We start from the raw sequence: 63,682 nt of genomic DNA, 5'->3' as shown, positions 1-63,682 counted from the left end.
GCAAGCTTAGCCACCACTACGCAGGGAATTGAAACAGACCTATTGGATGTCCGAGTTCATCCAGCCCTCATGGAAGCGGAGGATCCATGAGGACCCAAAGGCCTATCTGGACAGGCCATAGTATAACCTTTTGCTTTTTGGCTCCTCTGGGGATTCCTCACTCACAGTGAGCCAGAATGGTAATCTCCCTGCCTGTACTAAAGCAGGGGCATATAGTTAGAGTCAAGAACATCGCTTATTCTGAAAGTGTGGGAGCCTCCCTGTACCCTAGGGCTACGTCTACACTGGCATGATTTTCCGGAAATGCTTTTAACGGAAAAGTTTTCCGTTAAAAGCATTTTTGGAAAAGCGCATCTAGATTGGCAGGATGCTTTTCCAGAAAAGCACTTTTTCCGGAAAAGCGTCTGTGGCCAATCTAGACGCGCTTTTCCACAAAAAAGCCCCGATCATCATTTTCGCGATCAGGGCTTTTTTGCGGAAAACACTACTGTGCTCTCTACACTGGCCCTTTTCCGGAACAGTTTTCCGGAAAAAGACTTTTGCCTGAACGGAAGCAGCATAGTTTTTCCGGAAAAGCACTGATGATTTTACATTAAATCGTCAGTGCTTTTCCGGAAATTCAAGCAGCCAGTGTAGACAGCTGGCAAGTTTTTCCGGAAAAGCGGCTGATTTTCTGGAATAACTTGCCAGTGTAGACACAGCCCAGGGACTGTTGCACCCACTTTGATAAGGAAATTTTTATGTACCTGCCCATATAACATCATGACAAATCTGTCTAGGTTTGATGTGGCCGTCACAGAGAAATAGATGCACACTGAGCTGGTCCAAATGAACGGTACCTACTGGTGTTTGATTACCCAGACAGACCTCCATTGAACTAAATGGAAGATCTTGCCCTCTCCATATTCATCCGTGTGCACAACGGTCCCTTGGAGGGTGATCCTGACCATTGACGGGACGTGGCTCTACCGCACTTCGGCAATGACGGGTAACCTAACACGGGATCCTGAGTGGCATGGCAGAAGTAAGTACCTAAAGGAGGGCCTACTGGCCCGGCAGGCAAACATTAAGGAGTTGGTGGCCGTTGCCCAAAGGCATATTGGGATTGGCTGTCTGAGGTACACACAGATAGGGAGAACCGTAGGCCATGACAAAACACATTACTCTGCGACACTCAACCAGGCAGCAGAGGTCAAATCTATAACCATGGGCAGCGCCTTTACTGGTGATGAAATACCTTGGGGAAGGAATTGGGTAGGGTTTTGTCAAAATTATGTGGGGAGTTTCGAACTGAGGCAGTCCATGGTATCTTGCTGAGAACTGACAACTCAAATCCTAAATTCGAGATAGGCTTGAGAACACATCTCAAACAGTTAAATATTGACCCTGGTTTCCCTGGCAACCACATTCCAACGGGGCCTTGTCAGAGTGGCTGGTCCCACAGCAAACAAATCTTCTTATTCCTAGGAAATAAGCTTGAAGCCAGCCCAACAAAATCCGGCTAATTGTTTTGCTGTTATAAATCTTTGCTTAGCCCTCATGAGATCCTGACAGGGCACCCGATGTGACTACCAACCTTTTATGTACTTTAAGTTTTCAGTTATCATGTCCCCCCTCAGTCTTCTCCAGACTAAACAACCCCAGTTTTTTTAATCTAGCCCTCATAGGTTATGTTTTCTAGACTTTTAATTATTTTTGTTGCTCTTTTCTGGACTTTCTCCAATTTGTCCACATCTTTCCTGAAATGTGGCACCCAGAATGGGACACAATACTCCAGCTGAGACCTAATTAGTGTGAAGTGGGACAAAAAAATTGCTTCTCTTGTCTTGCTTATGAAGTTCCTGCTAATACATCCCAGAATGTTTGCTTTTTTTTGCAACACTGTTACGCTGTTGACTGAATGTCTCAGAGGGGTAGCTGTGTTAGTCTGTAACTAAAAACACTTGAAAAACAATGGTCTTGTAGCACCTTAGCACACCTCTACACTGCAGGACAAAATCCGAATTAAGCTACACAACTTCAGCTATGTCAATTGTGTAGCTGAAATCAAAATAGCTTAATTTGGCTTTTGGCACTGTCTTCACAGCAGGAAGTCAAAGGAAGAAGACTCTTCCTTCGACTTCCCTTACTCCTCATGAAATGAGGGCTACAGAAGTCGGAATAAGAAGTCTGCCATCTCAAAATTATTTCAGAATAACGGCTTGCTGTATAGATGCGTACGTTGTTATTTTGAAATAACTCATTATTTTGAAATAATGCTGCATTGTAGGCATGGCTTTAGCGACTCACAAAATATATATATATTTAGTATCATGAGCTTTTGTGGGCACCACCCACTTCTTCAGAATCTCGTGATACTATCTATATGTTTTTGGTTAGTCTCTAAGGCTACATCTACACAATGAGTTCGATCTTGCAGAAAAAGGAGTTTTTGAGCAAAAAGAAAACGTTCACACTGCTTGTTTTTGCACAAAAACGGATCAGCAGAAAATATGCAAATGAGATAACAACTCATGCAAATGTGTCCCTCATTTGCATATTTTTTGCCAAGAAATCTCATAGTGTAGACATAGCCTAAGGTGCTACAGGACCACTGTTGACAAATATTTAGCTTGTGGTTCATTGTGACTCTAGATCCCTTCTGCAATATTCCTTTAGACAAGGGCTACTCAACACATAGCCTGCCATGTGGTTTGGGTTTACGCGGAGCTCAACACTTGGCCCACGGATGGGATCCTTTGAACACGGCCTCCTCTGGGAACACACTCCACAACAGCGAATAAATATATTAGTCTGGACTGTCATTGCTCATTAAAAGTGCTATCATATGGGTGGAAATCAGGTAAATACTGCATTTTATTAATATCAGCAGAACTGACTTAAATGAGGCCTGTGTGTTGTATAGTCTTGCCTTAAACTTTGTAGTCATACCTGTCAGTGTGAAAGATGCTATTTGCATATATTTGCATATATATTTGTATGTCTATGCAACCACACTTAAGTTGTGGCCCTCGGCATGTGCTTTAGGGTTGCCAGATGGTTTAACAAAAAATACCAAACACCTCCTCCCCCCCTCCAAAAAAAATGGGAAAAAATTATGTTGAGGAAAAAAAAGGGGGGAGACTAAAGTTGCTGAGAAAAAAAATGCGCTGTGCACATGTCTGGTATTTTCTGGGTTTTTTTACCAGATGGGGGACCCAAATAATGGACAGTCTGGGCAAAAACTGGACACCTGGCAACCATATGTGCTGTGAGTATCATTGTCCCCCCTGGGGCTTCCAAAGTTGAGTAGCCATTTTGTATGTGTGATCCAGAGCCGCACTTCAGAGCGGATCCCTGGCTCCACATTGCTTCCCCTTTGAAATGCCGCTTCAGCGCTTCAAAGGGGAAGCGCTGCATGGAGCCTGGTGTCAGCTGGAGACTTCAGCTGATCCCAGGTTCCTAATGTGCTGCCCCTTTGAAGCTCCGGAGTGGCACTTCAAAGGGGCAGTGCAGCATTAATGCCTGTGAATAACATGTTAATTTTTAATGCATTAATCCTGCCCTGTGTCAATCACAGGCCTTAACACAGATAAATTGACACATCTACTATGGATATATACATTTATTATTTCCTTATTATCTGCTTTGTGGAATCCATCTTGTAAAATAGCTGCCATTTCATGTAGGTGAGAAAGTCACGTAGTTTGAAAGTGTGAGAAAGTGAAACATTTTATCATAAAAGAGAATGTAATCATGCTGAAAGTTTGCCCAGTAACAAGCATGTACAAAGTGATAGTTTGTTATGTAGCTCCTACTATAAGAGGAATTGTAGTTGTATTCTAAGGTAGAACGCACTGCGGTGATCTCTCGCAATGCTGCAGCATTTATAAATAAACTATTCTCTGTACCTTTTACTGAGCGTAAGGCTCATTTCGACAGCTTGTTACAATAAGTTATAGTAGGTTTAAACTGGCACTTTGGCTGTAACACAAAAGACTTACAGGTCACATCCTGTATGTTGAGCTAAGGCAAAGTTAGTATTTTGTCTGGTACCTTTCATTCAAAGAGCACAGTTAGTTCAGATATGTTTAGGATCTTTCACCTAGATATAAGATGGAAAAGACAGAGTAACTTTCCATGCTATAGGCTGGGGTTGGCAACCTTTCAGAAGTGGCATGCTTAGATTTAACTTATTCATGGATCTGTGTGCCAGGGGGTGAGGTGGGAGTGGGGGCAGGGGCAGGCTGGGTACAGTGACCATATTTTTGGAACCAGCTGCAGCTAGGGAGAATGGTTTAATTTAAATTATTAAACAGATTAAGTGTTTTAAATTCTCATGTTAGTTTATCAAATTTCATTGTAAATAAAGTAAAATATTATGTTCAACACAAAAGCTTTTAATGTTGTCTTTATTTATGGCGGAAGAGGGACCTTTTTTGGGTTGAGGGGCACTAACCCACTGAAAAATCACACAAGTGAGAAGCAAAAAAACTCCTCCAAAAACCCCAGCCTTCACTGATGTGGCCCCAACTGAGGCTACGTCTACACTGTGGCCTTCTGCTGGAAAAGCTTATGCAAATGAAGTGTGGTGTGGAATATCGCCATGCTTCGTTTGCATAATGAATTAGCAGCCGCTTTTGTGCAAGAGGCTTTTGCACAAAAAAGAGTTGAATAGACAGCAAAAAATGAGGAAGAATGGCTCTTGCGCAAGAGAGGGATTTTGCGGGAAAAGAGCTCCTTTTTGCACAAAAGCCTCTTGCACAAAAGCAGTTACTAATTAATTATGCAAATGAAGCATGGTGATATTCCACACCGTGCTTCATTTACATAAGCTTTTCCAGAAGAAGGCTACAGTGTAGCCATAGCTTGAGACATCTCACTCCTCTGGTGCTCCAGCTTCGCTGGGTGAGGGGAAAGGATAGGGAGGACAGAGGCTATGTTGAGACTGCAGAGTTTTTCCAGGATAATGGAGGTATCCCAGAAAAACTCTGCCATCCAGAGAATGCATCTGCTTTTTCAGAACACTTTCTGGAAAAGCGGGCGCATTCTTTTGGCATCCCTGCATTTCTCTCGGTGAGAGGAATAAGATATGTTCTGAAAGAGGAGGGTTTTCTGAAATGTGGCCCCGGGTAGATGGGCCAAATTTCAGAAAAGCCTCTTCCAAAAAGAAGTGGAAAAAGATACGCGAATTGTGAACCGCAATTTATGTATCTTCTTCCGAAAAACCCCCCTGTAGTCTAGATATAGCCTGAAGTTCAAGGTTTTCCCGTAGGCCAGATTTACTTTTCTGGAGTGCTGGAGTTACTTACTGGATTTTATGGATTCTGGGGTAGGGACAAAAATGAGGGGTTCAGTGTGCAACACAGAGCTGACAGTGAGTGGGATAGGGATGAAGGTGCAGGGTCTGGAAGGGAGGTGGAGTGCAGAGGGGAGAGAAGTTGCGAGGTCTGTCTGGGAGGTGGGGTGCAGAAGCAGGCTGGGAGTAGGGTGTCTGGCCAGGGGGAGGGAGCAGGAGCAAGGGAGGGTGCAGTGTGTGGCTGGGAGGGAGGGTGCAGCAGGAACAATGGTGGATGCAGGAGCAGGATGGGGATAGGGTGTCTGGCCAGGAGGTTGTAGGAACAAGGGAGAGTGTCAGAACAAGCTGAGGGATGCGGGGTCTTGGCAGGGGGGAGGGAAAGCGAGTGCAAGGGATCGGGTGTGGGGGTCTTGCATGGCTTGTGCCTCCTTGCCACAACTGCCGCAGCCACTCAGTCCCAGGCTGGCCCAAAGGCTCTGCTGAGGAGCCTCAGCCCCAGCACTGCCTCCTCCCACTGCAGCCTAACCTGCTGCAAGGAAGAGGGAGGACTCTCCAGCAGCTGCGTTGGGGAGGAGAGGCAGGGCTGAGCTCCTGCCCCACATGCCGCTGAAAACCGGCTCATGTGCCACTTATGACATGCGTGCCATAGGTTGCCAACTCCTGGGATGGGCACTTTCAAGAATCCCTGCAAACTTAGCAGGTTCATCATTACTTAAAAAAACCCACATTTTAACTGGTTGACACCAGTCCGAATAACCAAGTAGGATAGAAATACTAAATGTGACAGAGAACCACAAAAGGCCCCTGGTAACAAATTGACGAATATGCTAATAAGCTGAGATCCATGATATACTGGCCTATGGGAAAAAGACATGTCACCATTAGTAAGGTGAGAAACTACAAATAAGGAGAAAAGGAAACATCCCCTACCGAATATGCATCAAGCATAAAAGCGTCAGTGTAACACATGATAAAAGTGGCATCCCAGCCTAGGGGCGGTAGAAGGAGATGGAGTCCTTGGGAGGTGCTGGCCATTGGTGATGATGGGGAAGGTGCAGGTGATGAGGATGATGATGGCTACACCTCGGGTTGTTCTAGAAGGAGTGGTGTGACTACCTGGTATGGAAATATAGACGTACACTCCCTATTTATCTTATGAAATTGGGAGGGTTTGTGACTGTGCTAATTGTATTAATAAACTATATTTGCAATTACACAAGAGTTCCAATAGTGTGAGTGTTGCATCTGTGCACATCTGGGTTCCCAACCACAGAATAACTGAATCCTGGGCCTGATCCTGGGACAAGGGACCTGTCAACCTTAAAGATGGTAACTGGAAATTCATTAGATCAGGCAATGCTGCAGCCCCCCTTCTTCCCTAAGGCGATGGTCACCTTCTACTAGGCCAGTCTGCCAGAGTGAAGGAGCCACTCCTCCCAGCAAACAAGGCTTGTGAGTGTTGGGAAGGGATTCTGAGGCCAGGTCTACACTATGCAAGAAAGACCACCTCAGATATGCAACTCCAGCTACATGATTAGTGCAGCTGGCCTCGCTTAAGTCAAAATTCTGAACTTAAGTCAGAATTCTAAGGCATTCCCACTGCAGGAGGTTGACAGGAGAAACTCACCCATCACCTTCCCTTACTTCTCATGACCACATGGAGTACCGGGGTTGACGGGGGAGGAGCACTATCAGCAGTTGATTTAGCGTGTCCTTACTAGACCTGCTAAATCGAACCCTGGAAGATTGATCTCTGGAGCATGGATCTCGGGATAAGTATAGACTTGGTCTTAGTAACAAACACACGGGCCATCCCTTCTTCTGATCGAAATTGGTTACTTAAGAAACAAAAATACAGTAATTCCTCATTTAACACTATAGATACGTTTCTGAAAATGTTTGTGCTAAGCAAAAACGTGCTATGTGGGGTCAATTTTCCCATTAAAAATAATGGAAAAGGTGGGGTTTCATTTCAGGTGGTGGTGGCAAAGTCAATTTTTCATTGGTGCTGGGTCATCAATGTCAGCATTAGATATCTAGCAACACAAGATAACTAGCAACAAAAGTCGCTGCGGTTTATTAAAACACAAAGATAAACATGTGAGTGAGCGGAAGAGCGCTGTGACCACGTGTATTCATCTGCTCGTGAGTATTACCACTATTTTCACCAACTTATACCGCCGCACGAAGTAGTCTGCCACTTGATTATTTTCGTGTTATTTCAGGGATTGTCGTGTTATTCGAAAAATGTTCCCTAAAAATAAAATCATGCTATTTTATTGAGAAAACGTGTTAAGCAGGCACGTGTTAAACAAGTAATTACTGTAAACTCACAGTCTGAGTTCTACAGACTAAACAGGATTTGGCTCAAACAGTGTTTCACCCTGGCAGATGGTTAGGGCTGATGGAGAATTTAATCCTTCATTCTTGGTTTTTTTCTTAATTTTCACCAGGAATGTACTGGTGTCTTTATTACTACAAGAATGAAAAGAGGTGAAATCAATGGAAAAAACTATTAATTTTTCTGGGTATGTATCGGGGTTTGTTTTGGTGGACAGAAGGACTGGGGGGAACGTATTCAATAGGTTAGTGGTTTGAGGAATGGAATTCAATGTGGTTTGCTTCAGAACTAAAACAGAACTCAGAACACAATGCCAGCCATGGGCAGTGGGTATCGTAGGCTCCGCCAGGTGTTGCCTTGCCAAACTGCCTGAGGAGGCCCTGTTCATGCTCTACATCTAGGAGGCCAGGAGGGGGGCCAGGATGTGCCCCTGGGGCTGCTCTGTTTGCCCAGTACAGGGATTGATAGCTTAATTGTGCGTGGGCACTCATGGACAGGAGGGCCAGCCAGGTGGCATGGCACAGAGAAGCTGGGGCCATGCCTGGCTCTCCAGCACTCTGGGGAGGCTGCGGCCACACTGCCCACCAACTCTCTGGTGTTTTTATGGGGCAGGCCTCGGCAGCCCTGTTTTTATGGGGTGAGGGGTGAGGTCTGGGCATCAGTCATTACCTAGGAAAACTGTGCTAGGTACTGTACATTTAGTAGGTATATTACGGTAGCATCAGAGCCCAGTCATGGGCCAGGAGTCCATTGTGCTAGACAGTGCAAATGATTTATTAGGTGTTTTATGGTAGTGCCTTGCCACCTGTGATGGCCGAAGAAGCCATAGTGCTGGGTGCTGGACAGACAAAGAGCAAAAAGAGAGTCCTTGTCCCAGAGAGCCGACAGTCTAATGTGGACACGACCAACAGGAGTTTTACCAGGTGCTAGCTGGGTGGAGGTAAACACTGGGTCCCTGGGAGAGTTTTCACGAACACCTGCTCACACTGCAATCACACAGTCAGAGTAGGGCTTCACTGGGTGGTGATAACCCGTGTCCCAAACCCACTTTTCCCTCTCATGCAGACATGGCCAGGGCAGCTCCTTCTCGGGACTCAGTCAGTGTTCCCTGTAAGCCGTGCACTTGTGTGGCTGCCCAGGAGTGGTTCAAATGCTGCCCAGCTAATTAGCAGAGCGCCCACATGCCTCGGTGCACATAAAAAATTATTCTGCACATGGAGGGAAAAATCCTCACGTGGATGGAAAAGATGAGAGGGAACATTAGTCTCCGCTTCTGGTGGCCAAGGGGTGCTTTGAGAAGAAGAGGGAACTCCAAACATGGAGGGGGAGGAGGACTCTAGAGTGCCGCTAGCTCCTACGCCGTAGTGGGTGAGTCTACACTGCACTAGAACACCCCGGCTGGCCCTGACAGCTGCCTTGGGCTGAGGCTGCTGTGTGCATGTTTGGTCTGTAGCCCAGGTTCTGCGACCTTCCCCCTTCACAGGGTCGCAGACATAGGCATGCTCAGGGGGTGTGCTGGGTGTGCCTGGGCACACGCTACTGTCTAAAACAAAAGTGGCCTTGTGTTTTAATTTAATTGCATGATACGCTCTTTCAGTTTTAAAGTATGGATTGTTGTATTATGCAATAAGTGCCGAATTGTGTAATAAAAATGTTGTAGAAATGTATAGAAAGCCCGCGTTCGCTCGCAGCATGCCCTTTATGATTGAGTATTCAATAAATGTTCGCCTTTAAAAAAAATAACGAAAATTCCCGGGGTGCACACCCTAGTGAAACGTGCTGCGCACGCCTATGGTCCCAGAGCCCCGGCTCCAGAGAGCCTACATGCGTCCATGGTGATTTTATAGTCCTGCACGTCTAGCCCAGGTTAGTTGACCCAGGGTCTATGGCAGGTCCCTCCCCTTCCCCTGTCAGTCTGTCTCCTAGTACATATGCAGAGTGGCCCACCCAGAGTGCCCTTGGTGCCCTCAGCCTGCCAGGCACTGCCCAGCAGGCAGGCGAGGGGAAGAGCCCCTAGGCCTGGCCTATGCCCAACCCAGCCTCACCTGCTCCCTGCTCTGGGGTCATTCACCAGCACCAATCAGCTAGGCCCACAACATGCACACGCTGGGCCTAACGCCTGCTTCCCATCGGCAGGCTCCTCCAGCCAGGGATCCCTGTCGGAGCCCTTTACCCCCAAGCCTGCCCAACCGGCTGGGGCGGAGCAGAGGGGGACAGACAGGGCTGCCGAGGCCTGCCCCATAAAAACAAACCAAGCCCCAGACCATCACCCCCCCCCCCGATATCTCAGGCCAGAGCTCCCCCACCCCCCAGCTCCGCTGGCGCCTCTCTTGCCTGACTCCCCCCCATTCCTTGCCAGAGGACTGGCTTTACCATGAGGTGAACTGAGGCAGCCACCTCAGGTGTCAGACTGTGTGTGTGCGGGTGAGGGAGGGACACCATTAGGACCCAGAGTGTAGAAAATGGTGTCTGCTGCTGGTGCAGATGTATTCTCTCTGCTCTAGATGCACAGAGATGGTGGAGTGCCATGAGAGGAGTAGACCAGGAAGAAGGCAGACTTGAGACCTTTCAAAGTTTTGGTCCAAGCAAGGGGGCATGGGGGTGTCATTTGAGCTCCCCGCCTCAGGTGCCAAAATGTTGGGGGCCGGCCCTGCCCCTCACCATCACCCCCCCAGCCCAGTGCACTGCCACCTCGCTCTCACACACTCCCATGACCCTTTGAGGGAGGGTGAATGCGTGAGCTACACATTAGATGGAGACACACTTGGGAGGAGGAGACTGGGAGTGGGAAGGTCCCTTTCTCCCTTCACACCCCAGGAGGATTAGGCCGGCCTGGCAGGTGCCAGTTTCCTGATTACATCAGTTGGGAAGAGCGGGAGGAAGAACAGCCTGTCCTCCCCCAGCCTGCCAGTGCCTCACCCATCTGTGGGCCAAACGGGGAAGGGATCCTGCCCCACACTTACCGTCAGCGAGAGCGTGTGTGAGCAACCCCCCAGCCCCGGGGGAAGGCTCCTCTTCCACTTCCCTTTGCACAGAGATGAGTAGTCATGAGAGGGCAGCAGAGCCCTGGCCCAGAGCTCAGCAAAGGGCCAGATCTGGACTTGGGCTGTGATTGAGGGGCACTGGCACAGCTGGAGGGAGCTGCATAGTGGGGGTGGGGGGAGCGAGGCTGGACTGAGGGGCACACTGGCAGAATGGGGGTGGGGGAGCCTGTGGCGTGGTTAGAAGGGAGCATGGGCAGAGATTGAGGGGGGCCGTGGGGTGTTGCCCCCACAAACTGTGTACCAGAGGTTTCAAACTGTTGGGTGGATCCCCCTAGCACGGGGCTGGGGAACCTTTTTTTGAGTCTGGGGCTGCTGACCCACGGAAAAAAACAGTTGAGAAGCAAAGCGAGACGCCCCCAACTGAGAAGGAGAAAGACCCTCCCCACATTCCCCTCGCACGCTGGAGCCGAGGGGCCCAGACTAGTAGATTTTGTGTGCTCCAGCTCTGTGGGCAGGTGGCAGGGGGACTGGAGCACCAGCATGTGCTCCCCAATTTGGGGGGTGGAGCCCTGAGCCTTCGAGGCCAGATCCAGGCCAACTGGGGGCCACATTCGGCCTCCCGGGCCTGAGGTTCCCCATCCCAGCAGGACAGAGGAGCAGTGACATCATGTGACAGAGGAGCAGCTGGCTAGCCCCTCAGGGATGCGGGGGGCAGGGAAATGTTTGGGGAGGAAGCGCCATTTCAACTCCCCGACTCGCTCATTAAGTACACGAGTTAAATATAGTGTTAAGTATAGTCCCACCAACCAGGGTAAAACCAAAAGTGAGCCCTCTCTTTATTATTAACAGTATTAATCTCTCTCTTCCCCCCCCCCCCCGCACGCCAAATAAAGATGTCAAACTACACTTATGAAGCTGTGGGGCAGGACTGAGGGGCACCTGCAGAGCTGTGAGGGGGAAGCCAGGGCTGGGCCAGCTGGGAACGGTGGGTCTGGATTGAGGGGCACTGGCAGAGCGGCAGAGGGAGCTCGGGGCTGGGCTAGCAGGGAGCTGTGGGTCTGGATTGAGAGGCACTGGCAGAGCTGGGGAGGAGGTGAGGTAGATTCTTGCCGTTCAGTTCCCCTGCTTTCACCTCCTGGAGCATCAGAATTGCATCAGGCTTCTTAACGCAGTTGTTGCTGTGACGCAGGTGACAGGCTCTGGCAGCTACCGGACGGGTGGGGCTGGTGCTGAGCTATTTGGTGAGGTATTAGGGTGCTTGGCAGCTGGTTTGGGGCTTAAACCCAGAAACCTGGGTCAGGAGGAAGGAAGGATGCTCAGTGAGAAGCAAGGAGAACCATGCGCATGGGCTGGCCCCTCCTGGAAACCTCACTTGACTGACTATAAGCACTGTTCACCTGGCCTCAGGCACCTCACTTCTCCCCTGCATGGCTGCAGCCAGCTCTTGGCCCCTCTGCCCAGACTGATGCCCCAAGATCGGCTGGGATCATCTCTGCCCTGCCGAAAGTGCAAATGAAGCCAGGATTTAACTATCCCGCGCTTCATTTGCATAATCACGCAATGGCGCTCTTCCGAAAAAACACTAGTTCGAAATTGAATCCGCAGTCTAGACACGGTTCTTTCGAAAACAGGGCGCTTTTTCGAAAGATCCTGTAAACCTCAGGTTTTGAAACCCCGTTTTCGAAAGAACCGCGTCTAGACTGCGGTTTCAATTTCGAGCTAGTGTTTTTTCGGAAGCGCGCCATTACGTGATTATGCAAATGAAGCGCGGGATAGTTAAATCCTGGCTTCATTTGCACTTTCGAAGTGCTTCATTTACATCCCTCTGCCGACAGAGGGGTGTAGTCTAGACATAGCCCTAGTGTCCTGCCCTGACCCAGGATTGGAGCCGGTGCCCCCTAGCGGGCAAAGGCCCCAGTCCCATTCCTCATGCCCAGCAGCAGGGGCTGGGCGGAAGCTGCTGCCCCTAAGAGGTTCAAAGCTCCTGTCATGGCCTATGAGTTAGCGTCCATGGTGTCTCGCTGTTCGTCCATTTCCCTTCCCTGCCACCGGCCAGCCAGCCACGGAGGACTGGCTGGGAGACCCTGTCTGAGCTGCTTGCACCCCGGAGATGGACTGTGTGTCGGGGCCTTTCCTCACCTTATAACCAGGGGAACCTGGCAGCAGGGCTAATGGGGACTCTCTGGGTACAACTGTTCTTCCTGTCCCCTGCCCTGGGTCTGTGCTGGCCTCTTTGCTTTGCTTTTCTGTCCCCTTGTCAGCTCCTATCTGCTCCCCCCCCCCCGCCACCATGCCTGGGACACCCCAGTCTGCCCCCCCCCATACTCAAGATGGCATCTATACCTCCTAGCCCCTCTCAGCTCCCCCTGGCATCTGAGATGCTCTGTCCGTGCCCAGGAGGTCCCTGTCTACTCCCCCTGGTCCTCAGGATGCTCCCGTTTGCATCCAGGAAGCCTCATCTGCATCTCCCATCTTCAGGATGCCTCTATTTGCATTTCCTGGTCTTTGGGGGATGCCCCCCTCTGCTGCCTCTGGCTCCACAGGTGCCCCTGCCTGCTCCCCCCCCCCCCAGCCTGTAGCTTTGCAGAAGGCTCTTTCTGTGGGGCACTGACCGTACCAGGGCTCCTGCCCAGAAGCCAAGTGTTGGCGAGTGGGTGCAGGTCTGAACTGGTGCCCTCACTCACACCCTTCCACTGTCCCTGGCTCAGCCCAGCCATGCCCCGAGGGCTTCTGCAGCCAGTTCCTCTGACTTTACTTGCCATGCTTCCTTCTCAGTTTTTATTGGAAGCTGGTAGTGAGTCACAAGGCCTGGGAAGGAGAAGGATGGGAGCCAACAGGTGGGATATAAGGGCTCCAGACAAGCTGCAGGTAGACGATCGATTGCAGCATCTCCTAGAATTTCCCTGCAGGACACAGGATGAGGCTGCGTGAGTAGGGGCTGCTGCAGGGGAAGGAGGGTTGTGTTCCACTGCGCCGGTGGCTGCGCTGCTCCCCAGCATCAGTCGCACAGGTTGCTGATGTGAGGAGTCTGTCCATGCTCAGCTGGAGTGGAAGGGCTCAGCCCAGCTTTACACAGAGACTGGGCATGCCAGCAGGCAGCCGGTGAGAGAAGGGGATGTTGCTTGGGGCTTTCACTGGGTGAAGGTGCTCAGCCCCCCTCATGGCTCCTGACTTGGCTTTTCCCACAGGACTCAGGTTTCCCCTCCTGGTCTTTAGTGCGGTTGACTCCTAATTAGACCGGGGCATAGGGCTGCAAAGCTGTGAAGGGGGGATTCCAGGGCTGGGCTAGCAGGGGACTGAGGGCTGGGATGGAGGGGCAGGATGGCATGCAAAGGCTGTGTCCTTTCCTTCCTTCCTGCTGCAACAGGCAGGGATCGTCCTGTGCAGGGAAGCCAGTGGCCAAGCGCTCATCCCAGCTGGGGTGGGCGTAGCAATGTCACCGGGCCTGGGCGGAGGGCTGTGCGTGTGCAGGGTCGCTTTGGGTTGGGATCTGTTCAGCCCAGGGATCCCTCCTGTGGCGAGCCCATGTCCCTCACTGTGTGGGGAGGGTTGTGCGGGGAGGCGGAGGGGCTCAGCCCAGGGCAATAGATGAGTCGTGGAGTAGCCAAGAGATGCCTCCCTGCACTCCGGCCCCAATGTATAGGGGAAGGGCCCAATCCTGGGGGAACAACTCAGAATCAGGCCCATTGGGGACCAGATTCCTTTCTATACCCTTCCCCCCTTACAAGTCTACCAATTTGCCTGGGCCCATGAATGAAGTGCCTTGTTATAGAGCTGGCCCCAAAAGGCTCCCTTCCCATTGGCTCACGCGCTAGCGCTCTGGAAGGGTGAGGAGAGGTATGTGCTGCGGGGGATGGCAGGTGAAACCCCCACACCAGGAGCAAACGGAGTGACAGGCCATTCCCGCCAAATGGGGGTCTGGCCCTTTGACTCCAGGGGCGTTCAGGGGCTTGGGTGACCTGGATTCTGATCCCAGCTTGGACCTTGGGCATATAATTGAACATAAGAACGGCCATACTGGGTCAGACCAAAGGTCCATCCAGCCCAGTATCCTGTCTGCCGACAGTGGCCAATGCCAGGTGCCTCAGAGGGGGTGGACTGAAGACAATGATCAAGCAATTTGTCTCCTGCCATCCTTCTCCAGCCTCTGACAAACTGAGGCCAGGGGCACCATTCCTTACCCCCTGGCTAATAGCCTTTTATGGACCTAATCTCCATGAATTTATCTAGCTCTTTTTTAAACTCTGTTATAGCCCTAGCCTTCACAGCCTCCTCTGGCAGGGAGTTCCACAGGTTGACTGTGCGCTGTGTGAAGAAGAACTTTCTTTTATTAGTTTTAAACCTGCTACCCATTAATGCCATTTGGTGTCCTCTAGTTCTTCTATTATGGGAACAAGTGAATGCCTTTTCTTCATTCACCCTCTTCACACCACTCATGATTTTATAGACCTCTATCATATTCCCCCTCAGTCTCTTTTCTAAACTGAAAAGTCCCAGTCTCTTTAGCCTCTCCTCATATAGGACCTGTTCCAAACCCCTAATCATTTTAGTTGCTCTTTTCTGAACCTTTTCTAATGCCAAAATATCTTTTTTGAGGTGAGGAGACTTCAGGCTAGGTCTAGACTATGGGGCTTTATTGGAAAAGCTACGCAAATTGCACTCCGCAATTTGCGTAGCTTTTTCTGATCGCTTTTCCAGAAGAGCACTTTTCTGCCATTTGGCCCAATCTAGATGGGGCCTTATGGTGGAAAAGCTTCCTCTTTCGGCAGAGTCCTTATTCCTCATGGAATGAGGTTCACAGAGCTCCCCGAAAGAGCGTGTTTGCGCTTCTGCGAAAAAAAAAAGCCGAAGAGCAAATGTGTTCCCTGGAGGTGGAGGGGTTTTCCGGGATACCAGAGGTAACCCGGGAAAACCTTGTCTAGACATAGCCTCACTTTGGCTCCATGCCATGTTTGTCCACCACATACTGTGGCTGCCTTAGTCTCATGGCTCTCAGCGACAGTCATCACCATTATTATTTCAGCAGCACCCCAGGCTGTACGAGATGCCGGGTCGTTACTTAAAGCGTCGCAGCAGCAGGACGGCTAAAAGCGAACGAGAGGGAAGAAATGCAAAAGGCCTTTCTCTCCTTGCTTTCTGTGTACAGTTCAGGGCTTCCCGTGTGGCAGTTTCACGCCTGCCTTGGGAGTCCGTTTCACTTCTTGCCGCACGGGCTGCTTGAGTGCTTGCTTGGCGGTGGACGTTCGCGGTCCTCTTCCGTGACATCCCTTCATGGTCATCCTTCTTGTGGGGGGGAGTGCGCCAGGTGTCATTTAAAATCAACCAGATGAAATATCTCAAGTAGCAATGTTGGCACAGGCTGTAAGGCCAGAAGGGATCGGCAAGCCCGACTTGCTGTGGCCACAGAACCTCACCCAGGGATTGCACAATAGACACCACACTTGCATTTGATTTCCTCTGGCTAAAGGCAAGGAAATTCCTTGGCTTAGAGATGGAAGGAATCCACAACCTGCGCCCTTGGGGGAAACAGAATGTTAATTGGGGATCAGAAGGAAGGAGGTGGAAGAAACCTGCCTCTGCAGACATACACAAGTTATTTCCGGGGCCATCCTTAGCCATAAGCAGAGAAGGCAGTTGCCTAGACCAGTGTTTCTCAACCTTTTTTTGCTCATGGGCCCCTTCTGAGCCTCGTTTACCTCTGTGGCCCCCCTCATAGCCGCTGTTAGTTGGAAAAAAAGGTACATCATTTACCTAATGTTCCGGTTTTTCCATGTGGCCCCCTAGAGGTAGGGCGTGGCCCCTGGGGAGCCATATGGCCCACGGTTGAGAACCACTGGCCTAGGGCACCAGTATTTCTGGGGCACCACTCTGCCGGGACGGACAGGAAGCAGTGGAGCATGTAACAGCAGGGCTGGGTGCTAGACAGAGCCAAATGTGTTGCCTGCAGCGCAGTCTGAGGGAGGGGATTGGCTGCTGGGGTCTCTGGGAAGGGGAGGGCGTAGGGGTGGAAGAGCAAGTCAGGCATAGGGGCGTCAGTTTAATAATCCTGCCTAGGGCAACATAAATCCTAAGGATGGCCCTGGTTATTACCATAGAAATTTACATGGGTGCTTATTTACGTGGGGAGCTGGGGCTAGAATTTGCATCCTTCTGCCCCAAAACACAGGTCTCTACCATGGCAGGGGGAAGCCTGGATTTGGCAGCAGTTACAAGCCCCTTATTTTCTCTGGGCACCCTGGCACTGTGGGCACGTGTTCCTGGGCTTGACCGAGGGCTTGGGCGGGAGATCTCTGCGGCAAACGGAGGGCTGGCAGTCCCCATGCCCATCTCCCCACCCTCACTGAGGATACAGTAATTCCTCATTTAACACTATAGATGTGTTTCTGAAAAAGTTTGTGCTAAGCGAAGACGTGCTATGCGGGGTCAATTTTCCCATTAAAAATGATGGAAAAGGTGGAGGTTGTGGTTCAGGTGGTAGTGGTGGCAAAATCAATTTTTTGTTGGTGCTGGGTCATCAACATCAACATTAGATATCTAGCAACGCAAGTCACCGCGGTTTGTTAAAACACAAAGACAAACATGTGAGTGAGTGGAGGAGTGCTGAGACCATGAATATTCATCCATTCATGCATATTACCACTGTTTTCACCAACTTATACCGCCACGCGAAGTAGTCCACCACTTGATTATTTTCATGTTATTTTGGGGACAGTCGTGTTATTCAAAAAACATTCCCTAAAAGAAAATCATGCTATTGCGAAAACGTGTTAAGCGGGCACGTGTTAAATGAGTAATTTAACCTGTATCCCTGGCAGGTTTCAGTCTAATCTGCTCTTAAGAGCCTGCAAGGGCAGGGATGCTGCAGTCTCTTCTGGTGACCTGTTCCAGAGCTGAAGTAGCCTCAGAATTTTTCCTAGTATCTAACCTGAATTGCCTGTGCTGCAAAATAAGCCAAGGGCTTCCCATCAGAAAAGCCTCTGGTGAACTGATGGAAGGGAGCTGTGTGTAGTGGGAGAAGGGACCATGTGTCTGAGGTCTCATGGTGGTGGGCGGCAGCTAGAGGGATCTTGTGGGGCCAGAACCGTAGCAGCTGAGGGGTAAGGGATGCAGGGAGATAGGCAGCCTCAGAAGATAACGGCTCAGGGATAGAAGGGAGGGCTTTTATAGCCCTGCCCTCTTTCCCAACATTCCTTGTTGCCTAGCCTATAACTTCCATTGGTCCTGGGAACTACACCTCCCAGAATCCTCTGGGAACTGGCTAGCCTCCCTTAAAGGGACAGGTAATGTCTCCTCCCCCATCTCCCTGCCAGTCACTAGTCTTCATTCTGCTCCCTGCCTGATTTAATATGTGTGTTGTGTGCATGTGTATGTGTGCGCGCACGTGGTGGGAAAACTCCCTATTGGTCCCCTAGAGAGTGATGTCGTCACGCCCAGTCAGCCAATCAGAATGAGACTTTGGACCACGTGTGTTCTCTGGCAGGACAGGGAGGTGATGTGGTGTGTTGTCCCCCCATGCAGGATGGAGTGATGTCTTGTCCCTGACCTCGGTGCTAGCTGTGCTCTGGTCCCTGGCCTGGGGGCGGCCGGGCCACACGTGCAGTGACGAGTGGCCCAATGCCCAGAACATCGCAGGGCGCCTGATGAACTACTTGGAGAACCTGCATAAGCTGTTCCTGGTATGAGAGGGGCTCCCCCAGGGACCCAGTCTTGCATGGACACCCCCCCCCCCCCACTCTGACCAACTTCCCCCATGTGCCATTCCTGGCTTGACCATCTGCTTCCATCCACCATGCTCAGGCCCTCCCTCCCGCCTAGGCCCTCCCCATCTGTCAGACCTCCTTATGGGACCCCCCCCCATCCTGATAATCTCCTCCCAGACCCTCCCCCTCTTCATAGGTGCCCCATCCTGGCTATTCCTCCCCCATGGGTCCCCTCCCCCTCAGTTCAGCCACGCTTTGGAATGCTCCCCTTGACCATCTTTATTCCCACGGGGCCACCCTGCTCAGGTCTTCTCCTCCATGCCCCCCCCCCCACTTAGACCCTCCCAGCCCCCCCTGATGCATCTCCATGCTTGCAGCAAGAGGGTTTCCAAGACGGAGGAAAGAGGAGCCTCCCCATCTTCATCCCAAGGAGCAATGAGACCAGCGACAGTGCCGTCCTGCTGGTAAGGAGACGGGTGGACCCGGGCAGGAGACACCCGGGGACTTGGCGGGGACAAGGCTGGGCCCCCCAGTAGGATTGAGATCTTCCAGCCCAATGCTGGGTCATTGGCCTCAGGGTCGCACTGGGGAACTGCCAGCCTGAGCTTTTTCTGCCTGAGTTGAGGGATCCTGCTGCATCAACTGAGACCGTAGCCAACCCAGCCCTCACTAAAGGGGACAGCGCCCTGCAGCGGGTGACATGACCCTTCTCCTAGGCCAGCCTGGCTGCCGGACTCCTGCCCTCCCCTCCCAGCCTACACCTCTCTCCAAGGGAACTAGGGACAGACACCCAGGGGCAGGGCTGGGCAAGATACATCTCGCGGGTCAGATTTGTCCCGCAAAGCCACTAGATCCGGCCCATGGAGCCCCCTGCTGGGACCCTCAGGCACACAGGGCTTTAAGCTCCGGGCTGCTCCCTGTGCCTCTCTGCTCGGGAGGGAGGGGGAGGCTTCCGGTGATCTCCCTGCGCCAGCCCAATCCTCAGCTCCTATTGTCTGGAAACAACCGGCCAATAGGAACTGACCCCAGCCCAATCCTCAGCTCTTATTGGCTGGAAACAGCCAGCCAATAGGAGCTGAGAGATTGGCCTGGGGGGGAGCAGCGCAAGCCTCTTCCCCCACTCCTGCAGTTGAGAGCCACATGGAGGGAGCTGCCTGCATGTTCAAGTGGTCTTGGGCTGCAGCAGACAGGGAGCCCAGCCTGCTTTGGGGGTGCTGCAGGCTGGGAGCTGCTTAGGTAAGCGCCTCCCAGCCAGAGCCTGCCTCTGGCACCCCTGCTCCTCCTGTCCCCAAACTCCCTCCCCAGGACACCATCCAAACCCTCTCCATCTCCCTGCTCCAGGTCACAACTCCCTCCCAGAGCCTGTACCCCCTCCGACATCCTTCCCCCAGGCCAGAATCCTCTCCTGCATCCATACCCCCTCCCAGACCCTGCACCCCATTCCCCTTCCTTCTCCCAAACTCCCTCTCAGACCTCAAACTGTCTCCTGCACCCCAGCCCCTCACCCCATGCACGCTTTGGCACCATCCTAGACCCCACACCTCCTCCCCAGAAGAGCGCGGCCCTTGACCACTATCCAAAACCTTGGAGTGGCCCCCCACCAAAAATTATTGCCCACCCCTGCCCTGATTCTCTCACTGGCTCTGCCTCATATTGGCTCCCACCATGGGGGAATTGGTTAGGCCCTCACCATCCTCCTGCTTGGAAGGGCAGATTGCCTCAGTCCCTGTTTCACTGGGAGGTTGGGGAGGCGCAAGGGGCAGGGGGGTTGAGGAGGTGCTGAAAGACTAAAGACTTGTTACAGCTAAGAAAGCCCCACTTCCCAACCCCATCAACAGAGGGGGAAACTGAGGCACAGAGAGGGATATGGCCATTCCTGAGGCTGTGTGGTGAGCTTGGAACTCAGGCGTCCTCGCTTACAGGCCTAACATTAGACAGCCAGTAACTAACCACATAGCAGGAGCGAGACTCCCTGTGGTGGCTAGGGCCCGTCAGCGCTCTGCAATGCTAGGGGCTGTATAAAGCAAAGAGCAGGCCTGGAGGTTGAGCCCTTCTTGGAGCCCTGTGGACAAGGGTGGGAGGAGCGCTGCAAGCCCTGACCCGTCTCCTCTCCCACGCCCCAGGACACGATCAGCACACATCTGTGCCAGTACCATGGCTGCTTGGGGCACCTGGTGAACAGCTCCTGGTGGAACAAGCAGTCGACGCAGACGACACTCATCACCAGCAAAATGAGCATCTGCCAGCACGAGCTTTCCAAACTCAGAAACACCATCCACAAGATGAAGGTAAATGAGACCCTGTCCCCTGCCCTGCAGTGCTGTCTCCTGCAGATAAACCACAGGAGAAACCAGTGCTGCCATCAGCTGTGGGGGAGGCCGAGCTGACATGTTGCTGCATATAGTTTAGTCTGCCTGTAGCGATCACTGAGGATTGGTATGGAGAGCGGATGAGGCTGTAGGCTGGGATCCGGGAGACAGTGGTTCAATTTTTTTCTCTCCCCGTGTGACGTTAATCTGAGGGCTGGATTAATACAGCTCTGAATCCCCCTCTCTCCCTGTGATGAGGTGGGGGAGTCTCCCGGAATTAGCTCAGCCAATGGGGTCGCTCTCCTTGAGAGATGCGGAACATGGGCAAAAATAGTCTTTGATGACATCATCAAAGCCTGTGTCCTGATGCACGTGGCCAAGGGAACTGGATTAAAGTTGCGGGAGGAGGGGGGAGCTTTAATTCTGTTATTTCCTCACTGTTGGACGATTGGCTTTGTGACCTGTTTTTGCTGTAATTTTCTCTAATCTTTAAAAAATACTGAGGCGGGGGGAGGGAAACAGATCTCCCCCAGTGGAACCATGTTGACCTGAGCCTTGGTCATCAGCAGGGCAGGGAACATTTAGAGCCACCTTACATTGCTCTGCCTCTCATGGGTCGTGGGTGAAGGTAGGGCTGGGGGAGGCAAGACCCCTTACCCTCTCTGCTATTGGGTGGCAGCAGAGAAATGGTGAGACTCAGGATAACAATGTCCCATTGTAGGCTCTGGAGTGTGACCTAGCTGTCATGGATGCTACGGCCCTGTCCCCCTCTCCACCCTCTGACTCCTGCAACTCCTTCTCCCTGTCCACCCCCCAGGCTGCTTCTGCTTCCCCCTCCATGAGATATGGGATCCCCTACAGGGGAACACTGGGAGAACAGGAGAGACAGAACCCCTTCTGCCCTGGCCTGGCTGGAGCATGCTCAGTGCAGACAGAATCGCTGGAGATTTTAGCTGCCTAACTCTAACAATCCTACTGCGCAAGAGCAAGGTGTATAAGTAGGTCAAATTTAAGGTCAATTTTCATAGACACAAATGCCAGCCCTCTTGCAAGTGTTGCTCTCACAACTAGGCCACACAACCCTCGTAGAGTCAAGACCTGAACCTAAGAGTCAAGATCACCTAATGTTCTTCCTCTATGTGACCCACCAGGAAGGTCATTCTGTAAAGAGAACAGTGAAAATATCAGATTTTTCAGTTCATTGGCTGCTCTGAAAAGTAAAGGGAAAAAATCCGTGTCAGGTTGGTCCCAAACGAAAGATTTCTGAATGTTGTGTTGGACTAAAATATGTTTTGTTTTGGGTGGATCATATGTTTCCTTATGACGATGTTGTAAAACTTTGTGTGGTTTTGACCATTTTCACGTTTTCGTACAGTTGCAAAATAAAATGCAAGAGCACTTTTTAATGGAAAGTCTTTTTAAACTGAAAAATCAAATCATTTTGTGTTTGAGCCGGGAGGTTTTCTTTCCCTCCCTAAATGAACAATTTGGTGGAAGCAACATAGATTCTCGAAATATTTCTGGCTCTCAGAATCTGCATTTTTCTCCGGATGAAGAAAACATTGACAGAAAAGTAACACTTAGCTCCAATCATGCCCCAGAGAAGTTAGCTTCCTCTTATTGCTGTAGCACATGAAAAAGGGCCCTCTGGTGGAGTTCTAAAGACCACAGGTTCAAATCCCTGTGCTGGGAGCTTTTGTAGGCTTTTCCGTTAATCTCTTCTGGAGTGCTGTGAGCAAGACATGAGAAATCATTCTTCCCTTTACTCTGTGCCGATTAGGCCTTAACTGGAGTATTGTGTCCTGTTCTGGGCAATTTATTCCAGTGCTTAACCACCCTGACAGGTAAGTTTTCCTAATGTCCAACTTAAACCTCCCTTACCCATGTTTCAAGAAAGATCTGGAGAAGGTCCAGAGAAGAGCCACAAAAATAGTTGAAGGTCTACAAAACATGAGCTATGAGAGAAGGCTGAAAGAATTGCGTTTGTTTAGCTTGGAAAAGAGAAGACTGAGAGGGGACATGGTAGCAGTTTTCAACTACCATAAAGGGTGTTACAAGGAGGAGGGAGAAAAATTGTTCTCCTTAACCTTTGACGATAGGACAAGAAGCAATGGGCTTAAACTGCAGCAAGGGAGGTTTAGGTTGGACATTAGGAAAAAATTCCTGCCTGTCAGGGTGGATAAACACTGGAATAAATTGCCTACGGAGGTTATGGAATCTCAATCGCTGAAGATATTTAATAGCAGGCTAGACAGACATCTGTCATGGATGATCTAGACTAGCAGGTGCTTGGTCCTGCTGTGAGGGCAGGGGACTGGACTCGATGACCTCTCGAGGTCCCTTCCAGTTCTGAGTTTATGATTCCAGGAGTCTTTCCCCTATTTATAATCCTGCTTTGTTTCCTTTGTGGGACACAGGCATGCCCTTTGCAAGTAGCTTGATGACTGGGGGGGAATGGAGTGATCTGTCAGGCATAGGGGGTGACCGGCAGTAAAACCCAAGTGTTCTGTAGGTTGCTAGCTTTTGGCAGGGTGTCCTTCTGACGTTACCTTCTCCCTCTCTCTTTGCTCTTCCCAGCAGCGACCAGCAGCACGGTCCCCGTCCCCCTGCGAAGTAGCCTGTCCCTTTGCCGGCACCGGATGGAAGGAGATCGCTGCCGGGCCCCAGCTCTCTAAGGAGCTTCTTGAGTACTTGAAGGAGCTGCAGTCCCCCTGTGGCTGAAGACAGTCTCTGTGTGTGTGTGTGTGTGTGTGTGTGTGTGTGTGTGTGTGGTGACTGTATATAGAGTGGTGTGTTTGTGCAAAGCTGTGTGTGTGGGTGCACAAGAAGAACAGTTATGAGACCATGGCTTGGATTTTCCAACATATGCTACTGATGTCTCCTGCGTCCCTTGGTGTGCTGCTAATACCTTTGCTGTTAATAATTATATTTAATAACTATTGTCTCTCTCAACTTCCCCCAGAGGCCGCACTAGGTGGCAAGTATATTTTTAAATAAAACACACGCCTTTTCTATTCCTGTGACTTTTGTGTAGCGTTAGCTCCTCCCCCCCCCCCGTTGGCTCATTTGCATGCAACATGTCGATTGGCTGGATTGATTGATATCCCACAGAGGACTATGCTTAGCCCCCACCCCTGCTTCTGAGTAAGGCCGGGCTGATGTGGGACACACACCAGCTGTCAGGTGACTATTGGGTGTGGACTATGGAGGGTTGGGTGGGGCCCATGGGATAGGTGCTAAATGCCCTAGTGCAGGGGTCACCAACACCCTTGACCCACCTCCGATGTGCCCCTTCTCCGAGGTCCTGCTCCTGCTCACTCCGTCCGCTCCCCAGTCTCCCTTTACATCAAGCAAGCGCAGTGGGTTGGGGCGTAGGCTCTGGTCTTGGGCTCAGGGATTTGGAGCGTGGGAGGGGCCCTGAGCTGAGCCTGGGGCAGGGAATTGGGGTGTAGGAAGGGGTTCAGGGGACAGGCTCTGTAAGGGAGTTTGGGCCCAAGGAGCTTGGGGTGTAGGAGGGGGTTCTTAACTGGGACAGGAGTTCAGGATTCTGGCTGCAACTGGACACTGCTTATCACAGGTGGCTCCTGGGTGGTGGTGCAGTGGGGCTAAGGTGGGCTCAGCCTTGCACTACTCTCTAAGGCAGCCAGCAAACTCCATCCCAAGTCCTGTTGTACCCTCCTCTCCCCCAGTCCGTTCTGTGGAGATAAAACACAGGGTGGGAGGGGGCACCCTGACATCAGTGTCCCCTCCTCTCCTTTCCCTGCCCTGTACAGTAAGCAGGAGGCTAATGCAGGGGGTGGGGAGCAGGGCAGCTCAAAGGGAAGGAGAGGCACAGCCGTGGTGGGGAGGGGCAGCGGAAATGCGAGTGTCTTGGCCAAACCAGTCAGGATCCCCTGTCAGAGGCTCCATGATCTACCAGTAGATCCCGATCGACTGGTTGGTGACCCCTGCCCTAGTGAGAAGAGGGATGGAGCAGGGTGGGAGGGCAGTGCGGGGAGAGGGGATCTGCTGCCATTACAAGGTATCTTAGTTATAAGCATGTAGAAGGTCATTCCAGCCTAGGAAATCCACCAGTCGAACCCTTCCAGGGGAACAGGGGTAACCACATCTAGGTAAAGATCCCCCACAGCGTTATTCATCCTTGCGTCACCTTAATTGCCCAGCGAGGTAATCGGATCAGTGGGCTTACCCCCACCCCTGCCCTTCTCTACCATTTACCCTAACGCGGCCTGGCTGGCTGCAGGCGGGAGAAGAAGAGACCAGGACCCCGATGTGTTCAGACTTTATTTACTGTTGCAAGACATGGCAGGTGCTGGGAGAGGGGCAGAGTCAAGGGGATTCGTGGAAGGGACCCCCAACCGGTCAGCTCTTCCCGGTACCTTTCAGAAGGTCTGTGTCCGTGATGGGTGGGATGGTCACAGGCTACAGCCAGAAAAGTCTGTCTGGTGATATAGAGGGCGAGAGGAGAAGAGGAAGGGAGGTAGAAGAAAAATCCAGCTTCTAAAAGAATTGGAGGAAAGGGAGGGGGAGCAGACTGTGGCAATGAAGGGGAGGAGGCCTGGGAGCGAGCTAGACAGCGGCTACGTACTGGGGATGCATGGAGAGATAATAATCATCCCGGACTCATCGACAGATCTCCAAGTGCTTTACCAAGTAGGTCAGGGCCATGCACTCTCCCCACCAAAGCGTCAGAGCCAAGTGGTGCTCTGTGGGCCGGTACCTGGGGCGCCGGGCGCGGAGGGGGTTGGGTCACACTCTGCTGGGGTCGCTGACGTGGCCCATGAAGACAGGGAAGCTGTGCTCGTCGTTCCACAGCACGAAGAGGAAGGGCTGCTGCACCTCAAAGACCCAGGCGGTGCGGGCCACCGAGATGGCCGTGGCGGCCGCGGCCTCCACCCCTTCCTCGTTCAGCTCCAGCACGGCCCGGTGCTGGGCGTTTGTCACCGCCAGATCCTCTGCCTCTGAGATGCCGCACAGGTTGGCATCGAAGAAAATGCCGTAGTCTGGAGAAGGGACAGAGCAGGGAGGAGGTAGTAGCCACCCTCTTGTGCTCAAAAGGCTGCCCCAATCCTGGAGACCCCCAGGTAGACACCCTGGGCCAGAGATCAGCCAAGGAGATGGGCCACTCGGAGCCAGGGGAGCCCATGATATTCCCACTGGTCTGGTGGGACCAATGGACACGGTACTGATCAGCTGTCGGAACAGGCTACTCAGAACCAAAAGGCCTGATGGCTGCAAGACACTGGCGTGATGGCTCAGCCACGGAGACAGGTCACTCGGAACGAGTCGTCCATGCTCCATCCAGCGGTCTCACGTGTCCAGCAGACATGGGATAGACCCGTGGTGTCTACCACACGAGTCACTTGCCATATGGGGCTGTTTGGCCGGTTGGATGTGGCTGGTTTGCCATAGCAGTAGCTGCTATAGTGGCTATTGCTTCAGAACTGGTTGGACATTATGGGGATAGACCAGTAAGGAAACGGGTCACTCCGAACCAGGAGGCTGCATTCCCCTCCAGGAAGTGATGTCACAACCCAACACCCCTGCCCTGATGGTGTATCCACTGGTTTCTTAGACCCAATAGACACCAGTGTGAGGGATCGGCCATGAAAATAGGTCTTGATGCTGCCCCTCAGATCCCTCAGGAAATGACATCATTGCTCATCCATTCCTCTTCAGGAAGTGAGGTCACAACCCAACACCGCTGCTCTGACTCCCTTCTTGTCCAGAGGGGGAGCGGGCTCTCTTGCCTCTCCCCCCACACCCCTTCCCCATGGGCCCCCCATCTGCCACTCGCCCAGCTCCATCCTTACCTATCTGCCCCAGGATGTCCATGAGGTCCTGGGAGCTGTCCAGCTTGAATCTGGGCAGGCTCACCACGGTGGGCTTTAAGGGGGAGTCCATCAGCTTCTTCACCACCGCAGTGAAGGTCTCTCTGGTCAGCATCTTCTCCATCTCGGCGAGCGAATTGAAGGAGTGCTCAGGCACCATGACCACCAGGCTCATGCTGTGGGACAGCCTCAGCCGGCCAACCTTGGGAGAGGACAACACAAAGTCCTCTCTGTGCTGCGGGCTTGCCTGAGCCCGGATTGAATGCCCCTTCTCCCATCTATCCCTTTGGGCACCCTTGCCCCATCCCCCTGTTCTTGGCATCCTTTCATGGAGGCCTCCAAGCCACCCATGGGCGTGAACCATCATTGTGCCACTGTCTGTGGTTTTGGATAGCCAGGGAGCAGGCTGAGGGTTGCCAGGTGCCTGGTTTTCAACCGAACTCCCAGTGGAAGAGGGATATTGGTGGCTCCGTCTGGCACCACTGACCAAGCTGTTAGGAGACGAGTGCAAAGGCAGCCTCCCTCCTAGCCCTGGCTCCAGAAGCAGCCCCCACTGCCTGCGGCCCCTAGGCTGACTGTTTCTGCCTGAGTGCCGCATTCTCAGATCCCATTGGCTGGGAACCACGACCAATGGGAACTGCAGAGGTGATACCTGCAAGCATGAGAAGCACCCGGAGCCTCCCTACACTTTGGGGGGGGGGGAGGCTGCAGGGACCAGGGAGCTTCCTGGGAGCAGCAATAAGTGCCACCAGGACCAGCCCCCCAGCTACTGCCCCCGCCAAAACCCCTCCCAGAGCTCACCCCCGCCCACCTGCCTGCCACAGCCCAGAGCCCCATCCTGCATCCCAAACACCTGGCCTCATCCCTGGCCTCACCCCCTGGCCACATCCTGAACCCCTGCCCCAGCAAAGAGTCTCCTCCTGCACCCTGAACCCCCCTATCCCCACCTCCACTCCAGAGCCCACACCCCAGGCCAAAGCCCTCACCCTGCCCCCCAACCCCCTACCCTAGCCTGGAGCCCTCTCCTACCCCCTGAACTCTTCATTTCCAGCCCCCATGGAGCCTGCACCCTCCCGCCACACACCCCGATTCCCTGCGCCAGCCTGGAGATGGTGAGTGGGGAAGAGTGAGCAACAGAGGGAGGGGGGAGGCAGTAAGCGGGGGCGAGGCCTCAGAGAAGGGGCGGGGCTTGGGGAAGGGGCAGGGCTTGGGGGAAGGGGTGTTCGGTGTTGGCGAATAGGAAGTTGGCATCTCTAATCAGGCCTCGTGCCCATCTCTGCCCTGCTTCACCAGATGCAGCCCCTGTGAGCTAGGGAATGGGCCACCCTTTTCCTTCCTTTCCCACTCTTCATCCCACCCTGCTCCATGCCTGGCACAGGCCCGCCGAAGGGGAGGGGCAAAGGCAGAAATTGCCCTAGGGCCCAGAGATTCAAAGAGGCCTAGAACTCCTGGCCTCTTTGAATTGCCATGGGAGCCCCACTTTGTGCAGCTCTGAAGGCTGCGTGCACACCGCTGTCTAGGCAGTGCTAAGGGCTGGCTGCCCTCAACCCTGCCCCTTCCACCTAAAGTCCTGCCCCTTCTGGGGAGACAGAGCCAGGCCTCCCACCCACCTTGCCCTGAGGCCCATGGTGGCTGTTGGCAAAACATTGTTTTCCAAAGTCTGCCGGCATTTTTCAAGCATGTTTCCTCCAAAACTTCCTGCCGGACATCTTTTGGAACAATAGAGTGGAAAGGAACCTTTCCCAGTAAACGGTTTCACGTTTCAAAAGCCAAAGGGTTTCCCACTAACTGATTTTTTTTAAAACTGAAAGACAATTTTTTTTTTGCCAAAATCAATTAAAAATGTGTTTAAAACAGAAAAAAATCCACTTTTTAAAACGTAAAACTGGTTTGGTTGTTTGTTTTTTTAACCAAAACCGGTTTTACTTGAACCAAAAAACAGATTTATTTCTTACTGAAATATTTTTCCCTAAAAAACAACTTCTTTTCTTTTTCTACTGGAAAACTGATTTTAAACAAAAGCACTTAAGAGTATTTTTCTTACCAAAAACATGTTTACTTTCTACCCCAAAACCAATTATTTTCTTTCTTAATGAAAAACAATTAAAAAAAAAGTCTTTCCAGAAACCGATTTTCCTTCTAAACAAAATCCAATTGTTTTTAGAGTATTATACTCAATTTTTTTTCCAGCTGAAAACTGGTTTGCTTTTAACAACAGTAAAAAAACCCCACTCTGAACTGCTGAAAAAAAAAATTGTTACTTTCTCTTTTATAAAAGTCAAGGCCAAACAAACAAACCACACCTCCCACCAGCAGCAAAATCTCTGAGAAATATATTGCCTAAAATCATGAGGGAAACACATCTTTTTCGACATTTCTCACCAAAATATCTTGGTGTTTTGGGACTAGGCCAGTGCCGGATTTCTACACAAATGAAGTAAGATGCAACCCTAGGACAGCTTAGGTCCTAGGGTTGCCAGGTGTCCAGTATTGAACCGGACAGCCCAGTATTTGCGCCTTCTGTCCAGTAAAAATTATTTTCTATTTTTTCCCCGAGGCCCAATGGAAGGCCACTTGGGACATGTAGCACAGCTTGCGCTGGCTAGGGCGGGGGAGGGAGCGGGGAGTAGCCTGGGATTTTTTTTTTTTTGCTCAACAACTTTTCCTGTGGCCTTTTTTTTTTTTCCTCAACAAAATTTTTCCTTGCATTTTTTTGGGGAGAGTGAGGGGTCGGTATTTTTTGTTAAACCATCTGGCAACCCTATTAGGGCCTCAGATTATGATGAGCCTCTAAATTAGAAAAGAAATACTAGTTTTTAGTTGCCTCCTCACCTAGATGCCTGTATATATGCAAATATGAAGCTTTAGTATTTCGGAGTGGGTTGTCCTTTCTGTTGGAACAATACCCGTGTTTTAGTAATGCTACAGGGGCCTTTTAAACTTGACATCGCTCAGAGCCGCAGCCTGTCTGAAGCCGGCCCGGGACCAGCTCAGCAATTAACGCTGGAGACAACAAGGACTTGCGGTTGTCATATTGGCCACTGTCCTTAGGGTCTTACCCCAGCCCCCATACCGGGCGCCTTCCATGCAGAACTAGTGCTCTGCTGGAGAAAACACTCCCCAGGCAATGACTCGACCTGGCCACAGTGGAGCCAGGGTTCTTGGCGATTTTGAGTTGAGATGCCCAGGCCTCACCCGCACCTTGGGCCTGCTATTCTGAGATGCTGGCTTCACTCCATTGAGATGCAGGGGAGAGAGGATGGCTAGTGGGTGAAGGCCCAGCTGCGGAGGCAGCCGAAGCTCCGCCCCTTCTGCCTTAAGCCACACCCCTTCCCCAAGACCATGCCCCTTCACAACCTTCCCCTCCCCCCGCCCCAGCAAAGCCCCTCCCAACCCCAGCTCAACAACTTTTTTATTGCCCGGGGGGGGGGGGGGGGGGGGGGAGGCTGGGGCTGCAGCCCTAGCCCCTCCCAGGCGGCTGGGAAGCATAGGCAGCTGCGGGAAAGCAATGCCTTCCCTTGTCTACATCACCCGCCACACCTGGGAGGGAGGGAGGGAGGGAAGCAGGGGACATGTGGGGAGGGGAGTGTGGGAAGGGGGGGGTGCAGGGCACGGTGCTAAGTGCCATTATGGAGGAGGTGGGAGGGAGAGGACAAGGAGAAAGGGGAGAGGAGGAGGGAAAATGGAGCTGCTCTTGGAGCAAAGCAGGGGCCCAGAGCGGAGAGGTGTGGCACAGAGCACCCGCGGGAGGGAGGTTACCTTGGCCTTCAGGCTGGGGTCACTGAAGGAGGCCAGCGGGTACTTCTTGCTGGTCATCATGGGCACCTGGACTGGGCTCTTGCCCGGGCGGTAGAACATCTCGTTCATTGTGTTCTTCACTTTAAAGGTGGTCTTCCACTTGGCTGGAGGGTGAGAGGGCAGGGAGAGGGAGCCGGGAGGCGTCCACTGTGCAGGTGTGTCAAAGGGGGGGTATCCCAGAGGAGTCCTGGGCGGGAGGCTTGGGGGGGGATGGGCGGCCGAGGAGTCCCCAGGGGCAGGAAGGTTAAGGTGGGCTCCTTGGGGGCTCAGATACCTTGAGAGGGAGGTCCCAAAGGGACAGGGGGGCTCTGTCAGGGAGCAGAGGGAATGTGTCCCTCGATGCGTGTGTATGGGGGCGGGAGGGCCCAAGGAACCCAAGTTTCTGGAGAGGGTATGGAGGGCAGGGGAGCGGGTCCTGGGCACGGCGCGGCGCAATGCGCCCTCCCTTACCTTGGAAATAGATAGCGTTGATCAGCATCAGCTGGACGTCAGGTTCCAGCTCCTTCAGCAGCTCCTCGATCTTGCCATTGGTCCCGTCCTTCACCCACTTGTTGACTTTCCGCAGATCCTGGGTCTCGTTGCCAGTGAGCCACTGGGCCTCGATGTTGTAGAAGCTCTTCAGCTGCTTGCGGAAGGCATCGTTCAGGGACAGGTCTGCAGGACAGGAAGGCAAGGGGAGGAGGAAACCACTGCCACCGCGGCCCTGTGAAGCCCTCAAACCCCCCTCAATCACCTGGGCAATGCAAACCTCACCTCCCTCCTACCCCCTCACCCCGCCAGGAACCCGCTTCCTGACCGCAGGACATTAGAACCCCTCGCCCTGTCCCGTGCCTCAGTTTCCCCATCCGTAAATCCCGCCTCCTCCTGAGCAGCATTGGATGGTGGGGCCTTGCAGGGGAAACCATGAGCAGATAATGTGGGTATTGACACTATCGCAGCATGTACTGCAGTGGTGGGTCTGTCAGGAGGGGCAAGGGAGTGGAGGATGTGGGACAGAGGGAGCGTATCCTTAGAGACTCAGATATTGTGCTGGGGGGGGGGGGGAGGCCCCGGGTATCTCAAGGGAATGTAGGGGGTAGTTTCAAAGAGCCCACAAGCTAATCCCTGCTGCCATTTGTAACAGCTCCTCCCCAAAAGAAGCGGCATCACAAAACTAACAGCAACGCAGCATGTCTCCAAAGCCTGAACACTTGCTCGCGTGCTTAAAAAATAAGCTTGTACAGTTTGGTGCAACAGCGCCCCCTGAGGCCTCCTGCCAGGACCATACCTCCTTCCCTGAACTCTTGCGTGTGGCAGAGGAGAGCCCTGGCGTTTCCATGCTGGCCTGAGTGCCCGCGGGAAGCCCCACCGCCCACTCACCTTGGCGGAAGAAAAGCAACGAGGTGGAGACAAAGGCCTGGGATTTGAGGAGGTGCCGCAGCGGCGCGTGGACGCAGAGGAGGTCGGAGGGATAGGAGAGGATGGTCTCTAGCCTCATTTTGGTCTCATCCCGGGCCCCTGCATGGGAAAGACAAGGACACAGGTGGGCGGGGGAGGTTTGGGAGGGCTGGGAACAGGGGCAAGGGCCTCGCCTGCCGGGGGTCTGGCCTGGTAGAATGGTTGTGTGGGGAGCATGAGGAGCTAGGCTGGGGACTCATCCTCCTGCAGTTGCCTGGGCTGGGGTTTCCTTGCTTAGCCAGGCCTCCCTTTCTCATCAGGGGCTGCCAGGACCATTGGGAACAGCCCATCCCAGCCACCCTGCAGGGGTGCCCTGGCCCATGGGAGAAGAGTCTCAGGGCTCCCCCCCCCGGGGAGGCAGAACTTGCCATGGCCTCTCCATATGGGGGTGAGTAGGGGAGGAATGGTGGCAGAGGGGTGAGCGAAGGGGTGTGTGTGATGGGGGTTTGTGAGCGATGGCTGCGTTTGTGAGGCTGAGCGTGTGCGATAGTTGTGCAACAGGCTGTGTGTGGGTGCGGTGGGTTTGTGTGCGCAGTGGTTGCATGGGTAGGTGCCAGGTGGCTGTGCGTGGGCTTGTGTAATGGCGGTGTGTGGATGTGTGCACATTCACGGTGGTTGTGCGTGGGTGGAGTGGCTGTGTTGGTGCATGCAATGGCTGTGCACACGCTAGGTGTGTGTTTAATCGCTGTGCGCACGCAGGGGGGGCATGTACACACAAGGGTGGTGCATGTCTGTGCATGCCTGTGGATGTTTATGCTTGTCATGTGTGGGTGTACGTGTCTGATGGCTGTATGCTCAATGACTGTCTGTCAGTTGGTTGGGTGAGTGACGGTTCTCTGGGTCTGCGTGAGGGGTGTCTGACAGCTAGGTGTGTATGCAATGGCTGTGAGTGCGATGTGTGTATGGCTGTGGGTGATAGGTGAGTTAGTGCACGATGCGGGTGTGTGACAGCTGTGTGTGCTCACAAGGTGGGTGTTTATGTGTAATGGTTTTGTATGTTTGAAGAATGAGCATGTGCGATGGGTGTGTGCACATGATGGGTGTATGGAGGCTCTTTGTGAGCATGTGTAATGGGCGTGCATGTGTGATGGGCATGGGTATGACTTTTGTGTGCACTGTGTGTGGCAGAAGTGTGTGCACTCTAGGTGGGTGGGTGCGGGGTTGTGTGTCTGAAGGGGTTGTTTGTGATGGGTGTTTGTGTGATGGGTGGACATGTGTGGATGTGATGGCTTTGTGTATGTGTGATGCGTGTAAGTGTGATGGTTGCATGTGAATGCTGAGTTCCGGTATGATGGTTATGTAGGTGGGTGGGCACATGATAGGTAAGTATGTGATGGCTGTGTGGATGTGTAATGGTTGTATGCATGACAGGGGTGTGTGTGTGTGTGTGTGTGTGTGTGAGTGAGAGAGAGAGAGAGCGCGCGCGCTGTGGGTCTTCACAATGAGTATATATGTGATGGGGTGTGTGCATGATAGTTGGGGGTTTGTGTGCGATAGGTGCATTCGTGACAGAGTGTGTGTGCAATGGCTGTGGGTCTGCGCGATGGGTATGTGTCATGGGATGTGTATAGGTATGCATGATGGGTGTATGTGTGACGGGTGTGTGCATGACAGCTATGGATCTGTATGATGGGTGTATGTGTGACAGATGCGTGCATGACGGCTGTGGATCTGCGCGATGGGTGTATGTGTGACGGATGCATGCGTGACGGCTGTGGATCTGCGCGATGGGTGTATGTGTGACATAGATGTGTGAGCTAGCTGCACCCGTGTTTGCGCTGACTGTGCGTGCACTGCCCTTACCCAGCAAGAGCTGAGAAAGCACCACGGCCACGCTGAGAGGCGAGAAGACCACGTTGGAGTCGGTGCCGTGTGTCTTGGCCACTTTCGAATAGTACTTCAGTGCAAAATCAGTCAGCGCCATTGCCACCCTGTGGCTCTCCTCCTTGGAGTCGTTCCTACAGCTGCCCCAGGGGTCACTGGGTGGGCACCGCTGGGGCACTGTGACGGACACTGTAGGGGTTTCAGTGGAGGGTGCTGTAGTGGGCTTGTTGGTTGGTTCACTGGTTGGCTTGCTGGTTGGCTCGCAAGTGGGCTCGTTGGTTGGCTTGTTGGTTGGCTCATTGGCTGGCTCGTTGGCTGCCTCATTGGCTGGCTTACTAGCTGGCTCATTGGTTGGCTTGTTGGCAGGCTCGTTGGCTGCCTTGTTGGCTGGCTCATTGGTTGGCTTGTTGCCCAACTCATTGGTTGGCTTGTTGGCCAGCTCGTTGGCCAACTCATCGGTTGGCTTGTTGGCCAACTCGTCGGTTGGCTTGTTGGCTGGTTCCTCATCTGTCTTGTCTGGTTTCTTGTCTGGCTCCTTGTCTAGCTTCTTGACTGGCTCTGTGGTACTCCTGTCCTCCATTACTTGTTTCTCAGGGACCTCTTTCAGGCCCTGCTTGCCAGCAGCAAAATCAGCCTTCCTATCTCCCTCTGTCCTGCTGGAGGCAGCAAGGCAGCCTGTGGGCTCCTCTCTCCCCAGCTCCTCCTGCAGCAGCCCCTGCTGGGTCTCCTGCACCTTCATCTCTCCCCCATCATCTGCTCCCTTGCCCGGAGCCATTGACACTCCTTCTTGACCAGTCACATCCTGTTGGTGGGCACAGGGCAGAAGGTGGGTCCCCTTGTTGGCCTCCTCACTGCCTCTGGTGTCGAGGCTAGTAGCTTGTGAGGGGAATGTCGCAGCAGGGCGCTGGCATCTCCTATCCCCTCCTAGGCGACTGTTGGGGAGGGACACAAGGGGGGCACCGGCCATGTGACCTTCCCCCCCATGTGACTCCTCCCTGAGCCACCCCTATCCCTGGGCCCACATACTCTCCCTAACCTTGCCCTTCCCCATCCCTTTTACCTGGTGAGGGAAGGGGGCTGTGTCCTGGGCAGCGTCTCCTCCTCCCCCAGCGCCATCCTTAGGTGCACACAGAATACGGCGCCTCACAGGGCACTCCATTTGGGACACCAGGGGTCCCACAGGTTGTGCTATCCTAGGCAGCTGAGTGCGGTGTATGCTAGGCCCACTGCTGCCAGGATGGGACAGCCAGGTGTGGGTAGCACCGGCTCTGGCAGCCAGTCCCATGTCCCGGAACCCTCGTGGGCTGAGCCCAGCCGCCACGCCCCCGCTCCCACTTGCTGGGCTTGGAAGCAGGGCCATGCCTCCGGGAGGGGCAACCCCGACAGGGCTGGGGGCTGATGCAGGTGGTAGCCAGGACCCCAGACATGAGGCTGGGTACCAGGGACTGCAGCTGGTAATACGGGCACTTCAGCCAGCACCCTGGGCGTGGGGCTGACAGTCAGGAACTCATATGATATGTGGGGGGGCTGCAGCATCCCCCCCAATTCCCAGGCCTCTGCCTCCCTGTCCTGCTCCCGCCCCTACAGCCCTAAGCGCAGCCCCCTCTGCCCTGTGGAGCGGCCGTCTCCTGTTCCCTCACCTATAGGGCACCATGCATGTTAAGGACTCTCCCTCCGCATCCCACTACCTGGGAGTGGGGGAGAGGGACTATCCTGGGTAGCACCTCCTGCTCTCCCAGGCAGCGAGGCTGGAAGAGCAGATGCTCTGGCCTTGCCAGCTGCTGGCTCCTTGCCCCTCTCCCACAAGGCATTTGTGTGGCATGTGAGCCTTCCCCCCCCCATCACCCCGGAGCCCATCCTGCCAACACCACAGAGGAAAGGAGAAGGCTTCATCAGATAAATGAGACCCAACGCCTAAGGGGTCTGATGGGCTTTGGGGCACGATATACAAAGCAGCATCAAGGGGGACTGAATCTGGTACAAGCTAAGGGAGATTCACTGCCCCATGCCACTCAGGAACTGCCTGAATCTCCCCAGCTGGAGGGAGCTTCAGCTGATTGGGAAAATCTCCAAGGGGCGGAGCTACAGGGAATTTCCCAGGAGGTGGAGTTTCTGGGAGGCGGAGCTCTGGGGGAGCAGGCGTGACCAGAGCACACCACTCTGGTCACTATTCTTTGTTCAAAATGTTTTTTCAACCCAAAATGGCTTTTTCATCAACATGGACATTTCTGGTGTGAGGGATGATATTTCGAGGAGGTTAAAAATCCAGTTTTTCCGTTCTCAGCCATCGAGAACTGAAACATTTCAGGGTTCAGGTGAAAATGTTCAGGGACAGCAAATATTTTTGCCCAACTGGCTGAAGTTTTTTTTTTGCTTTCCAGCAGTCAAACAGCAAAACATTTTCAGTCACCAAACACCATCTTTCTCCCCCCCCCCACCCCATTATCAGTTTTTGCTTAAACACATGAAATCTCAGAAAACGTTCCAGTTTTTAGCAATGAAAACAAGGAACATTTCAAGTGGAAGATTTTCAATAAATCCTAAAATTTTTGCCCAAGCAGGTGAAAACGTTCAGGTTTCTAGTGTTTTAAACCCCCACATGTTGAGAAAATGGTCTGGCTTTGGTGGCCAAACATGGAATTTATTTTTTTTCTTTTGGTTAAGAAAAACCCAAAAGGTTTTGCAGAAAAATGCAGACAAAAAAAATGAAAGAAAATTGTGGGTTTTGTCAATTGCTTTGGAGGTTCAATAAACCAAACACTCCCCATGTCCATAGAGCTGATTGTCCCCAGATGGGCACTTACCAGTTGGCGTAGAGCAGCCCCCAGGCTGCTGCAGTGTATGCCAGGATTTGGGGCAGGACTGGGCAAGGACTCAGCATGCTAAGCTGTGCCCACTGGGATGCCAGGTGACAGAGCTGGAGTTGGACTCTGTGATGGGGGTCCTGGGTCTGAGTCCTACCTATTCCCCAGGCAAAGCGGCCTCAGGTAGGCATGTGGTGGCACTAGGGCAGCGGATCCATGACTCAGATCAGTCCCTGGGCCTGGCTATGTACTGTGTGGGAGCCTGGCTCTGCCCACTTGGGAGCTGACTTTCAGGACTGTGGGTTGCCCACAGCTCCCTGGATTTCAGCGCTTGTCCCCAGTGCTCTGGACCTCTGTAACTCCAGCCCCAGGGGACACTGGAGCGTTCATCTCCAGCACTCAGCGGGTTAAACCTCCCCCTCCCCAGGAAGAAGGTTGCTCCCCCAGTGCCAAGGATGGACTCACGCCTGCGAACATCACCAGCCACACGAGGATCAGCCAGGTCTTCATGCTGACGAGTCCTGCCAAAGCAACGCCCAGAAGCCAGTGAAAACTCGGCCGGTCTTTGCCCTTTCCTGGCCCAGCTGCCCACCATGCGGGGCTAGGCTGGGACCCCTGGGGCGCATCTCCACCCCACCAAAGCTCATGGCCCCCTCATCAGCCTGCTTCACCCTTTCCACTACACTTCCTCAGCTGCTGTCTGTCTGGCCACTCCTATCCCGCTCAGCTCCAGTCTGTCTGTTCTGTCTGTCCCCCAGTCTCTGCAAGTCGATCTGCTCATCCCCGCCATACCTGTCTGTCTGTCCTGTTTGTCTGTCTGTCCCCCAGTCTCTGCAAGTCAGTCTGCTCACCCCCTCTGGACCTGTCTGTCTGTCCCCCAGTCTCTGCAAGTCGGTCTGCTCACCCCCTCTGGACCTGTCTGTCCGTCCCCTGGTCTCTGAAAGTCGATCTGCTCACCCCCTCCATATTTACCTGTCTGTCCGTCCCCTGGTCTCTGCAAGTCAGTCTGCTCATCCCCTCTGTACCTATCTGTCTGTCCGTCCTGCCTGTCTCTCCTGCAATCTCTGTGTCTGTCTGTTCATCTGCCCCCTCTGTCTGTCTGCTTCCCCCCTCCCTGTGCCTGTCAGTCCCCTCAATCTGAACATTTGTCTGTCCACTCTCTCTGCCTATCCAGCCTCCATGCTGGCCTGTCTGTCCCCCATCTCTGTGTCTGTCTGTCTGTCCTCCGCCCTCCCCGCTTCTCCCTGTGCCTGTCTGCCTGCGCACCTCTCTCGGTGCGTGCTCCTGTCCGCTTCCCCGTCTCGGAGTCTGACTCTGGGTCTTCCCCTCCGGGCTCTTTCGCAATCCCTCGTCACATGGCCAGTGTGGATGCTGGGATCCCAGCTCCCCACCCCTGCGGCTGCAAGGCAGGGGCCGAGAGGCTGAGGGAGCGGGAGGAAGAGGCAGCAGCTGGAGAAGGGAGAGAGGCGAAACCGACGGGGCAAAAGAGGCACAGCGAGGGCTGCGAGCTGCCTCATGCTTCCGCCCCCAGCCCCACCTGCTCCCCTGGACAGTCAGTGTCCGAGGGCGCCCGGGCCTTCTCGGCCCAGTGGAGGGCTGGGAGGAGCGGGGGGCGGAGGGGAGGCGCCCATTGGCTGGCCCCGGCACTGGCCCGTTAAGGATTCCGGGTGATTGATTCCTGCTGTGATTTCCCGTAAGTCAGGGGGAAGGGGAGTGGGCGGCAGCTGGACGGGTGAACCGGCCAACTCCGTCCAGGGTGCCAGCTGGAAACCGGGCCTGGGCTGCGTGCCAGTGAGTGGAGCTTCCTCTCCCCACCCTTGGGCTGCAGCGTCCCGGGCCATGGGTGCTGGAACTAGGGGAGCTGGGGTGCAGCAGCTCCTTGAAGCGGTTTTCATCCTATACAGGGTTTGATTCAATAGCTCTGGGCACCCCCACTGTTCCGGGGCCCTTCCTGGGGTCCCATCTCCAGGGGCTAAGCCCTTTCTGGACGGTAAAGGGAGGGCATGAAACCCCTTGTCCTGGTTGGCTGGCCCCAGGGAGGCTCTGTGGCTGTTGGGATCGGAGCTCCATGTTTCTGGTTAGGTCAGCAAACCCCAGCCGCATCAGTGTTCCTGGTAAGCTGAACGCATGGGCAGCCACCCAAGAGAGGTTCCAATGCCACCCCGCTGATTAGCAGAGCACCCGCAGAGTAGCCTGTGGTTCTATTGGTGGTGCACATCCACACATGCCTTGGTGCACAGAACAAAATGTATTCTGCACATGGGTGGAAAAAAATTAGAGGGAACATTGAGCCATATAGGTGTATTGCTGTGCTAGGTTTCTCCCCACCCTACCCCGCCATGTTAATCTGGAAGTCCATGAGATTATGGTGGTGGCATGGAGATCCGGATCTAGCCCTGCTCTCACACGCTCACACAAGTGAGTCCTGTCAAAGCAAGCAGGTTTGGAAGGGGTGGGATTCTCTTCAGGCCACCCCGACACGCTTCCCTGTTGTCCCATCTCTCCCCACTTCTCCAGAGCAACTCAGGTGCCCAAGGGCAAAACGCTGACTCGGTGTCACAAGAGAAGCCCCATCCCATCCAAGGGAATGTCACGGGGAATGGGGCTTTCCTACAAATTCCAGTCCTGGGGAGAGAGGACAAACCCCAGCACTCTCTCACCTCAACAGCTTGGGCCCAGGTGAGATGCACCTCTCCGTAGCTGGCGCAGCTCCACTGGACACAACTGGGGGAGGGGTGCATCTCCTTCAGCTGTGGCAAATCCAGGTTCTTCTGCCACCTGCACCCCCCCAGCCAGAGTAAGGAATGCAGCAAACAGTGGACTTTCCCCTCACTCCATGAGGGACGGGAACAGCCAGCAATGTTCCCATGCAATTCGGGGGAAGGGAGCTTCAGCCCCCCGCCTCCCTAAAGGATGCCTAGAAAGTAGGAGTCTCTGGGCTGAGGCAGTCCTGAGTGGTGGGGGGGTGCCCCCAGCAAGCCAGCCACTTTCACCTGCTTGGTGATTCTCTCTTTTCTGTATGTTTTATGAGGAACAATCCCATTCCAGGCACATTCCGCTGTCCTGGTGTACCTGCCACCAAGCGGAATTGAACCTGGGACCTCGGGAGCTTAGTATAGGACAGGCCTGCACAACTTGGAAAGCAACAAGAGCCATATTACTCCAAAGAAAACAGCTGTGGGCCCCAAGTAGGGATGCTCTCCCAAAAAATACTAAACATGCGGCTAAAAATTTTTATTGAGCAAAAAAAACAACAAAAAAAAACCCACTGCATGTCTCCACTTAGCCCCCTGGCATTTGTCTTTCCTTCACCCTGCCTCTTGGTGTCTTCCCCTTTCTCCAGACCTGCCCCCCCTTCCCTCAGCACAAGCCCCTTCCCCTAGCTGACTTCTGCCTTTTTGAATCTGGCGGTCACTGGAGTCTACCGGCATCCCGCCCTCTGGCTCGTGCCCCACCTCCTTGTGCTGGAGTTGCATGCACGCAGCCCAGCGGCGAGAATTCCCACACTTCCCCCTCCCCGGCGACGCTCGCTCCTCCACCTGGCCGGCGGATTGGATGGGGCCGCGCCTCCCATAGTTGGCACAGGCCGCACAGTGAATCCCTGTGGGTCACATGTTAGGATGCTAGGAATTATTAGGAAAGGGATAGAAAATAAGACCCAGAATATTTTACTGCCCCTGTATAAAACTATGGTACGCCCACATCTTGAATACTGTGTACAGATGTGGTCTCCTCACCTCAAAAAAGATATTTTGGCCTTGGAAAGGGTTCAGAAAAGGGCAACTAAAATGATTAGGGGTTTGGAACGGGTCCCATATGAGGAGAGGTTAAAGCGACTGGGACTTTTCAGTTTAGAAAAGAGGAGACTGAGGGGGGATATGATAGAGGTCTATAAAATCATGAGTGGTGTAGAGAGGGCCGATAAAGAAAAGTTATTTATTAGTTCCCTAAATAGAAGAACTAGAGGACACCAAATGAAGTTAATGGGTAGCAGGTTTAAAACTAATAAAAGAAAGTTTGTCTTCACACAGCGTGTAGTCAACCTGTGGAACTCCTTGCCAGAGGAGGCTGTGAAGGCTAGGACTCTAACAGAGTTTAAAGAGAAGCTAGATAATTTCATGGAGGTTAGGTCCATAAAAGGCTATTAGCCAGGGGATAGAAATGGTGTCCTTGGCCTCTGTTTGTCAGAGGCTGGAGAGGGATGGCAGGAGACAAATCACTTGATCGTTGTCTTCGGTCCACCCTCTCTGGGGCACCTGGTGCTGGCCGCTGTCGGCAGACAGGATACTGGGCAAGAAGGACTTTGGTCTGACCCAGTACGGCCGTTCTTTTGTTCTTATGTTCATGTGGCCCTCGGGCTGTATGTTGTGCAGGCCTGGTAAAGGAGCCTCTACCCTTTGAACTAAAAGGCCAGCTGGCTCCCAGCCCATGCTGTAGAGATCTCTTGTTCTTAACTTTTGCTGTGGTTGAGGTGTGTCTGCATGGCACGGTGAACCACACTGGGTGTGTGGGGTACACTGGCACAACTAAACCCTGGCCTTGCTTTTAAGTTACAATAAGAAGAAGCTGTACACTGAATTTGTTGGTCCTAACTCTTACCATTTAGGAGGAGTTCTTGAACAAACAGACACACACACAAACTCTCTCAAATATGTAGCAGATATACAGTTTATATCCACTCCTATGTTTCGGTAACCGGGTTTGGTTCTTTAAAGGATTTGAAACCACAGAGAGAGGAATACTTCTTTTTTAGGGTCAAACACTATGAAGGTGCTTCTACCAGTATAGACTGGTATAAAGGTGCACACCTTACACCTATTCCTGTACAGGAAGGGATTAAAAACTACACCAGTATTAAAAACTTATGCCAGTATTTACACTAGTGGCTGTACTAGTATAACAACAGTCAGAGAAAGTCATGCCCCCTAACTGATATCACTGTATATATAACAGGTCTGGCTCAGGAGTGAGTCATTGACACAATAAAACTCGGAAGTCCTGAAGAGCTCAAAGATAGAGCTTGATAGAGCTTGTGAACAGCTGGAGCGTGAGTTCCCTCCTGTCCAGAGTCGGCACACCTGCCTGATGTCTGATTTGGTGAAACTCAGAGAGCCTCATCATATTGTATAAGGTGCCCAATCTACATTAAATGCTGGTTGGGCCCAGAGTTGGAAGCAAGTCACAGTTGGGGCTTTCTGCTGCCGGGATAAAGCTGGGCTGTGAAAGAGTTGGTCTCAGGTCTCCTTCGGAATCAAGAAAAGAAAAATCTTTAGAAATTCGAATCTGAGATTGTCACTTAATCACAGGATTCCAGGAGCGGCAGGTTTCAAAACACACTAAGGCTACGTCTAGACTGGCATGATTTTCCGCAAATGCTTTTAATGGAAAAGTTTTTCCGTTAAAAGCATTTGCGGAAAAGAGCGTCTAGATTGGCATGGACACTTTTCTGCAAAAGCACTTTTTGCGGAAAAGCATCCGTGCCAATTTAGACGTGGTTTTGCGCAAGAAAGCCCCAATCGCCATTTTCGCCATCGGGGCTTTTTTGCACAAAACAATACCACGTTGTCTACACTGGCCCTCCTGTGCAAAAGCATTTGTGCAAGAGGGCTTTTGCCTGAACGGGAACAGCATAGCATTTCCGCAAGAACACTGACAATCTTACATGAGATCGTCAGTGTTCTTGCAGAAATTCAAGCGGCCAGTGTAGACAGCTGGCAAGTTTTTCCGCAAAAGCACTTGCTTTTGCGGAAAAACTTGCCAGTCTAGATGCAGCCTAAGTGTTGGGAGGCTTGTGAGAAAATTGGGAGAGCTGGCAACACAGCAATGTGCCCTAGTTCAGATAACAGCTGGCAGGAAGAAAAAGAAGGGTTGAGAGAGAATGTGAAGGATGTATGGATGGTCATCACTTCTATGTCTCCCTGCAAATTTCCCAGAGTAGGCTGGTGTTTTCTCAGATCCATTCAAATCTCCCGTGAATGGATTCCCAGCCAGGAGGCTCCTTCAGGAACGTTTGCCAAGCGTTAATATCAGAGCAGGTGGATTGGATATCGAAGTTACATGATGTCAGGGTTTCATCTCCAACAAGCGTGTGTGTGACTGTTGATCAGCAGCAGTTGCTGAAAATCCACCAACATGCCTGACTTTAAACTTCTTCACTTGTTGGCTCACAAGCTAACCTCTGCAACACCAGCCCCCTGCTCAGCTTCCCATTGCTCCTTGGCTTCCCGTTCCACTGTTGGACATGATCGCTATTCTGGTAGCTCCCAAAGGCTTCAATCAGGTGCCCCTCAACACCCCATCTCTGTGATCCCTGAGGAGGCCAGGGGGCGCTCTAGCCTCTCAAGACTCCATCTCTGTGATCGCTGAGACAGCCAGGGGGCACTTTAGCCCCTCAACACCCCATCTCTGTGATCGCTGAGATGGCCAGGGGGCGCTCTAGTCCCTCAACACCCCATCTCTGTGATCGCTGAGATGGCCAGGGGGCGCTCTAGTCCCTCAACACCCCATCTCTGTGATCCCTGAGGAGGCCAGGGGGCGCTCTAGCCCCTCAACACCCCATCTCTGTGATCCCTGAGAAGGCCAGGGGGCGCTCTAGCCCCTCAACACCCCATCTCTGTGATCCCTGAGAAGGCCAGGGGGCACTCTAGCCACTCAGCACCCTATCTCTGTGACCCCTGAGGAGGCCAGGGGGCGCTCTAGCCCCTCAACACCCCATCTCTGTGATCCCTGAGGTGGCCAGGGGGCGCTCTAGCCCCTCAACACCCCATCTCTGTGATCGCTGAGACGGCCAGGGGGCGCTCTAGCCCCTCAACACCCCATCTCTGTGATCCCTGAGGAGGCCAGGGGGCGCTCTAGCCCCTCAACACCCCATCTCTGTGATCCCTGAGGAGGCCAGGGGGCGCTCTAGCCCCTCAACACCCCATCTCTGTGATCCCCTGAGGAGGCCACTATAGTGGCTCCTGCTGTAGGGAACTAGCCGGCCAAACAGCCGCACGTGGCTGGTGGCTCGTGCGTGTCGGACACGACGCCTCTCTCCCAGCCACACGCCGTGTCCTTCATCCCTGGCCCTGAAGACGCCTGGGGACAGTCTAGCCCCTTCACACCCCGTCTCCATGATCCCTGAGCAAGCCGGGGGCGCTCTAGCCTGCCAAGCACCCGTCTCTGTGATCCCTGAGGAGGGCGCTGGCTCTAGCCCCGCCCCCTTCGCTGTGCTCGGCGGGGAGGGGAGGGGCGGGGCCGGGGGCGGGGCCAGGTTGACGCTGCCCGGCCCCGGGGCGGCTCCTGCGGAGCCCGCAGACTCGCTGCTCCGCGCTGGGCCGGCCGGGCTGGGCTGGGCTCGGGCCGGGAAGATGGCGGCGAGCAGGAGAGTGGGCAAGGTGCGGGCCGGAGGGGGTGAGGGATGGATGGGCTGGGTGTGGGGCGGGGGGGCGCTGGGTGTGGGGCAGGGAGAGGTGGGAGGGGCTAGGGGTGCTGGGTGTGGGGCAGGGAGAGGTGGGAGGGGCTAGGGGTGCTGGGTGTGGGGCAGGGAGAGGTGGGGTGCTGGGTGGGGGCAGGGGAGGTGGGGGCTGGGAGGGGCAGGGGTGGGGTGGGGCAGGGGCTGGTGGGGGCAGGGAGAGGTGGGGTGCTGGGTGTGGGGCAGGGAGAGGTGGGGTGCTGGGTGTGGGGCAGGGAGGGGTGGGACGGGCTAGGGGTGCTGCGTGTGGGGCAGGGAGAGGTGGGAGGGGCTGGGGTGCTGGGTGTGGGGCAGGGAGAGGTGGGGTGCTGGGTGTGGGGCAGGGAGGGAGAGGTGGGAGGGGGGGGAGAGATGGGGATGCTGGGTGTGGGGCTGGGGGAGGGGTGGGGGGTGGGTGCAGGGCAGGGCTGGGGGAGATATGGGGGCTGGGTGTGGGGTGCAAGCTAAGCCCAGGGCAGGAACTTTGTGTTACTTTCGCTTTCCTTTGGGCTGCTGGACCCACCCTGGGCTGGGGTCCCTCCTGGTCCCACAGTGGCACCGAGGGCCCCGCTCCCTGCAATGGGCTGAACCCCTCCCTGTGGTCCCCCCCCCCATCCTGCCACACCGGCCCTTCCTGCACCCTGCCTGGTCAGAGGTACAGCTGCAATACCTGTGCAAAGGGGGGTGTGGCAGAGTCACTGGTTCTGCCGGCATCTGATTGCCCAGCCCCATCCGACCTGAATAAAACCCTGGCTTGTAACATACTGAAATCACAAGGGGGGCTCCCTAGGGTGAGGTGCCAAGGGCTGGCCCAGAAGTTCACCCTGTTTGCCTGGGCGAATGCCTTATGCTGGCCTTGGCAACATTGGCTTCATAAAGGATCCAGTCCCTGTAGCGTCTTTACAGGGAGCAGCTGCAGCTCGCCATGGAAGGGGAGCTGGGGGTGAGGTGTTGGGGGCTGAAGCAGGACAGGGCAGGAGGAGAGGAAGCAGAGCCAGTGCCAGGGTCAGGCAGGTGCTTTCACTTTCTGTTGCTGTTGCCTGGGGAAGTCCCTGGATGGTTTCTGGGAAACCAGAGGCAGGAGGTGTGGCTGTCAGGGGCTGCTGGCCAGCCTGGGAGTGGCTCTTGCTTCTGGAGCGACCTGTTTCGGGAGACAGCAAATCTCTTGGGGTGGGGAACCCCCATGTAGCCTGAGGGTCCTTCATCAGCTGGGATGCCCCACTAGGGGAGGTGAGTAGCTGGGTGGCTAGCAGTAGGCGGCTCTGTGGCTTATTTGCCTTTGGGAGCAGGAAGTGCACCCCCCCCCCCCATTTCAGTGTGTTTCTGAGAGATGAGTCTGGGGCGACACTGTGTTTCCTGTTACCTGGGTGCTTGTGCGGCCGCTCAGGAGAGATTTCAGTGCCGCTCCGCTGAATAGCAGAGCACCCACAGCTGGGTTTGTGTTTCGATTGGTGGTGCACACCCGCACCTGCCTTGGTGCATGCTACAAATATTCTGCATGGGGATGGGAAAGATTCAAAAGCTCCAGAGGTGGGCGGAGCTAAGCTCTGCCCTTGGCTGCTGGGGCCAGGTTGTGGGGAGATAACAGGCAAGGGAGGGTGGCTCTCAGGGGTGCCAATCGCAAGGGTTTGAGGCGGTTGCCTAATGTGCAAGTGCCAACACCTTGGTGGACAATGCTCTGTAGGTCCCGGAGCAATGGCCAGCCCCTTGGGAGCAATGCTCCCACACAAAAACATTACAGCTGCTACCAGAGTGTTGCCCCTCTGTCGCCAACACTGCTCCCATGGGGAGGGCTGGGCTGGGGCTGCCGCTGGGGGGTGAAACATGAACCCACCACCCTGTGCTCCCCAAGTGAAGGCCCCATCCCCTAGGCCACCTCAGAACCCACCCCATGTCTCTACCTTCAGTGGGTCCCTTATCCTGCCTTCCTAATATGGGAGCCAGGTGCCAAGTGCATTCCTGGAGCAGTCTGTGTTGGATGTCTAGCCCCTCACAGGGTGGAGTGGGGCTTCAGGTGGGGGGAGGGACTTGCACCCAGGCAAATGCTGTATGCCCTAAGCCACTCCAGTGAGGACTGAGTGACGTTGCAGCCTGACACACCCAGTGTCACAGTATCACCCAAATTTGATCTGACTGCCCCTCTCCCCCTGCCCCGTCCAGAGGGAGGGGCTGCTGGCCAGATGGTGTTGTGACCTGGTGCCTGGCTACTCTGTTCCTGAACAGCAGAGAGCAGGGCAATCTGGGACTCCTGGCAGCACCTACTGGGTGGGTAAGGCCAAGGGAGACGCCAGGTCAGAGTAATAGAGTTTAAGGCCAGAAGGGACCACTAGTTCATCTAGACTGACCCACCCACTAAACCCAACAACTAAAATGAGATCAAAATATCACAGCCTATAGGAGGCTTTGCTACTAGGTGTCCCAGGAAGAGACGGGGAGGGAGCAGTGCATGAGACCCTTACAATGGCAGGGAAATGATGAAGTGAGCGATGTCCAATCATCTGAGCAAGTGGCCCATCCCCCAAGTCAGCTGAGGAAGACAGAAACCCCCCATGTCCCTGCCAGTATGACCTGAGGGGACAATTCCTTCCTGACCCCACATATGATGATCAGTTAAACCCTGAGCATGTGAGCAGCACCCAGCCGGCCAAGCCCCTGAGAAACTCATCTGTCCAGTGTCCCATCTCCAGCTGTGGCCATACCTGATGGTTCAAATGAAGGGAAAAAACTCTTACAGAATACATTGGGAAGGAGGGGGGTAGCCCTTCCTGGCCCCTGCCAGTGTCTGAACCCTGAAGCATAAGCCTCAGGAACGCAAGACATTGACCAGAATTGAGCCCCAAGGCTGCTGACCCAGTGTTCACAATCACAAGCAGCCTTGCCATATGGCCACGCTCCTAAATTTACCCAGTGGAAGGGGTGACGAATGGGCATTAGAGTGGGTCCCTGCTGAGGGTGTGGGAGACAGGATCTGGAATCCCCCCTGCAAAGATCTGAGTTGGTGCCACTGGTGGTTTGGCTCATGCTGCTCCATGGGGATGGTTGGGGCTTGCTGGAGAGGTGGGAATCTGAGGCCAGTAGGGGTGGCAACTTTAGGAGCAAAAGGCAGGGGCCAGTTGGGGGGCAGCTCTGAGGTGGGAGTCCTGATAGCTGGGCTCTGCCCCACTGCAGGAACTGGATGACTTGAAGAGGTCGGGGTTCCGCTGCTTGAAGGACATCGAGGTGGACGACACCAACGTTCTTCTGTGGAAGGCGCTCCTGCTGCCGGTGAGTGTGGAGACTGGGAGATGGGAGGAGCAGGGGCTGCCTGCCCCAAGGGGGTCTGCGCTGGGTTCAGATGGGGGCAAGCCCCCAGTTCTGCCTTGGGATGTTTGCTGGCTCTGTAGCTTCCTGCCCAGTCTCTCCTGCCCTGTGTCCAGGACAATCCTCCGTACAACAAAGGCGCTTTCCGCATCGAGATCAGCTTCCCAGCCGAGTACCCCTTCAAGCCCCCCAAGGTCACCTTCAAAACAAAGATCTACCACCCCAATGTGGACGAGAAGGGGCAGGTCTGCCTGCCCATCATCAGCGCTGAGAACTGGAAACCCGCCACCAAGGCGGATCAAGGTACGTGCCCTCCTGTGACACATACACGCCTCCAGGGAGCCCATGAAGCACGAGGTTCGGGGGTGACAGCAAGGGTGGCAGCCACATAGCTGCAGGCGTGAGCGAGGACGGTGGTGTGGGGCAGCAGGGGTGCCAGGGCTAGCATGAGTAGGTGAGGCAGGTGCCCTGCGGAGCGGCTGGTGGTGGTAGAGCTGGTGTGGGGCAGCAGCCTCCTGCATTGCTCCGTGCCACGCTGACCCCTCCTTCGTGCCACGCTGACCCCTCCTTCCTGCTGCAGTGATCCAGGCCCTGATCGCACTGGTGCACGAGCCGGAGCCGGAACACCCCCTGCGCGCCGACCTGGCCGAGGAGTTCAGCCAGGACCCCAAGCGGTTCCTGCGCAACGCCGAGGATCACACCCGCAAATTCAGCGAGAAGCGGCCCTGCGAGTGACCCGCCTTTGCTCTGCAGCCCCTGCCTGCTCCTGGGGGGGGGGTGCAGCTTCCCTAGGTGGGGGTGGGGCCTCTGCACCCAGCGGGTGAGGTGTAGTGGGGTGGGCAGGACCAAGGTGGCTCCTCCATCATTGCTTGCCGTCATGGCAGTGGGTCCCTTGGCGTTCTGGGGCATGTGCCCCACCCCCTGCCTGGACTAAGGGGGTACCCATCACCTCGCTGACACTGTTCTCACTTGGGGGGGGGAGGCCTGAAGCCCAGGTGGGTGGGGCATTGAATTTGGGTGCATGGGCTTTTCTGTTCCCTGCATACACCACAAACCCCATTGTCTCTGTCCATCCTGGTTTGGTTTGTCACCTGGCACTTTCAAACCTCAGCTGCAAAGCCCAGGGGCAGCCCAGAGCTTTGTGGGGGAGGGCACGGCAGCCCCAAATTGCCTTGCCTGCCCCCAGACCCATACAGACTGGAAGAGACGACAGGGATGTGAATGGGGTGGGGGGTGAAATGCTCCATTGGGTCCAGCAGAGCAGGTGACCGGAGCTGCGTGCAGGGGTCAGGCTGGAGGACAATTCTGGGTTGAAATCATGTGATGACAAATGTTTTTTAAAATAGCCTTTTGGTGGGGGAGATGAGAAATAACCTCCTCTTTCTGGCCAATAAAAACGGACCATGATTCCACCACTCCTGGGTGCTGTGGCCTGCGCCTGTCCCCCGCCTTGGTTGATTTCCCAGACAGCTGCCTTCCCTGCCCAGCCTGGGGGGCGGGGGGGGGGGAGGGCAACATTCCCAGGGACCGTCTGAATATCTCTAGATTCCTCCTTTTTCCTGCTGTCCCCACCTCATCCACACCCACCCTCCCCTGTTGAGGTGGGATTTCCCGAGAATGAACCAGTCCTATTGCCCCAAGCTCCGCACCGGAGGGGGAGGGCCCTGGGTCCTGTCCTGTTCCTAGCCAGCTCCCCAGGCTTCCTTTCCCTTCTCCCCAGTCCGGTTGAAGGCCAGGCCTTGGAGCTGCCAGAGCCGTGTGTGACCCCAAATCACCCCCCCCCCAACAGTGCTGGGAGCTGCCTTCACAGGGAACATAAAACCCTTGGCCACGTGTGCCTATTAAAGATCCCACAGGCGGGTGTCCGAGCCCCTGCCAGCTTGGGCGATCACATCCTGCCTCTCCCTCCCCCCTTGGTATGGTTCACTCCACTTCCTGTTCTAAAGGCAGGTTGGCTTAGTGCCCTGACCCTGTGTCTCCAGATCCCAGCTCCCACCAGCCCTGATCACCCGTGTGCCCTGCAGCTGGGAGAAGTAGCTGGGTGCCGGAGTCAGTGTGGCTACGTCTACCCTGTAGCCTTCTTCCCGAAAACTTATGCAAATGAAGCACGGAGTGGAATAACAGCACGCTTCATTTGCATAATTAATTAGCAGCCACTTTTGTGCAATAAGGAGCTGTGGAGACGGCTCCTTTTTGCGCAAAACCCCCTCTTGCGCAAGAGCCAGTCTTCCTGAAGAGAACAGCTCTCGTGCAAAAGTGGCTGCTAATTATGCAAATGAAGCATGGCAATATTCCACTTGGCGCTTCATTTGCATGAGCTTTTCCAGAAAAAGGCGACAGTGTAGATGTAGCCGGAGGGAGAGTGCGGGGGGCAGGATCCATGATCTGGCACTAACCAGACTCTGCCATGAGAGGACAGCCCAGAGCTACGGGGCCAGTAGTTCAGGGCTGGAAGGGGGAAGGGTCTGGTCTGCTGAGCACCTGCTGCAGGGTTGGCAGAGCTGTGCCAAGGCTCTGCCAAGCTGCAGAGGTGTCTTCTGCTGCCGACGGGCATCTCACCTGGCTGGCTGCAGCCACCACCCGCCTCTCAGGCCCTGGCAGAGGAATGTGGCTGGTGCTGATGGAGCCCCCAAGAAACCACCCAGTGGCTGCCTGTGCTTGGAGCAGTTCTGCTTTATTGGATCTGCCAGGACCTTGCCTGCCCTCTGAGCCAGAGCTCCTGCTGGCTGGGGTGGGGTGGAGTTATCAGCAGAGGAGATGCCAGGCTGTGGGGGGGGAGTGCCAGCACAGACCTGTGGGGAGAAGGGAAGTGAGTAGTGCAGGGGTCAAATGTCCAAGTTATGGAGGGTGGCTTGCTTTGAGACCCCTGCCTTGGGGGCTTTGGGACCCCTGCCTTGAAGGGCCCTGCTGGCACCTGTGGGGCACTCACTCTGCCCTTCCAGCAGCTGGGACAACCTCAGCCAAGGAACCCAGGGCTGGGAGAGGGGGCAAGGACCAGGCCTGGGCATGCTGCCCGTAGTGGGTCTGCCTAGCAGCAGGCCGCTCGCTGGGCACGAGGCTGAACCGGGTTTTTAAGGGGAGTCTCCATGGAAAAGGCTCCACTGGAAAGAATCTGTCCTGACCCGTCTCCCCTGCCTTACTTCAACAGGGGAGAGAAGATGCCCCTGGAGCTGCCCTGCTGAACGCTCCCCCACAGCCCCATGGGAGGGGGGTTGTGTCTCCCCAAACAGCCAGGCGTGGCTCTGCCCTCGGGCTCCCTGCCTCCACTGCGGCCAGGCTGCAGCTGAGCTGCCTGACTCCTGGTGTGCTGCGGCAATGTGGCCCCAGCCTCCCTCCCTCGCAGCAGCTGGGGCTGGGGGCGCTAGCCTGGCTGCCCTGGGGTGCTCAGGGCTCTCACAGGCGGTGGTGGAAGGGGTGGGGCTGGGAGCTAGTCTACCCCAGCTGGTGGTTCATGCACCGCCCACGAGGGGAGGAGTGCAGGGAGGTCCCCAGCCCTTGGCTGAGCTACGGAGCCTAAGTCTGTGTGTTCCTGGAGAGCCCTTCCCCCCAGTTGTTTGAATGGGGCCGTGGTGCTGTCCTGGGGGGCTGGGCCCCAGTGAAGGCTCTGAAAGGGGTGGGTGCAGTACCACCCCTGCCCTTGCTCGATCTGCCCCTCTGGGAGGACATGGCACCAAGGAGCTTCCGGCTCCCATGTGGGCAATGAGGGGAAGATGAGGGCTCCTATCCCCACCAGCACCCCCTCTGTGGGCCCAGGCCCCCCTATCCCAGGCTGACCGGCCAGGCGGCCCCTCCTCACCAATGCTGTCAGGCGCGCTCTGCTTCTCGGGTGGCCCCTGCCCCCGCCTCATTTCTTCTTGGTCTTCACCAGCCCCTTGTCCACCAGGCTGCGGTACAGCTCCTGGACGTAGGTGTAGACGCACTTGGAGTCCGGGACGCTCATGCGCACCATGTCCTCCACCTCCAGCAGCGGGGCGCAGTCGGCGTGCTGCCTGCCGGACAAGGGCTCTGCTCTGAGCCAGGGGCTCCTGGTTTGCTCTATAGACAGCCCACTGACTCTCCCCCTCCCCCCAAAGGCCCCCTGCTCCCAGCCAGGGCCTCTCTGCAAGCAAAGGTGCCTTGTCCATGGGGGAGTGGCCCAGGATGCCTGTCGTGGCAGTGGATGGGGGTGAAGGGCGGGTGAGTGCAGAGCTAATGCCCTAGAGAAGGGCTCAAGATCTACTTCCGGGGGTGGGGAACAAGGGGCAGAGTGCCTGGGAGCCACAGGGTAATTAGCTAAGGGCTTGAATTACTGGGTGTGGCACCAGCCGGGCCTCCTATAGCAGAGCTGAGGTGGGGTGGGCTGCTGCACCCCATCCCACCCAGCCTCACTGGAAATTCCAGCTGGGGAGAGCAGGGCTGGGCAGGCTCCTCCCACTCTCTGATGTCACAGCGCCTCACGCTGGGGAGGGCTGGGCAGTACAGTCTCCTCCCTCACCAGGGAGGGCAGAGCTGGGCCATGCAGGTGTTGTCACGCCCTGGTGTCACAGCACCTCCTACTGGAGAGTGGTGTAGGTTCTGCTTCTGCTTGGTGTCACAGTGCCCCCTGCTGGGCAGCTGCTGATTTCTACCCTGCCTCCAAGCCCCAAATTGGCTGTGTGGCAGAGGTCCCTCCCTTGGTGGGGCTGGTCGCCCTAGGGATGTGTGGGGGGAGGGGAGCACACTCACTCAGCAGTGGCAAAGGCCAGGGCAAAGTTCTCCCTGCGGTTGGCTGGGTCGAGGGCCTCATAGTCGAAGGCGTCCGGGAAGAACTTGTGGATGAGGGCGCAGAAGGCCAAGCCACTGCTCCAGCTGGAGGAGAAGTTTTGGATGTCCACGTGCTGGGAGTGAGACAGGGACACAGGGAGGGAGAGCCGGTCAGCCCCACATGTGCTGGCAGGTCACCTTCCTGGCCTTCCTTCCCCATGGCACTGCAGGGTCTGGTGGTGCCTGTCTGTGGAGGCTGCCCTCCTCCCACCACTCAGAAGAGAAGCGGGGGTAGAAAGCCAGCGGCAGGGTTCCCTGTAATCCGGGCGCTTGTGTGGCTGCTCAGGAGAGATTCCAGTGCTGCCCAACTGATTAGCAGAGCGCCCACAGCTGGGTTTGTGTTTCTGTTGCGGGTGCACAGTAGCACGTGCCTCAATGCATTGAAAAATTATTCTGCACATGGATGGAAAAGTTCCGCATATGGATGGGACATTAAAGGGAACATTGCCCAGCGGCTGTGTTCTCTGGCCGTCTCCACAGTGGCAGGGTGACAGCGCTATGCCCTGCGTGGCAGAGGCCTGCCTGGCGCACAGGGGCGCTCTCCTGCTTGTCCTCTCCATGCCAGGGGGTCTCAGGCTGTTGGCACGAACCACTGAGAGGCAATAGCCACTTGCCTGGGGATGGTAGAACCTGATGTGCCAGCCACCTGCCCCAATGCTCCCCAGCTGCTAGCCTGCCTGCCTCTCTGTGCCATCTGGCCCCCTGGAAGATCCGGGTGGCAGTGTGCCCAGCCTGGTGGGCTCCCTTGGACCCCTGCCCTTTCCTTCCGGCACCCCTCAATCTCTAAAGGCATTGTGTGGAGAGAGGGGGGCTAGCGTCTACCCGCCCCGCAGGCTTTCTGTGTGTCTGAGGGGAGGGAATTGCCGGCTGGGCACCACCTCGCCCCCGCCCACCTCTCACCTCGTAGCCACGTGTCTTGGCACGACACCACTCCAGCAGCATGTTCTTGATGGCGTTGGCGCCGCCAGTCTTCTTGATGTTGGGGGCAGGGCCACTGGCTGCTCTGCAGGGGGCATGGGGTGGGATAGAGGGGACGGTGTCACAGAGAGAAGGGACAAGGCATATTCTGCTGGAGTGGCGAGTGCCCACATCCACTCCCTCCTCCAGCCTGGGGCCTTCCTTCCCTGTCCCACCAGCCCTTTGAACCTGCATGGGGCCAGGAGCTGAAGGGATTAACGCCCGTGTACCCTTGGTGTCACACTAGCTGCTCCAAGCGCTTTGCCCCTAACATCCAGTGGCAGGGAGTTCCACAGATGACTGCTTGTCCCTCTCTATGTCCCTTATTGACATGTTGCTCTTTAATGGCCCTGGATGGCCCTCATTGGTTGACCAACCAGGGATAATCCTCCAAGCTCCGCCCTTTCTTGTAGGCTGGCCCATTTGTAACTCTGCGGGTGCGAAGGAGGAAGGTTGGTCAGTTTCATAAAGGATTGCACACCCCCCAAATTTTTCCATAATGGCCTTGCGGGATTGGGCCCTGGGTGCCAGGCGGGGTCGGGTCAACTCCCTCCGATCTAGGGCCGGTCTCTTCGGCTTCTCCTTGGGGGGCGTGGCTCCTTCAGGTGCGGGGCTCGGCCCGCTGTCCTGCTGGGCTGCCCCTCCAGTGCTGCAAAGAGAGAGGGGATGGATCAGAGAATGGGCCAGGAAGAGAGGGGGTATCAACCCGTGGCTGTGTGCCTTCCTTTGTACCCCAACCTGGCACCAGGGGGTGCTGTGTTGGGGCAGGAGTCCCCTATCCTGGCACTGGGTGCCCACTCGGCTGCTCTTACCTGGCACTGCCATCGGGAGGGGCTTCTGGGCCTTGGGAGATGCCTCCTGAAAGGAATTTACAAAATCCTGATGTTAAAAGCAGGGACTGCAGTGGGGTCAACTGTATATCTGAGGTGGGGCTGTGCTGGGGGGTGGCCCTGTGTGAGGGGGCAGGAGCTGTGCCAGAGGGGGGTGGCCCTGTATGAGGAGAGTGGGGGCAGTGTTGGGGGGGGGGATCCTGGATGAGGGGTTGGGGCTCTGCTGGGGAATGACCCTGTGAGGGTATGTCTGTGCCGTGGGGATGCCGTGGGGGTGTCTCCTCCCTGGAGTCTCCCCTTCCCCAATCCCACTGGCCTTACCTGGCTGGGGAGCCCCCGTCTCCACCCTGATGGCAGCATCTCCTGTGGGGCTGGGTGCAGGCTCACCCCACTCTTCCTCCTCACCTCCTGTCTCTGGGGACAGCGGCTCCTCTGAGGTGCTCCCACTGTGCCCCTGGGAGGGGACAAAGCCCTTGAACAGGACCAGTCCCCTGCCCCCCAAATCCCATGAGTCCCCGACCCCCTGGTGGCCCAGGGCAACGGGGAGGGCTCGGGGGCACCCGCAGCACCTTCCCAGCACGCTAGCCCCATGGGAGATGTGAGGGGCTTCCCTCCTCTCCTCCACCCCATTGCCCTGTTTGCCCTGTGGGGACACTCACCTCTCTGGCCAGAGCACCGCTGGCCCCCTCAGCTCCAGCCCCTTGCTCCTCAGACACCTGCCTCTCTGGCTTGGCCCCGGCAGCCCCCTCCTGGGGTTCAGGCTCAGCCCCTCCTACTGCTGCCTTCTCCTCTGCCCCAGCCCCTTGCCCCTCTGCTCCAGCCCCAATATCCCCAGCCTCACCACCCTGCTTAGCATCATTCCCAGAATCCTTTGCTCCCCCGGCCTCACTGCTCTGTTTAGCATCGCTCCCAGAATCCTTTGCTCCCCCGGCCTCACTGCTCTGCTTAGCATCGCTCCCAGAATCCTTTGCTCCCCCGGCCTCACTGCTCTGCTTAGCATCGCTCCCAGAATCCTTTGCTCCCCCGGCCTCACTGCTCTGCTTAGTATCGCTCCCAGAATCCTTTGCTCCCCCAGCCTCACTGCTCTGCTTAGCATCGCTCCCAGAATCCTTTGCTCCCCCGGCCTCACTGCTCTGCTTAGAATCGCTCCCAGAATCCGTTGCTCCATTGGCCTCTATGCCCCCCTTTGTATTACTCCCAGAATCCCCTGCTGCCCCAGCCTCAGCACCCTGCTTAGCATCACTCCCAGAATCCCCTGCTGCCCCAGACTCAGGATCCTGCTTAGCATCACTCCCAGAATCCCCTGCTTCCCTGGCCTCACCCTGCTTAGCATCACTCCCAGAATCCCCTGCTTTCCCCTTTTCCCCCAGCCCATCCTTGCCCCCCGCTGCCTCCACCCCTTCAGCCTCCTTGGCCGTGGCCCCGGGCTCCTCTGCCATCAGTGCAGGGTTGGGGGTGGCTTCCTGCGCCTCCATCTCTGGAAGGAGACAAGAAGCATGTGGTCAAATGGAGGCAGCAGGGATCCAGACTGGGGCTGTGAATGCCCCTTGACAGACCTGTCCAGGGACTGGCCTCCCAGCCTCCCCGGGCTCTGTCCACCCCTGCCCCAAGCCCCACCCTTGGCATGGCTGGGGTAGGAGGCGGCGGGTTGCCCTCTGCTGACCATTCCTTGGCATAGTGGGGCCCTACCTAACTTCCAGGGCAGTTCTTTGCCGGGGAGGGGGAACACTGATTAGGGCACCTTGGGGTGGGGTGGGAATGGGGGCAGACAGAGCCCCTGGTGTGGGGGAGCCGGAGGGAGTCCCTGCAATGGAGGGTTACACCCAGGGACCATGTGCAGGGGAATGGAGGGTGCCAGGCGCCCCGGGATCCTGCAGCAAGTTTGACTCACATCAGCGAGGTGAGGCTCTGCAGTAAATACCCCAGGACCTTCCTAGGCCCAGGGGAAGTGGCCAGGGAGGCCAGTGGGGTGGGCTGTGCTGACAACCTGCTCGGGCAGGATGGTGGCCAGGCTGGGTACTGGCCCTTTAAAGCAAGGGGGGGCACTTCCCCATCACTGAGTAAACAATCCCTAGGGCCTGGAACAGGCCTCTGACTCAGGCACCAAACGTGCAGGGGGGGGGGGTGTCTTAGGAGGGGACAAGGGACCCCCCTCAGCAGCTAAATATACCCCTGACATTTACCTCTCTGCCAGACCCAGGCAACAAGGGATTTGCCAACTGCTGCCCCAAATACTCCCCCCATAGTAAACTGCCTGCAACCCCAAGCTTCCCCCAGTTCTGCTTGTGCCCCACCACCCTGCCCCACCATTCCTTGCTAGCCCAGCCCCAGGCTCGCCCCAGCTTTGCCAGTGCCCCACAATTCCCACCTGTTGCTACCTACTAGCCCAGCCCTGAGCTCCGCCCGACTCTGCCAGTGCCCCACAATCCTGCCCTCCATCCCCTGCTAGCTCAGCCCCAGACTGTCCCCCAGCTTTGCCAGTGCCCCACAGCCCCGGTTATTCCAGGCCTGGGCTCCCACGACCTGCCTTTGATACAGATGGTCTCCCCCAGTGCCTGGGGAAGGGAAGAGGGATCGGGGGTGTTTCCAGGGCATCCTAAGCCAGGGCAGGGGGTGTCTCCAGCCCACCCAGCTCCCCTACTGGAGGGGTTTATTCAATGCCCCACCCCTCCGGCCCTCCCTGGAGTCAGGGTGCTGGGCAGGGCTGCACCCACCTGCCGGCTGCTCCGTGGGACAGGCTGGTTCTGGGCTCAGTCCCGTCTGTCCTGCGCTTTGTGTTACAGCTCTTTGGAGCAGCACGGCCTATTTTTACCAGGAGGGAACAGGTGCCACTTTCATTCATGCTCCTTCACCCTGCCAGCTCCTCTGCCCCCTCCCCTAATGGCAGGGGGGATCCACTCTCCCAGAGTGACCCCCCCGGAGGAGTTTGACAGGTTATGGGAGGATCCCACTTGGCAGGGGACCTTCAGGTGGCAAATGGGAAAGTGGGCCACAGGGGACCCCACCCCAACTACAATAGGAACCCCTCCCCCATGCCAGGGTGCTGCCAGCTGTCCAGCTTGGCACCAGAGCTGGAGCTAACAGAGCCATGGGGTCACCCTGCTCCCAGGGGTCTCTTTCCCACTGGGGTGTGGGCCAGGGGGCTGTCGTCACCCCTCCCCCCAGTACTGTCATTACTTAGGCAGCTCTGCCACCCTGTGGCCAGGCCTAGGAATTACAGGTGCACCCCTAGGTGGGTGACCATAGCAGGGTCCTCAGTCCCTCCCAAACCCATGAGATGCAGGCGCTTCACTGCTGGATTTGGGGGTTACTTCCCACTGCACAGGTGGGACTCAGTTTTCCAGCCAATCAGGAAGGAGACTCTCCCCCTTCCCCGTAAATGCTGCTGGGGAACATCCAGGCCACCCAGGGTAGCACAACTGGTCTCCATCCTCAAGGGCAGGCAGCTCTGGGGCCTGGCTCACCAGCCTGGCCAGATGCTGGGGCTGAGACACTGTTGTGCGAGATGGTCATAAATGGGGCAGAAGGAAAAGACAGGGCAGGTTCCACCCAATCCAGTGCCCAGGCAGCTCCCTCTGCAGCTGTTACCTGCCTTCCCCTGGCATCTATGGCTTAGCCATACCCGATGCCTCCCTCCTAAAGGCAAAGGCTGCATGCTCTCGAGCAGTGTTTCCCAAATGGTGTTCCACGGAACCCCGGGGTTCCCCGAAGTAAAAATAAGGGTTCCGCACGAAAATTCCATTCCAATAACATTTTCTTATTAAAAAAATAATATTGAAGCATTTATTAATTTTATTGCCACAATAAGTGTCCCTGTGTAATGCCAGCTTAGCGAGAGAGTGGGGATGAGGACGTCACTACTCAGCGCTGATGTCCATCTATTAGACTGTTATTAGGGGTTCTGCAAAATTCTTTCGAGTTTAAAAGGGTTCCATGGCTAAATTAAATTGGGAAATGCTGCTCTGGTGGGTAGAGCTGGGAACTGGGAGTCAGGAGAACTGGGTTCAGTCCTGATTCTGAACTTGGGCGAGTCTCTGCCCCTGTTTCCCCATGTGTAATACAGGGGCGGGGCACGACAAAGCAGGTGCACACACTGCCAAGGACGAGCTGCCTGGCTCTGTATTTAGTACAAGGCTCTGACCATCGCTGGCTCAGAGGCCAACAGCAGCTGTTAGGAGGACACAGAGTCCCATGCATTTGTTAATGGCAGGCAGGTGGTAAGGCTGGTAGCCAGGCTAGGGCGTGTACTTATGAAGTGTATGGGGCTTGATCGGACAGGGCCCACCTCAGCCCCACTGGCGGTGGGGTCCACACTATAGTGTTGCCCCTTCTCTCTGAGGCCTATGGCAAGAGGTGTTGCCTGCCTGGGCTCAAAGGGAGAGAGGGGCTGGTGGTGCCCGACACAATGGTACTGGCTGTGCCCAGGCTCCGGAGGCTCTGCTCCTGGCCTGATCTGCCTCCGTGGGCAGGGGACTCTGGGAGCCTACGGCAAATAACGTCACAGCCCCACCCCCAGCCGGCCCCCTATGTAATCACCCCATGACCCCCTCCCCACAGCCTGTGTCACCCCACATCCCGACAGGCCCCCACTGCAATCACCCGCACCCCATAACCCCTTCCCACAGCCTGTGTCACCCCACAGCCTGACAGGCCCCACGGCAATCACCCTCCCCACAGCCTGTGTCACCCCACAGCCCGACAGCCCCCACTGCAATCACCCCCACCCCATAACCCCTCCCCACAGCCTGTGTCACCCCACAGCCCGACAGCCCCCACTGCAATCACCCCCACCCTATAACCCCTCCCCACAGCCTGTGTCACCCCACAGCCCGACAGCCCCCACTGCAATCACCCCCACCCCATAACCCCTCCCCACAGCCTGTGTCACCCCACAGCCCGACAGCCCCCACTGCAATCACCCCCCCCCACAGCCTGTCACCCCACAGCCCGACAGGCCCCACCGCAATCACCCCCACCCCATAACCCCTCCCCACAGCCTGTGTCACCCCACAGCCCGACAGGCCCCACTGCAATCACCCCCACCCCATAACCCCTCCCCACAGCCTGTGTCACCCCACAGCCCGACAGCCCCCACTGCAATCACCCCCACCCTATAACCCCTCCCCACAGCCTGTCACCCCACAGCCCGACAGCCCCCACTGCAATCACCCCCACCCTATAACCCCTCCCCACAGCCTGTGTCACCCCACAGCCCGACAGCCCCCACTGCAATCACCCCCACCCCATAACCCCTTCCCACAGCCTGTGTCACCCCACAGCCCGACAGGCCCCACCGCAATCACCCCCACCCCATAACCCCTCCCCACAGCCTGTGTCACCCCACAGCCCGACAGGCCCCACTGCAATCACCCCCACCCTATAACCCCTCCCCACAGCCTGTCACCCCACAGCCCGCAGCCCCCACTGCAATCACCCCCACCCCATAACCCCTCCCCACAGCCTGTGTCACCCCACAGCCCGACAGGCCCCACTGCAATCACCCCCCCCCACAGCCTGTCACCCCACAGCCCGCAGCCCCCACTGCAATCACCCCCACCCCATAACCCCTCCCCACAGCCTGTGTCACCCCACAGCCCGACAGGCCCCACTGCAATCACCCCCACCCCATAACCCCTTCCCACAGCCTGTCACCCCACAGCCCGCAGCCCCCACTGCAATCACCCTCGCCCCATAACCCCTCCCCGCAGCCTGTGTCACCCCACAGCCCGACAGGCCCCACCGCAATCACCCCCACCCCATAACCCCTCCCCACAGCCTGTGTCACCCCACAGCCCGACAGCCCCCACTGCAATCACCCCCACCCCATAACCCCGCCCCACAGCCTGTCACCCCACAGCCCGCAGCCCCCACTGCAATCACCCCCCCACAGCCTGTGTCACCCCACAGCCCGACAGCCCCCACTGCAATCACCCCCACCCTATAACCCCTCCCCACAGCCTGTCACCCCACAGCCCGACAGCCCCCACTGCAATCACCCCCACCCCATAACCCCGCCCCACAGCCTGTCACCCCACAGCCCGCAGCCCCCACTGCAATCACCCCCACCCCATAACCCCTCCCCACAGCCTGTGTCACCCCACAGCCCGACAGGCCCCACTGCAATCACCCCCACCCCATAACCCCGCCCCACAGCCTGTCACCCCACAGCCCGCAGCCCCCACTGCAATCACCCCCACCCCATAACCCCTCCCCACAGCCTGTGTCACGCCACAGCCCGACAGGCCCCACTGCAATCACCCCCACCCTATAACCCCTCCCCACAGCCTGTCACCCCACAGCCCGACAGGCCCCCACTGCAATCACCCCCATTCAACCCCCCACTCTCCCAGCCGGTCCCATCCCTGCTGTCCCTGAAGCCCCGGGGGATCCCAACCTGCCCGCTTTTGGGGGCCTCTCTCCCTCCCCTGCGCCCCACCAAGGGGCTGAACCCCTGCAACGCCCACCCCCCACCGGAGGGGGCACTGCTCCTTCAGCTACGCTAGGCTCATTAGACCTCCTGGCTTGTCTAGCAACAACTAGCACTCTATGGTAACATGGCTGCGCCCATTCTCCCGCCTCACATCCGGTACGTTCTAGCCTCGGTCCTCCACCAGCTCTATGCTCTAATTGGGTTCCCCTCCTTCCCCTGGAGTCCCGGCACATCTCTATGGTTTGCAGCGGGCCCCTCTCGCCTCCTGCCCCTTCCCTCCCGCTCTCTGGCGGGTCACTCTGCGGAAGCGGAGTCCTCCACAAGCCGGAAGTGGGCGCCCCGCGTCTGACTCTATGGTACCACGGAGGAGAGGGGGGGGGAGGGCCCATCGTACCGGAAGTACCTGTTCCCCGCATGTTTCTGGTTGGCGGCGGGGGGAACGTCACGTTACTGTGCAGCGTGGGGAGGGGAAAGGGGCTGCTGACCCCTGACCTCTGACCCCGGGGCTCAGCGACTCCTCCCCACGAGGAGCGCGCAGGGTGAGAGGGGCTCGGGGCTGCCCCTAGTCGGGGGGGGTCAGGGACTTGCCCCCCCGCTGCATTGGCTGGGGCACATCGGCCCGGGGGGCTAACAAGGGGGTATCATGGGGGGCGGGGCCCGCACGTGGGGGGCACATGGGGGGCAGGGTCATGGGGGGCACATGGGGGGGGGGCACATGGGGGGCGGGGTATCATGGGGGGCACGTGGCCGGGGGGCACGGGGGGGTACATGGGGGCGGGGTATTGTGGGGGGCACACGGGGGCGGGGCCTGCACGTGGGGGGTTCGTGGGGGGCACACGGGGGCGGGGCCCGCACGTGGGGGGGGGCACGCATGGCAGGCCTGACAGACTCTGTGTTCCCAGGAGCAGGTCACTCGGGCGCGATGGATCCGCTCCGGGCCCAGCAGCTGGCGGCCGAGCTGGAGGTGGAGATGATGGCCGACATGTACAACAGGTAACGGCCCCTCATCACAGCGCCCTCCCCCCCCCGGCATGCTGCGGGGGGTCACAGATTTGAAGGCCGGCAGGGGCCCTCTAAATTGGGGAGAGACCAAGAAAGAGGCAGGAGAATGACTGAAGGGCTAGAAAACCTGCCCTCCAGTGATCGTCGAGGAGCTCAGTTCGCGTAGGGCAGTGGTTCCGAAACTTCGGCATCATACCCCCTTTTTGATTTTTGAAAAATCCCCCCCACACACAAAAAATAGCAGCAAAACTTGTTGAGAAAAAAAATGATTGGGGGGAGGGATGCTGGGTCACCTCCCCACTCCCCCCCTGGAATTTTTTCACGCCTCACCAACAGGGCATGCCCCCCAGTTTGGGAACCCATTAGGGTAACCAAGAGAAGGTTAAGTGCTGGCTGGGTCGGTTGGTAAGTACCTACATGGGAAATAGATGTTTAATAGTGGGGTTTCCTGCAAGATAGAGTCTAGCAGAGAAAGGTCTAATATGGTCCAGTAGCTGGAAGTTGGAGCTAGATACATTTAGACTGGAAATAAGGTGTGAGATTTTAATGGTGAGAGTAATTAGCCATTGGAGCAACTTCCTAGGATCGTGGTGTATTCCTCATCAGTGATGAGTTTTCAACCAAGATGGAATGTGGGTCACAATGAAGTGGAATTGGCACAGTGGTGGGTGTGCTGGAGCTGAGGACTGGAACATCAAAAGGCCACGGGTCGGGATTGAGAGGAATTGGCAGAGCTCTGAGCTGCAACAGCACGTTGTTATTCAGGAGCACTGGCATAAATGTGGGCAGGATGTATGGAGGGAGCCCAGGATTGGGGTAGCAGGGAGGCCTGTGGGGAGGAGGCAGGACTAGGTTCACCAGGACACCTTTGGATTCTCATGCTCTCCCTCTCCTTGGTGGCCCAGAATGACCAATGCCTGTCACCGGAAGTGCGTCCCTCCCCACTACAAGGAGGCGGAGCTCTCCAAGGGGGAGTCTGTGTGCCTGGACCGCTGCGTCTCCAAGTACCTGGACATCCACGAGCGCATGGGCAAGAAACTGACAGAGCTCTCCATGCAAGATGAAGAGCTGATGAAAAGGATGCAGCAGGGGGCAGGACCGGCATAGGGACTTCCTCTTGAACATGGACAGCATGCATGATGGCCTGGCATCCTCCCTCACTGCAGCCTGGACTCACCCCTGTGCCTCCACCCCAAAATAAAACCTCTTTATGTGAGCTGGGTCTGTGCCTACAAGGACAGTTCAGAGACCTGGGGCTGTGATATACCAACTGGATGTTCTGCCCCACCCTTTTCTCTGGTGCCTTGCTCCATCCCTGAGTGGATATGATCCCAGTTCTGCTCTGTCCAGCTGACCCCCCATTTACCAGGCTGCGTCTGTACTTTTACCGCTTTGTGGAAGGAATGGGTTAGTCAGGGTGGTTTCCTGCAAGATAGAGTAATTGTATGGGAGGCCAGTTTGGCATCTAGCTGTTTTTTTCTCTGCCAGTACCCCAGCGTGGCTCTAGGGTGGGCAAACCTTGTAGGCATCTAAGTAGGCAAATTGTATGGCAGGCCATAAATGCTCGTTGGTCTGACCTCCTCCCAGTGGCAGATTGGCCACTGGCCCAAAGGGGTGTGCCCAGGGGCCCCTGCCAATTGGGGAGCTGCGGAAAAATGGGCGCCTCTCCATTGCCAGCAGCTCTGACCTCCGACTCAGTGGTGGAGCTAGGAAGCAGACGGTGAAGGGGGCAAGCACCTGAGCACACTCCCTGGTGGGAGCTCCAGGGCTGGATGAAAAAGTCTGATGTGCTGGATGTGACCTGTGGGTCCTAGTTTGCTCATCCCTCCCCTAGGGGAGGTGCTCTGCTGTGGGGAAGTGTGTGTCTCTCTCTCCCTGGTGCTCTGTAACGCTCCACCCCTCTTTCGTTGTACTGATTAGTTCCTTTGGCACTTTCACTTGAGGCAGTGTGTGACGGGCAGGATCCTGATCCTGTTTGGATAACCTCCCCCACAGCCATCCTGGCACTTCCTGTCCCAAACTCCTAGTGGAAGGGTATTCCGCTTTGATCGCCTCCCACCCCAGCAGTGGCTGCAGATCCATGCCCGTGTGAAGAGCTTGCCTCCTTGGCCAACTCCTGGCAAGCACAGCTGACCGCTGTTGCTTTGTGTGTCCACCAGGGTGCCCTGCAGAGCTCGTGGATTTTAATAACCATGCTGGTCTAACAGCTCCTGGCTGTGGTACAGGTTTTACAACTCAGGATATTAATTGGGTCATTTCCTCTTCTTTGTCTCCTCATTCAGAGAGCTGACCGCAGGTTAATGACATGGCAGCTCTGTTCAGCCAGAGGCTGAATTCTCCCATCCCAGCTACTTAGAGATCAACGTTGGCTTAAAAGGCACCAGCTGGGAGTTATTTTTAATACTCCTGACTTGAGCTTTTGGAGGTTTCATTCGTGTTGGCTGCGTGGCAGGGAAAATGCCAGAGGAATGGGCTGGAATAATAGGGAGGAGTCCTGTATAAAGCCAGAAGGGGCTGCTGTGCTTCTCTTGTTTGCTGTCTTGTGTAAGGCAGATCCGAGGGCTTCCTTGAATTCCTGCTTGAACTGGAGCAGACCTGTGAGAGACACACCCCAGCTCCATTGTCAATGAGGGAGACAAGGCG

General features: G+C 55.6%; 5 protein-coding genes across 6 annotated transcripts; 3 read left to right on the top strand and 2 right to left on the bottom strand.

Annotated features, from left to right (window-relative positions):
- Positions 1-13,464: 13,464 nt before the first annotated feature.
- LOC149524387 (uncharacterized) lies at positions 13,465-23,486 on the top strand. Its single transcript, XM_089778978.1, has 5 exons — positions 13,465-13,530; positions 18,122-18,279; positions 18,681-18,767; positions 20,427-20,591; positions 23,190-23,486. Exons 1-5 carry the CDS (start codon positions 13,521-13,523, stop codon positions 23,331-23,333), a joined length of 564 nt encoding a protein of 187 aa, XP_089635104.1. The 5' UTR covers positions 13,465-13,520; the 3' UTR covers positions 23,334-23,486.
- A 1,392-nt stretch (positions 23,487-24,878) lies between these two features.
- Positions 24,879-37,850, bottom strand: SERPING1 (serpin family G member 1). The gene is made up of 8 exons (XM_075928610.2): positions 37,573-37,850; positions 36,772-36,827; positions 33,482-34,304; positions 31,601-31,738; positions 30,692-30,895; positions 30,203-30,345; positions 26,426-26,645; positions 24,879-25,615 (listed from the first exon to the last, which is right to left on the bottom strand). Exons 2-8 carry the CDS (start codon positions 36,814-36,816, stop codon positions 25,362-25,364), a joined length of 1,827 nt encoding a protein of 608 aa, XP_075784725.2. The 5' UTR covers positions 36,817-36,827; positions 37,573-37,850; the 3' UTR covers positions 24,879-25,361.
- Positions 37,851-43,531: 5,681 nt separating this feature from the next.
- On the top strand, positions 43,532-48,453 carry UBE2L6 (ubiquitin conjugating enzyme E2 L6). The gene is made up of 4 exons (XM_075928607.2): positions 43,532-43,682; positions 46,907-47,002; positions 47,155-47,341; positions 47,619-48,453. Exons 1-4 carry the CDS (start codon positions 43,656-43,658, stop codon positions 47,771-47,773), a joined length of 465 nt encoding a protein of 154 aa, XP_075784722.1. The 5' UTR covers positions 43,532-43,655; the 3' UTR covers positions 47,774-48,453.
- Positions 48,454-49,674: 1,221 nt separating this feature from the next.
- On the bottom strand, positions 49,675-56,475 carry SMTNL1 (smoothelin like 1). Its single transcript, XM_014571231.4, has 9 exons — positions 56,322-56,475; positions 54,267-55,084; positions 53,929-54,061; positions 53,590-53,635; positions 53,259-53,426; positions 52,721-52,823; positions 51,743-51,894; positions 50,835-51,027; positions 49,675-49,830 (listed from the first exon to the last, which is right to left on the bottom strand). The coding sequence occupies exons 2-8, from the start codon at positions 55,080-55,082 to the stop codon at positions 50,883-50,885; spliced, it is 1,563 nt and encodes a 520-aa protein (XP_014426717.3). The 5' UTR covers positions 55,083-55,084; positions 56,322-56,475; the 3' UTR covers positions 49,675-49,830; positions 50,835-50,882.
- A 3,944-nt stretch (positions 56,476-60,419) lies between these two features.
- Positions 60,420-62,255, top strand: TIMM10 (translocase of inner mitochondrial membrane 10). 2 transcript variants are annotated; one of them, XM_075928608.2, is made up of 3 exons: positions 60,420-60,576; positions 60,940-61,030; positions 61,945-62,255. In XM_075928608.2, the coding sequence occupies exons 2-3, from the start codon at positions 60,960-60,962 to the stop codon at positions 62,144-62,146; spliced, it is 273 nt and encodes a 90-aa protein (XP_075784723.1). In that variant the 5' UTR covers positions 60,420-60,576; positions 60,940-60,959; the 3' UTR covers positions 62,147-62,255. The 2 variants fall into 2 exon arrangements, with proteins under 2 accessions (XP_075784723.1, XP_075784724.1); XM_075928609.2 differs by having other exon boundaries at positions 60,428-60,576; positions 60,946-61,030.
- Positions 62,256-63,682: the final 1,427 nt, after the last annotated feature.

The sequence above is a fragment of the Pelodiscus sinensis genome, chromosome 5 (assembly GCF_052426305.1).
Source record: "Pelodiscus sinensis isolate ZL-2025 chromosome 5, ASM5242630v1, whole genome shotgun sequence".
NCBI classification, from domain to species: Eukaryota; Metazoa; Chordata; order Testudines; family Trionychidae; genus Pelodiscus; species Pelodiscus sinensis.
Note: the sequence above shows the minus strand (reverse complement) of the source record. Positions and strands in the feature narration are given on the sequence as shown.

What these genes read in the sequence shown, in the direction of transcription:
- TIMM10 (XM_075928608.2), top strand. Translation starts at nt 60,960, where the DNA reads ATGGATCCGCTCCGGGCCCAGCAGCTGGCGGCCGAGCTGGAGGTGGAG. An exon ending in ATGGCCGACATGTACAACAG is followed by an intron (nt 61,031 to 61,944) that starts GTAACGGCCCCT and finishes TTGGTGGCCCAG; the next exon opens with AATGACCAATGCCTGTCACC.
- LOC149524387 (XM_089778978.1), top strand. An exon ending in ACCTGCATAAGCTGTTCCTG is followed by an intron (nt 18,280 to 18,680) that starts GTATGAGAGGGG and finishes CCATGCTTGCAG; the next exon opens with CAAGAGGGTTTCCAAGACGG. An exon ending in ACACCATCCACAAGATGAAG is followed by an intron (nt 20,592 to 23,189) that starts GTAAATGAGACC and finishes TGCTCTTCCCAG; the next exon opens with CAGCGACCAGCAGCACGGTC.
- UBE2L6 (XM_075928607.2), top strand. Translation starts at nt 43,656, where the DNA reads ATGGCGGCGAGCAGGAGAGTGGGCAAG. An exon ending in CGAGCAGGAGAGTGGGCAAG is followed by an intron (nt 43,683 to 46,906) that starts GTGCGGGCCGGA and finishes GCCCCACTGCAG; the next exon opens with GAACTGGATGACTTGAAGAG. An exon ending in CGCCACCAAGGCGGATCAAG is followed by an intron (nt 47,342 to 47,618) that starts GTACGTGCCCTC and finishes TTCCTGCTGCAG; the next exon opens with TGATCCAGGCCCTGATCGCA.
- SERPING1 (XM_075928610.2), bottom strand. Translation starts at nt 36,816, where the DNA reads ATGAAGACCTGGCTGATCCTCGTGTGGCTGGTGATGTTCGCAGGC. An exon ending in GTTGCTTTTCTTCCGCCAAG is followed by an intron (nt 30,896 to 31,600) that starts GTGAGTGGGCGG and finishes CCTGTCCTGCAG; the next exon opens with ACCTGTCCCTGAACGATGCC. An exon ending in CAACGCTATCTATTTCCAAG is followed by an intron (nt 30,346 to 30,691) that starts GTAAGGGAGGGC and finishes CTCACCCTCCAG; the next exon opens with CCAAGTGGAAGACCACCTTT.
- SMTNL1 (XM_014571231.4), bottom strand. Translation starts at nt 55,082, where the DNA reads ATGGAGGCGCAGGAAGCCACCCCCAACCCTGCACTGATGGCAGAGGAG. An exon ending in CCAAGACACGTGGCTACGAG is followed by an intron (nt 51,895 to 52,720) that starts GTGAGAGGTGGG and finishes TCTCACTCCCAG; the next exon opens with CACGTGGACATCCAAAACTT. An exon ending in CTGGCCTTTGCCACTGCTGA is followed by an intron (nt 51,028 to 51,742) that starts GTGAGTGTGCTC and finishes CTTGTCCGGCAG; the next exon opens with GCAGCACGCCGACTGCGCCC.